Below are 72,089 nucleotides of genomic sequence, written 5' to 3' on the forward strand. Positions count from 1 at the left end.
CGGAGCTAAAATTCCAATTTTACTTGTTTTAGAATCATGGTAAACTAATGAAGAGATTGTCAACAGGCTGTATTCATACAGCAATGCTTCCTTTCTACGATCTTAGTGCCAATGTTATCAGTGTACACATCATGAGACTTTTCAGTCTACCTACCACCAGGGAACAACTCTGAGATGCACCAACCACTAGAGTTGTTTAACCACTTTACCACCGGAGGATTTTGCTGTCTTACATCCAGGCCACTTTTTTCGATTCGGCACTGTGCGAATTTAACTGACAATTGCACGGTCGTGCGATGCCGTACCCAAACGAAATTTACGTCCTTTTTTTCCCACAGACAGAGCTTTCTTTTGGTGGTATTTGATCACCTGTGCGATTTTTACTTTTTGCGCTATAAACAAAAAAAAGCGTTTATTTTGAAAAAATAATATTTTTAACATTTTTTTATATGAAATTCCCCCCCAAAAAAAGTAAAAATCAAATGTTTTTAAAATTTTTGGCCAATTTGTTTTCTGCTACCTATGTTTGGTAAAAAAAATCACAATAAGCGTATTTTGATTGGTTTGCGCAAAAGTTATTGCGTTTACTAACTAAGGGAAAGATTTTTGTCATTTTTGGTGTTTTTTTTTTTTTTTTTTACGAGTAATCTCGGCGATCTGCGATTTTTTTTTTTTGCGGAACTGCGACATTGCAGCGGACAGATCGGACCCTTGACTGACATTTTTGACACTTTTGGGGTTACCAGTGACATTACTGCAGTAATCCGTGCTATATATATGCACTGTTACTGTAAAAATGACACTGGCAGGGAAGGGGTTAATTTTATTGGAGAGGGAGGGGTTAATGTATGCCTGGTGCTTACTGAAGTGTGTGGGGGGAGGTGACTGAGTGATTCAGGGACAGATTGGATGTTCAGCTATGCTGAACACTCCGATCTGTGACTCCCTGTCACTTAGGAGATCCGCCCGCTCTGTTTACACAGGCGGGCGGATCTCCAAACTAGATTCCCCGACGATCGGGGAAGAGCAGCGGCGATCGCCGCCGCTCCTCCCCTGGCCCGACTCCCGCTGTGAATGAAAACAGCGGGAGCGCCGCCTACAGGGGAGGAGTCTTCTTTACGAAAAAATAATGAATGCATTTTTTGCAGCTAAAAAAATATGAATTTATATATTTTTTTGAAATGGGCCTGTAAAGCATTGCACCCACGATCTGTTGATTGCCTACAGACTGTGTAGCTGTCTAGCCGTACCTCTGATATGGCCAGGCAGTTACACTGTGACAGGAAGACTAAATGAACTACTACAGCACTCAACAGCTCTGTGGTAGTTCATTGGGAACTACAAGCTGACAGCCGCAAAAGGCTCACGGACCTTGTAGTGTTCCCGCCCAGCCACGTTTTTGTAGATTGTGACAGCTAGCGGGAGGGAGAAAATGCCCCACTAGCTGTCAGACCTGGGGCAGGTGCATCTGTTACATGTTACACCCTGAATATGGCTTTAACATGTTACAAAAGGTGAACCTATCTTTCTCTATCGCTCATTGACAGACGTAGTCTTCTTGATTCTCAAGAGCTGGGTTATGTTGTCTCCGCAGGAGTAGGACTAGGCAGAAAGACAAAACGTTCTGGCTCCACCTTAGGGGCAGTCCCTGAGGGCATATCCTCCCTCTCTCTGCTACAGGGAATCATTTTTTTTCTGTCTAGTCAGGAGTAAGGACCTAAGCTCCTTGCTGGGAACTTTTTGGTCCTGGCAAGATTTTTTCTTTAGAAGAAATATTTTTTAGGTAGTTTTTTCTCCAGTGTTTTTCCTGTGAGATCTTCAAGCAAAAAACGCCGGACTGGGCGACACTAGTGGTCACCCCAGCCGGCCTACGAGCGCGCGCAGACCATTGCATTGCGCTTGGTCGGCCGCGACACATTCAAGTAAGTATGCGGGGCCGGGCGACGGGCTGGATGTTGGGGCGGCCATGTTTCATGAGCCCAGCTACCTCGTGGAGAGCTGGGAACGCCGGAAGGCGTACACAGGGGGCGGAGCCACGTCCTTCTACCCGGGAAAAAGCAACAGCTCCTTCCAGTCTGTAAAGACAGACGCTGACTGCAGTTGGTTGGAAACTTCACTGCATCGGTTGGTGAGCCTTGGGGGTCCCTCTCTCTCTCTGTGGGATCGAGAAGCAGGTACTCTGAGGGGCGCTATTGCGCTAGGGGGAGACACATAAAAAAAAAAAAAAAAAAAAAAAATTAAAAAAAAAAAAAAGAGGTATTTTTTATTTAAAAAAAAAAAAAAAAAGTTTTTTTGTGTTTTCTGGCAAAGGTGTCCTGAATTATCATGGACCCTGCCACTCATGTATCTCCTCCGGATCCCCTCGAGGGGTCTGCGGGATCCTCCAGCACCCCACTGACGATTAAATCATTGTCCGCTATTATGGAAGCTTGTGTCCCGGGTGGAAGTGGCTTGTCAGGGACAGGGCGCAAGTAAGCGACCCCCGCCTAACCCCTTATTATCTGAAACCTCGGATTCAGACTCTGAGCCTATTTCTGCAGTTGCAGGTACTTCATCTGGTATTGGTGTCTCGTGTACTGTCTTTTTCAGACAGTGAGGAGGATGTTTCGGCATCAGCCATAGCCAGAGAGGAAGCGTTGGTAAACGCACTCATGGTATCTGTTCAAGAGACCTTAAGATTACAGGGTATTCCGTCAGAAATAGCTGAAACTGAAATCCCTTTTGGGACTAAAAACGCATCTAGTGGCGAAGGTTTTTTCCATTGCCCAAATGTTTTGGCAATCCAATCAAAGAAGAATGGAGTCTGCCAAAACGCATTTCTACTATTTCTAAACGCATTAACAGGCGTTATCCGTTTGAGGAAACCCTCATTAAGAAATGGACAGAACCACCTGTGGTGGATTCACCAATTGCTAGATTTAATAAAGCCACGGTTATTCCTCTAGAAGACGCTCCGTCTTTTAAAGATCCAGTGGATCGCAAGATAGAAGCTATGTCTCGCACCATGTTTACCTTGATTGGATCAGCTTTCAGACCAATAATTGCTATTGGTCTGGTTTCGCAGGCTGTAACTGTATGGACCAAGTGGTTACGCCGGGACCTAGAAGAGGTCCCTCAGGCGGTATCAGATTTGTTGGAACAGATGATACAGGGGTTACAGTTTGTGTGTGATGCGGCGTTAGACGCCACTTCATTATTGGCGCGAGCATCTGTCTCAGCGGTGGTTCTCAAGCGTACACTGTGGCTAAAAGGTTGGTTAGCCGACCAAGGTTCCAAAAAAGCATGGCTAATTTCCCCTTTTTAGGAGAGCGTCTATTTGGAGCCAACTTAGATGAGATCATTAAGGATCTCACGGGTGGAAAGAGCACCTTTTTACCGCAAAATTTTAAAGGTAAAGGAACTCGTCAAAGACGAGGGCCTTCTTTTTCTGCTCACAAGAGGTTTTTCTCGTCCCGCGGGTGAAAAAATTAAGTCCTCCAAAGCTCCTGCAGGAGGCGTCAGGGGTCGTTGGTCGGGCAAGCAAAAGCCCGCCCCCTCTAGACCTGAAGATAACCGTCCAAAGCCTGAAGGTGCGCCCCCCACCCATAACTGGGGTGGGGGGACGTCTTCGCCGGTTCCCAGATCCATGGCTTTCCAGAATCCCGGACAGATGGGTTTGCGAAGTCATAAGGTCAGGGTACAAGATCGAGCTTCGATCTCTCCCACCGGCGCGATTCTTCCCTTCCACTAGCCGACTATCCCCGGATCGTTTAGACGATCTGTGGAGAGCAGTCACAGATTTACTACAACAAGGAGTGGTAGTCCACGTTCCTTGGACAGAACGCTTTCAGGGGTTTTTATTCAAACCTATTTACAATACTCAGGAAAGAGGGCAAAGTGCGTCCAATTCTGGACTTAAGGGCACTCAATTCTTTTGTCTACATAAGAAGATTCAGAATGGAGTCCATTCGCACAGTAGCAGCCTTTCTGCATCCAGGGGATGTCCTAGCGTCCATAGACATCTAGGACGCATATCTTCACATTCCCATTTTCGCAGGACATCAGCGGTTTCTACGTTTTTCCGTAGAAGAGAACCACTATCAGTTTGTGGCGTTACCTCTCGGTCTCGCCACGGCTCCGCGGGTCTTCACGAAGGTGTTGGCCCCAATGTTGGCACTTCTGCGCCAAAGAGGCATATCGATTCTAGGTTACCTAGACGATCTTCTGCTTCATGCAGAGTCTCCTCAGACCTTACTACAAAACATAGAAATTACTATGATTTCTTTACAGGAATTCGGGTGGCTGGTGAACCAGCAAAAGTCATTTCTGGTTCCCACCCAGAGGCTCGAATATCTGGGTCTAATTCTAGACACAGTCAGGACAAGAGTTTTTTCTTCCGGTAGGGAAACTCCGAAAGATTCAATCAGCAGTCCACCAACAGCTGGTCTTCCCTTCGGACTTGCATGAGGGGTCTGGGGTTGATGGTGGCTTCCTTCGAAGCAGTCCCATTTGCCCAGTCCCATACCCGAATTCTTCAGCAAGAGATTCCTCTCAGATGGAATCGGAATCCGGAATCCCTGGACAATCAGATCCGATTGAGCAAACAGACCAGAGAGTCTCTGGTCTGGTGGCTTCGGTCTCCGATGCTCAGCCAGGGAAAGTCATTTCTGCCAATATATTGGACGACAGTGACCACGGATGCCAGTCTATCCGGATGGGGAGGAATTCTCGGTCAGTTATCTGTCCAGGGACTTTGGTCCCCGGAAGAATCCAGGTTACCGATAAATGTATTGAAACTGAGAGCGATCAGACTTTGTCTGATTCACTGGACCGAGCAGCTCCAGGGCAGCCCGGTTCGGATCCAGTCGGACAACGCCACGGCCGTGGCTTATGTCAATCACCAGGGGGGCACCAAGAGTGTCCGAGCGGCCAAAGAAGTGGCTTGCATTCTTCGCTGGGCGGAACGATTTGTTCCAGCAATCTCTGCGGTGTTCATTCCGGGGGTGGAGAATTGGCAGGCAGATTATCTCAGCCGTCAGACTCTGGATCAGGGGGAATGGTCCCTCCATCCAGACGTTTTCCACCAGTTGTGCCTACGATGGGGCACCCCGGATATGGATCTGTTGGCATCTCGATTCAACAGGAAAGTTCAGAGATTCGTGGCTCGCTCCCGCGATCCTCTAGCAGAAACCGCAGACACACTGATCGCCCCGTGGGGGCAATACGAGCTAATGTATGCCTTCCCTCCTCTTGGGTTACTGCCAAGACTTCTTCGCAAGATAGAGGAGGAAGGAATTCCAGTAATCCTGGCATCTCCGGACTGGCCTCGTCGAGCTTGTTACGCCGACTTGGTCAGACTGATGGCGGACGTCCCGTGGAGACTTCCTCTCAGGGAGGATCTACTGTCTCAGGGACCGATCTTCCATCCTGCTTTACGATTGCTGGTTTTAAACGGCCTGGATATTGAGACCCAGGTGCTGAAGGACAAGGGATTGTCAGCTTCAGTTATTCCTACTCTAGTTAAAACAAGGAAAGCGACTTCCAGAAAGATTATCATCGTACATGGAAGTCTTATATTGTGTGATGTGAATCCCTTGGGTTCCATCTACATCTTTATTCGGTAGTCCGAATATTGGCTTTCTGCAACAGGGAGTTGAGCAGAAGCTGGCCTTGAGTGTTATCAAGGGTCTGGTTTCAGCATTTGCTATCTTCTTTCAGAAGCTTTTGTCTACTCATTCCTTGGTGCGGAATTTCATCCAGGGGGTGCGACACCTGGCTCTGCCAGTGCACGCGCCGTTACCATCCTGGGATCTTAATTTGGTGCTGTCGGTTCTTCAGACACCTCCCTTTGAAAATATCAGGGAGATTCCCTTGCCTACTTTATCCCAGAAGGTGGTCTTCTTGGTGGCTATCACTTCTGCACGCAGGGCGTCAGAACTGGCTGCATTATACTATTGTTCCCCAGATCTGGTGGTTCATAGGGATAAGGTTGTTCTTCATCCGAATCCATCCTTCCTTCTAAGGTGGTTTCAAAGTTTCATTGAATAAGGACAGTGTATTGTCCTTCCTATGTCCTTAGCCCAATCATCCTCGAGAATTTGCATGGCATTCCTTGGATGTAGTTCGGGCGATCAGGATATACTTGAATACTACGGATTCAATTTGTAAGACGGATTCACTGTTTGTGATCACGGATGGCCCTAAGAAGGGGTTGCCTGTTCTGCTGCGACCATCCTTAGATGGATCAGACAGACGGTGGTATAGGCTTATTTTATCTAAGGGTCGGGATCCCCCGTTCCCTGTTAAGGCGCATTCTACTCGGGCGCTTAGAGTTTCCTGGACCTTCCGCCATCAGGCGTCAGTGGTTCAGGTTTTCAAGGCGACTGTTTAGTAGTCGGTTCATACCTTTACAATATTGTATAAGGTTTATGTGATGGCATCGTCAGATGCCTCTTCTGGCTGCAAGGTTCCTGCAGGCCACTGTTTGAGGAGACTGTTGGTCTACCTCGAGGATTTGTGGGGTAGGTCTCATCTGTTTACTCGATGAGTCCTTTGATACTTCTGGTTGGCTCCGGTTGGGCCTTCTAGATTGGATTTTGATTCTGTCAATCCCACCCCTCATTTTGTGGCACTGCTTCTGGATGTCCCAGCTCTTGAGAATCAAGAAGACTACGTCTGTCAATGAGCGATAGAGAAAAATGGATTTTTGTAAGATCTTACCGTAAAATCCTTTTCTCTTAAGCTCATTGACAGACGTAGTACCCGCCCCTCTATCATTGAGTTGGGTTGGGTTAAATTCTCTGTACTGCTTTAAAACAGAACTGATTCCCTGTAGCAGAGAGAGGGAGGATATGCCCTCAGGGACTGCCCCTAAGGTGGAGCCAGAACGTTTTGTCTTTCTGCCTAGTCCTACTCCTGCGGAGACAACATAACCCAGCTCTTGAGAATCAAGAAGACTACGTCTGTCAATGAGCTTAAGAGAAAAGGATTTTACGGTAAGATCTTACAAAAATCCATTTTTTAAACCTATTTTACTTTTCCCAAGAAGGTCATCAGCGACCGTTAACAAGTCAGTTTTGCTCATGTCTTTAAAAAAAAAAAAAAAAAATATGTAAAACAATTGTTTTGAATACAATGTTACCTAATATACATCTATCCAATTGCTTGCAAGTATAGATAACATTCACCTTTGGAAGTTCCTGAGGACTGCCATTGCCACCATCTTCAGAAACAGCCAAAACCAGGAATTATAAATGAGTTCTGATGGGTTTCAACATTTTAGCACCCTTACTGTTTTATGTTACCCAAATAGGTTCAATGGCCAATTTAGTAAAACCCTGATAAGCAAAAGGGGTGTGGAGGTTGGATATGTTGAAGAAGGTGCCGAGTTAGTTTGACCCTCATCCCTTAGCTAATGGAAAGCATATACAAGGAAAAGACCCCCCTGGACGGGTATTAACTCAGATATATATAAAAAAGAAAAATATTTTATTGTGTAGACAATATATACAAAATTGGCAATGGGCAGGATATTGCACAATTGAGAAATGATTAAAAAACATTAAAGACTCTTTTGCAATATCAGATAATAAGTGACTAGTCCAACATGGAGGAACCTGAGGTATGGTGCTGGAGACCCTACGCGTTTCAATGTGAATCTTCCTCAGGGGTCTTTTTGACCGTGGTTCCAATTTTTTATTAATTTTAAATATTCTAAGAATGGATAAGAACAAAAAAATAGTTTGCATTGTAATATAATTTAGTAAAATCCTGATAGTTATTAATTCCTCATTTTTTGTTCCACAGATGGTTATGCTTTCTCCCAAGATGAAAATGGCATTGTCTCACAATCTGAAGTGATTAGAGCATATGACACCACAAAACAGAAGCCAGAGGAATGGTGAAACATCTGTGCACTGGAGGAGGCTCGCGAAATATCAAAGTTACTATTTAGGTTCCAAAAGATCTGTGGTGAAAACTGTCTACAATTAAATAAAAAAAAAAAATAGAATCAACATAGAACAAGTTGTTGATATTCAAGCAACCATAAAAATTAGTTTAGGCTTAAAGACTAATACTTGCTATAAGCCTTGGCTTAGCCAGGAAGGTGTTTCAGTATTAATTAGTAAAGGATCTCTTGCTGCCTTAGTAACCAGCAAGTTTACTACATCCACACCATCAAAGAGCATCATTCTACAGGACTGATGTGCCAGCTGGGAAATCCAACTAGAGTTCGAGAACACAAAACCATAAGGCGTGCTAAGCTACAGGACTGCTGTTTACGTCGTTCTGGAGGGTTACGTGTCAAACTATTTTAATAAATGAGTTTGCCAAAGAAGTCGATGAGTTTTTTTGACTGCTAGAGTCTTTCAAGACCTAAAGAGCAGTAATACATGTATTGTTCAAAACTAAGAAGGAAAATATGGAACCAGAGTTTGAGGGCTCCGTTCATTTGCTGGAAGGGCACTTGTTTTTATTATCTGTGACATTTTACACCTTCAGCCTTATTCATGCTGTTCTGTTTATCTTGTGGAGTAAAAATTTGAATGCTGCCCTCCTGCTTGCTTGTGTATTTCAAGATGCAAGCGTTGATGCGTTTCTGTTAACACTTTTTTTTTTTTTCCTGATTTTATTTAGTTAAAATTGTTGACTTCCTTGATGTCTTAAATAGGAGAAATTGTGTGTCACTTTCTAAATCATTCAACTGCACTTGATCATCTTATTGTGTAAATTGAAGACTTGTTTTGTGTTCTGCACATAGTGGTTAGCAAACTAAGTCAAGATTTTTATATTCGTCAGTGAATCTTTGAGTTGATACACCTTACAATAAAAAAGAAAAACCTTACTGCTTACAGTGATTTTGTACGTTCTGTACAAATGAATCTGTATTAGTCAAGATCTAAAATATCCCTGCTTTCTTCTTTGCACTATTATCGTGAGGAAAAGTTTACATGAAGAAAAAAAACTCCTTTATGAACGAGTTTATATAATTTATAAATTGATATTTATAATTATATGCTTCCCATTCTTTCCATGTATGGCTTCATTTGATGGAGTAACTAGCAGTCGCTTTGCTTTTCTGGAATCGTGCTTGTCATTTGCGGTTCTTTGCTTCCTGACGTTTTCTCTGTTTCTTCTTTCTCCTTCCCTCCCATGTATGATGTGCCTTTAGCAGCTTCAGGCTCGCCCTTGATATTACCGATACGAACTGTATCATCCATAGGAGGATCAGGCATTATTCACAGGTACACTCTCTTGTTAGCATTGCTTGCTATGGTCCCATAGCTCTCTGATTTTCTCTTCTATGTACAGACATTTTTTTTTTGCTGGTCACTTTATAGCCTACATGACTTCATATGTGTCAGTGTATGCAGGCTGGTAAAATGCAACATCGTTTAATAGAAATTTAGATTGTTTACAATAGCCTGTGTGAATAGACCCTATTTGAGCAAAGTAGTTTCTCTTGGCCTTGAATTCTGCAGCATTGCAAAATGCCCTTGGAAATGCATTGAAAAGAAAAAATGACAACCTGCACGGTTTGTATGGGCGTATTTAAAGCGGATCGTCATTGCATTCAAAAACACTATTTCATTCATTTTTAATATTCAAAGCAAACTCCACCATCCATCCATGTCTCTATGCTTTATTTTGTTGAAAAATCACTTTGAAAACACCCCCCTAGCATTTCTTGCCTCTGACCATCTTGAGTAAGGGTAAATTATTTATCTAGCATTTACTTCTGGGAATCCATCTTCCCTTAACTCATGCATGCAGGAGAGTGTACTTACAGTATCTCACAAAAGTGAGTACATTCTTCACATTTTAGTTAATATTTAATTATATATTTTCATGTGACAACACTGAAGATATGAAACTTTGCTACAAAGTAAAGTAGTGAGTGTACAGCTTGTATAACAGTGTAAATTTGCTGTTCCCTCAAAAAAAAAAGCAACACACAGCAATTAATGTCTAAACCGCTGGCAAAATGTCCAAATAGGGCCCAACGTGTCAATATTTTATGTGGCCACCATTATTTTCCAGCACTGTCTTAACCCTCTTGGGCATGGAGTTCACCAGAGCTTCACAGGTTGCCACTGGATTCCTCTTCCACTCCTTCATGACGACATCATGGAGCTGGTGGATGTTAGAGACCTTGCGCTCCTCCACCTTCTGTTTAAGGATGCCCCACAGATGCTCAATAGGGTTTAGGTCTGGAGACCTGCTTGGCCAGTCCATCACCTTTACCCTCAGCTTCTTTAGCAAGGCAGAGGTCGTCTTGGACCCTCTAAGTGAAAGAACTCTGAGGATCTGAAAAAAGAATTGTTGCTCTACATAAAGATGGCCTAGGCTATAAGAAGATTGGCAAGACCCTGAAACTGAGCTGCAGCACAGTGGCCAAGACCGGACAGGTTGGTTCTACTCAGAACAGGCCTCGCCATGGTCGACCATAGAAGTTGAGTACTTCATCTCCAGAGGTTGTCTTTGGTAAATAGATGTATGAATGCTACCATCATTGCTGCAGAGGGGGGGGGTCAGCTTGTCAGTGCTCAGACCATAAGCTGCACACTGCATCACATTGGTCTGCATGGCTGTTGTCCAAGAAGGAATTCTCTTCTTAAGATGATGCAAAAGAAAGCCCACAAACAGTTTGCTGAAGATAAACAGACTAAGGACATGGATTACTGGAACCATGTCCTATGGTCTGATGAAACTAGGATAAACTTATTTGGTTCAAATGGTGTCGAGCATGTGTGGGGGCAACCAGGTGAGGAGTACAAAGACAAGTGTGTCTTACCTACAGTCAAGCATGGTGGTGGGAGTGTCATGGTATGGGGCTGCATGAGTGATGCTGGCACTGGGGAGCTACAGTTCATTGAGAAAACCATGAATGCCAATATGTACTGTGACATACTGAAGCAGAGCATGATCCCCTTCCTTCAGAGACTGGGCAGCAGGGTAGTATTCCAACATAACGACCTAAGGAAGCTGAGGGTAAAGGTGATGGACTGGCCAAGACCGCCTCCAGACCTAAACCCTATTGAGCATCTGTGGGGCATCCTCAAATGGAAAGTGGAGAAGTGAAAGGTCTCTGATATCCGCCAGCTCTGTCATGGAGGAGAGGAAGAAGACTCCAGTGGCAACCTGTGAAACTCTGGTGAACTCCATCCCCAAGAGGGTTAAGGCAGTGCTAGAAAATAATGGCAGCCACACAATATTGACACTTTGGGCCTAATTTGGACATTTTTTGCTAGGAGTGTACTCACTTTTTTGCCAGCGGTTATTTTGAGGGGACAGCAAATTTACACTGTTACCCAAGCTGTACATTCACTACTACATTGTAGCAAAGTGTCATGTCTTCAGTGTTGTCACATGAAAAGATGTAATATTTACAAAAATGTGAGGGGTGTACTCACTTTTGTGAGATACTGTAGGTGAGAAAACCCCTCCATGTCCTACCCCCTGAAGATCCCTGGGATGTATGATGGCATGTGCCTAGGCATGAAACCAGGAAATGTAAAAATTAAAAAGTTTTTACTTGATTTGGGAAATTGAAGTTCCACTCTAGTTCAGGATAATCGTATATTTAAAACTAAAATGAATTGCTTAAAAAAGTTTTCTAATACATTTATCATTGATATGCATAGTTTATATAGCTGCTCAGCTCAGACTTTCAAAATAAAAGTAAAACCCTAATAAACTTTTAGAGTAGTAGTCAGCGGGAACCGAGAAGTGCCATTACATACATACATGACTACCCTTTCACGATCACAATTTCATGCTGGAACAGGCTACCTATCAGTGTAGGAGGGGGTGGGCTGGCCTTAGAATAGCAAGTGTTGATATTTTCAATAGAGCAGTGTGGTATTAGGGGTGCCTGGGATGATTCGGCAGTCATATGATAGGTGCAGGCAACTCTACGAACCTGTATAGTATTGCTGTAGTCAGTTGAATAGGTTTTTACATGCAATTGGGAACTTCAAATGATGGTGGTGTCAAGACTGAGAGATACCGAAAACAAAGGAGGGGGTGGAAGTTTTAAACCTGTTGCATGTAAAAACCTATTCAACTGACTACAGCAATACTATACAGGTTCGTAGAGTTGCCTGCACCTATCAGATGACTGCCGAATCATCCCAGGCACCCCTAATACCACACTGCCCGACACCTTTAAGAGGTGGTCAACACCTTTAAGAGGTGGATTGTACAGATATTAAAAAACTGCATCTCAGCAAGTGCAGTAGAAGATGGCATAAGAGACTTGATTACCGAAATGTAGCACATATTATCAAAGTGCCCAGAGCATGACTGTCCTCCCTATTTCAGCCATCTACTGAAACAGCTACTGCTTCACTGACATTTTTTTTCAGGCCTTCAGAACTAATCTTTCAAACATAATGCTCACAACCCCCTCTACTTCTCTTCAGACCCATCCTCTCAATTCTTTTGATCTGTATGCATCTTGGCCAAAATAATCAAGTATTGTTACACATTTGTAAACTCCTGCACTGTTGTATTGGCGCTCTGTACAAAATATTAAGAAGTAAAAAACACCATAATCTTTTGTAAAAAAAAAAAAAAAGTTCTTTATTTTAGCCTATCAACATCCACTACTAAAAAAAAAAAAAAAAAGTTATTTTTACTGAAGATTTTGGTGATTTTAACTTTGATTTTGAAAGGTACCGTCTTTTATGCCGTTCTGAGCACTTGCTGAGAACTGATTTTCATTGTCATGACCTCCTATCACGCATTCTGTACAAGTCCACACCGATTTGTCCTGTGCACCAAGAGTCACACTTCCTAATTCCCATAATATTGCTAACCAAAATTGCCTCCTTAATGTTCCCACATTTGCTGGTAAAATATTTATGCATAGCCAGTTATTCGTGCAACTGTCGATTAGCTTAAGGGAATATTTCAAAACTTTGAAAAATATTTAGTGGAGTGAACATTAAATACTCCATTGAGTTGTATGCAGTTAGTCCAAGTGATCCCTTTCTCTCTAAAAACCCAGATTAAATACACTGGATTATATTTAAGATAAAGTGCCTGCATATTCTGGAAAATTGTTTGCGTTGGTTAGCATTCTGCAGAACTTACCTGTTGTTCTCCAACAGAATTTAAAATTATAATTTTCAGTTATCCTGATTTTGTTTTATATTTTTAAAAATGTTTTTATTTAAACTGAGAATTGTCAAAATCTCCGCTATTCTTTGCAAATGAATTACCATGTATTTATGGTAATACCGCTCCATTAACCTTCAATTAGCACTACATTTATTTCCTAACTTAGCTACTAAAGCATTCATCCAAACACAAACCTTTAGTTCTTTGCCTATTTAATTCCTGGGACTTTGATTAATATTTTCAAACATTTATAAATATGATGGGAATACTTGATATTATATTGACTAAATTTATTTGAAAATCGATAGGTGATTTTTTTATATATATATAAATATATATGCTTGCCTGAGAGGTTATGTCTATAGAAAGCTAATTTGATGATGCTTGTGCTTCTATAAAGGGAAAAAATACAAGATACATTTAAATTTTTAATTTGATAGTTTTAGTAAATAGCTTTAAATAGTTTTAAAAAAGCATTACACATTTATATAATTATTGAAATGTGTTTGTATTTCCTAAGATCGAATTACCTATTATAATTCTGCTGGTGCCAATTAAGTGTCTCATAAATAGATTGTTTAAATTGGAGTTTGATTACTAAATTTAATTTAAACCGTTTTCACCAGCTTTCGTAAATCATTTTATTTGTGGATATTTTGTTTTTTTAATTACACCTAGATCCGTCAAATTCTTTTTAGATTTTTTAGTATATTTTACATGGTTTGAAGGTTGGTAAATATGAACATACTAATGAATATTGATGTAATGTATCTGTGTCAGAAAAAGCCACGTTGCTTATTTGCAGACTTGATTCTCATTTAAATAAGTAAATACCACCTATGACTGGACTGATTTTACGTTGTTCAACCCCATTCCTCCATGTCCAGCTTGTGTGTCACTTTCCGAGTAGAACTTCACTTGTCCTCTAGGTTAATTTATCTTCTGTGGCTTACTGAAAACTCTTGTGGTTGTGTTGAGTGTGCTACTTCTCTGTCTGCATGAGTTAATATTTTTAAAGTATGATGCTTAATGATTATATTTGACTAATGTGAACCCTATTCCTGTTTTTTAGTTGGTTTGGAAGCTTGCACTATGCTTTACTACTGTATGCACTGAGAAATATGAGATTGTCATTTTTTTTTTTCTTTATTTTTACACCGGAAGAGGTTCATTCACTGTCTTTGTATCTTTTTGGCTTACTTTGTAAAGATTCTTTGCCCTTCGTATGTAAATATTAGGTACAGATTTTTTAATTGTTTGGTGCAGATTTTTTTTTTTTTTTCACTCTAGAAGCCATAATAGAACACATGTTTTAATAGACTGTTTCATGATGTGTTTTTTTTTTTGTGTATATTTTTTTCTTTTTATACTGCAGCATCAGTGGAAAGGGATATGATACAATATGTTGCAGCCATTGACTCATTGCTGCTGTAATTGTCAACTGTGGTGCTGCATGAATGAAGTTGTTTCTAGTATTTTGTGGTGTTCATGCCTCAGGTTTTTTTTTTTTTTTTTAATGTTTTGTTGCTAATGTATAGTTCTCATGTTTTCAGTCCTATTAAGCAACTAAACAAAGATTTGAAGATCTTGGCACTGGATTTTCCGTTCTATCCTTTGTAATTTATTTTTATTGCAGTGTTGTTTGTCTTTTATTTTGTGAATGTGCATGATTAACACTGTATCTTTCAATGTTCTGTCTCAGTTGTTTCAGGTTATTAAAAGTTATAATTTAAACTTTAATGATGGTCTTTTTAATGCATATAAAATTGTGCATTTCTCGTTTGTTTTTGCTTTTTGGATCAAAAATGTTTTGATGATTTTATACATATTATGCACTGTACAAATTTGTAAGTCAATGCAAAAGCAGGACATATTTTAGAGTACATTATTTTAAACCCTTCATGCCGACAGTATGTATAGTATATATGCAGCTCCACTGGACTGGGCTTTTTTCTGTGGGGCCATATATATGCGTATCTGTCTTTGTGTTGGGAGCACATTACACGCGCACTCCCAGCACAGAGCCCAGGGTCTCAGTGGGAGCCCCGGTTTTTCCGTGCTAATCATTGGGTCCCGGTTCCTGGGTCACTTAATCGCTGTACTAGCCTCTGATTGGCTAGCACTGTGATCAGTCACTGTAAAGCCCGCCCGTTTTTTTTTTTTTATTAGAACGCATTTTTTTATATTGGCGTCAGTGTTTTAGGTAGGATAAAAAAAAAAAGCAAAATGTGCACTATTTACAACATACAACAACTGACCTACACATACGTGGTATCACTACGATTGTTCAGGGCAGAAGAATTTATTTTGGGTTGTCCTTTTGGTGGTAGGTTATGGTAGTAACAAAAAATATACAGCTAAATTAAATAAAAAAACTTTTTTTATTTATATTTTTTTTTTTACTCTTTTACCACTGAGTACTTGAATAGTACTGCGGCAAAGTGGCACCATCCCGTCTGACGACGTAGACCTACGTCGCCAGACTCCTCCCCTGTAGGCGGCACTCGCGCGCCGCCGGAGGCGCGCTCCCGCTGTTTTCATTCACAGAGGGAGTCGGGCCAGGGGAGGAGCAGCGGCGATCGCCGCTGCTCTGCCCTGATCGTCGGGGATCTAGTGTGGAGATCCGCCCGCCTGTGTAAACACAAGCGGGCGGATCTCCTCAGTGACAGGGAGTGACAGATCGGAGTGTTCAGCATAGCTGGACATCCGATCTGTCCCTGTCTCACACAGTCACCTCCCCCCCACACGTCAGTAAGCACCAGGCATACATTAACCCCTCCCTCTCCAATAAAATTAACCCCTTCCCTGCCAGTGTCATTTTTACAGTAACAGTGCATATTTATAGGACTGATTACTGCAGTAATGTCACTGGTACCCCCAAAAGTGTCAAAAATGTCAGTCAAGGGTCCGATCTGTCCGCCGCAATGTCGCAGTCCCGCAAAAAAAATCGCAGATCGCCGCCATTACTCGTTAAAAAAAAAAAACACCAAAAATGACATAAATCTCAGTAAACGCAATAGTAAACGCAATAACTTTTGCGCAAACCAATCAAAATACGCTTATTGCGATTTTTTTTTTTACCAAACATGGGTAGCAGAAAACAAATTGGCCAAAAATTTTAAAAAAAATTGGTTTTTACATCTTTTTTGGGGGGAATTTCATATAAAAAAATGTTAAAAATATTATTTTTTCAAAATAAACGCTCTTTTTTTGTTTATAGCGCAAAAAGTAAAAATCGCACAGGTGATCAAATACCACCAAAAGAAAGCTCTGTTTGTGGGAAAAAAGGACGTCAATTTAGTTTGGGTACGGCGTCGCACGACCGCGCAATTGTCAGTTAAAGTCGCACAGCGCCGAATCGCAAAAAGTGGCCCAGACGTAAGACAGCAAAATGCTCTAGTGGTAAAGTGGTTAAGGACAGTTTTCTTTTGATAAAAAAAAATCAGTAGATATTTATTACCATTTACCACCAAATGAAAGCCCCATTTGTCCTGAAAAAAACAAGGTATATTCTACCTGGATGAACAAAGTAGTTGCGATGACATGTAAAGTTTTGCGAACACGTTGCAAAATTGTGCTTAGGCATTTAAATTTGTTTTACCCTTAGGCATGAAGGGGCTAAATTTGTTAATTCATCATTAATTTATCACACACAATATAGAATAGAAAGTGATCATGTCCTGCAGCAAAATGTTGTGGTTTATTCTAACCCTTACTGAAAATCTGGCTATCATTGGAATTAAAAGAACCACATGCTAAAAATAATCAGCATATTCAATCTGGAATAAACTGTTCTATATTATATAACTTCTAATCTAGGTGGCAGCAGAAAAAACATGCTGCGAACAAAGGTCACTCACTATAGACTACACAGCACAGTGACACCACTGGAAATAAACTTGCACAGCGGCAGTGTTTGAAAATCATTTTATAATGCAGGTAAATATGCTGCATAACTGTTCCAAGAAAAAAAAAAAAAGCGTTCATAATGCTTGGGAATGAATAATGTCTGTTTACATTACTTCACACAAAAACACCAAAAATCTCATGGGTGGCCCCACAACATAGCCAAAGACGTGCAGACTAGGCAGCTCACTTCCAGGTGCATTTTAGGAGATTGATGTCAAGCTGTACCCACTTTCACATTACAGAAAATAATCCTCTTTCATTAAACTCTGCATCCCCAAAATCACCCTTATCCAACTTTCATGTGATGTTTCCACTAATGAAATCGATCTGGAAAGCAGTTGGGTCCCCAGATTGCATGTGCTCAGGAACTGATCTTCATAATGTAAGATTTCTATGTATACCATAGGTTCAATTTTTGTTTATCCTGTGGGAATATTCATGAGACTAGTGCTTAATGTAAGCAGATGGGTATGTGGGTCTAGTACATTTCAGTACAAGTTGTGTACTTAAAGGGCCTTTCAGATTTTAACTTATTTTATATGTACAGTATCTCACAAAAATTAGTACACCCCTCACATTTTTGTAAATATTTTATTATATCTTTTCATGTGACAACACTGAAGAAATTACACTTTGCTACAATATAAAGTAGTGAGTGTACAGCTTGTATAACAGTGTAAATTTGCTATCCCCTCAAAATAAATTATTTCAATGAACTGCTGGCAACAAAAGTGAGTACACCCCTAAGTGAAAATGTCCAAATAGAGCCCAATTAGCCATTTTCTTTCCCCGATGTCATGAGACTTGTTAGTATTACAAGGTCTCAGGTGTGAATGGGGAGCAGGTGTGTTAAATTTGGTGTTATCGCTCTCACTCTCTGATGCTGATCACTGGAAGTTCATCATCGTAAAGAACACTCTGAGGATCTGAAAATAAGAATTGTTGCTCTATATAAAGATGGCCTAGGCCATTGATGGTGAATCTTGGCACTCCAGATGTTTTGGAACTACATTTTCCATGATGCTCATGCACTCTGCAGTATAGTTGAGCATCATGGGAAATGTTATTCCAAAACATCTGGGGTGTCAAGGTTCACCATCACTGGCCTAGGCTATAGGAAGATTGCCGGGGCCCTGAATCTGAGCTGCAGCACGGTGGCCATCACCATACAGCAGTCTAACAGACAGGTTCCACTCAGAACAGGCCTCACCATGGTCAACCAAAGAAGTTGAGTGCACATGCTTAGCGTCCTATCCAGAGATTGTCTTTGGGAAATAGACGTAAGAGTGCTGCCAGCATTGCTGCAGAGGTTGAAGGGATAGGGGGGGTCAGCCTGTCGGTGCTCAAACCATACGCCACACACTGCATCAAATTGGTCCGCATGGCTGTCATCCCAGGAGGAAATCTCTTCTAAAGATGATGCACAAGAAAGCCCACAAACAGTTTGCTGAAGACAAGCAGACTAAGGACATGGATCACTGGAACCATGTCCTTTGGTCTGATGAGACCAAAATTAACTTTTTTGGTTCAGATGGTGTCAAGCGTGTGTGGCAGCAAATGGGTGAGGAGAACAAAGACAAGTGTGTCTTGCCTACAGTCAAGCATGGTGGTGGGAGTGTCTTGGTCTGGGGCTGCATGAGTGCTGGGAGCTACAGTTGATTAAGGGAACCATGAATGCCAACATGTACTGTGACATACTGAAGCAGCGTATGATCCTCTCCCTTTGGAGGCTGGGCCGCAGGGGAGTATTCCCTGGTAGATGATCCATAAATGGGCAGTATGAAGCATACTGTAGGGAAGTTGCAGGTCACGCAGCCTTTTCTTAACTGCAAGAAATGAGGCCCTTTGCTTCTGGGTAGCAGCAGAAAAATCAGGGAAGATGGAGATAACATCACTATTGTAGAGGATGCGGCCCTTGTCCCTGGAGGCCCGAAGCACAGCTTCCCTGTCCTGAAAATGAAGGAGCTTGATAAGAATAGGACGAGGCGGCGCCCCTGGTGGTAGGGGGTGTAGCGGCACCCTATGCGCCCTTTCAATGGTGAATAATGGGGAGAAAATGTTAGCCCCAAAAGTGTCAGTAAGCCATTGTTCCATAAAAGATTCAGTAGCTTTGCCCTCAGACCCCTCAGGGAATCCTAAGAAAGGTAAATTGTTTTGCCACAGGTGATCCTCCATATCAGTGAGCTTCTCAGTGGTAACAACATGGCCTCTCTGTAAATCTGACACAGTAGCTTGCATAGGATGGTGGGCATCTTTTATATCACTAATGCGTTGCTCAGCATTCCCTACCCTATGGCGGAGATTATGAACATCTTGCTTCAAAAAAGACAGGTCCATCCGCACAGAATCAATCTGGGTAGTGAGGGATGCCTAACAATGTTGAATAGCGTCCATAATAGCAGACAGGGTGGGCTCAGGCCTTTCAGTAGGAGCATCTGGCTCCGAAGGAGTGGGGAAGCCCAGTGGGGGGGAGAGCAGGTTACTCACAGTGGCTGACGTGTCAGAAGACCCAGGTGGTTCACTGTCCCCCTCGGTGTGAAGGAGAGCCGCCGGTGTGGAGGTGCGTGTGGCCGGAGTCCCCAGGACATGCAGCAGGCCGGCGCCATCTTGGCATGGAGCAGGCGGGAAGGCCGGCGGCTTGAAACCTGGTGCCGTCTGCCCAGCATGGCCGATTTTCACCATGCCCTGGAGGATAAGGAGAGGAATGGTGGTCGTGGCAGGTAAGTGTCTTGTCGGGGTCCGCAAGGATCATAGAAGGATCTGGGCAGTGAGGACGGAGCTCCCTAGCCGCGCTGCTGTTACATCCGGTAGCCGGCCACGCCCCCCCTGCAGGAGAGTATTCCAACATAATGACCCCAAACACTCCTCCACAACGACCTCTGCCTTGCTCAAGAAGCTGAGGGTAAAGGTGTTGGACTGGCCAAGCAGGTCTCCAGACCTAAACCCTATTGAGCATCCGTGGGGCATCCTCAAAAGGAGGGTGGAGGAGCGCAAGGCCTCTAACATCCACAAGGAGTGGAATAGGACTCCAGTGGCAACCTGTGAAGCTCTTATGAACTCCATGCCCAAGAGGGTTAAGACAGTGCTGGAAAATAATGGTGGTCACACAAAATATTGACACTTTGGTCCCAATTTGGACATTTTCACTTTTGTTGCCAGTGGTTTAGACATTAACCACTTTACGCCCGCCCGCCGCAGTTATACTGCGGCAGGCAGCCGCTCCTGCACAAACCACCGTAGGTATACGTCGGTTGCGTGCAGGGAGCCGCCTGACACCCGCGATCGTTTCCCACTGAGAGAGTAGGACTGCAGCTGTTGTAAACACAGTTGACCGTTCTCCCTGGAATGATCATAGAGCCCCCTGTGATCCTTCTCTATGATTATTTCACAAGCCACGCCCCCCACAGTTAGAATCACTCCCTTAGGCTCACATTTAACCCTTTGATCACACACAATGTTAACCCCTTCCCTGCCAGTGTCATTATTACAGTAACAGGGCATATTTTTAGCACTGATTACTGTAGTAATGTTACTGGTCCCCCCAAAAATGTCAGTCAGAGGTCCGATCTGTCCGCCGCAATGTTGCTGTCCCGCAAAAAATGACAAATTTTTCCTGTAGTTAGTAGACGTGATAACTTTTGCACAAACCAATCAAAATATGCTTATTGCGATTCTTATTTATTTTTTTTATCAAAAATATGTAGCAGAAAACAAATTGGCCTAAAATGTTACATTTTGATTTTTTTTTTTCAGAATTGTCGCTCTTTTTTTTCTTTATAGCGCAAAAAATAAAAATCGCACAGGTGATCAAATACCACCAAAAGAAAACTCTATTTGTGGGGACATTAATTTTTTTTGGGAACAGTGTCGCACGACCACGCAATTGTCCGTTGAAATAACGCAGTGCTGAATCGCAAAATATGACCTGGTCATTAAGGGGGCAAATCCTTCCGGTCCAGAAGTGGTTAATAGCTGTGTTGAGTTATTTTAAGGGACAGCAAATTGACACTGTTATACAAGCTGTACACTCACTACTTTACATTGTAGCAAAGTGTCATTTCTTCAGTGTTGTCACATGAAAAGATAAAATATTTACAAAAATGTGAGGGGTGTACTCATTTTTGTGAGATATTGTATATTGAAAGCATTTTTTTATTTTTCATAGCCATCATTTTTTTTGGAAGCTACCATTTCCTTCTTGGTTCTGAAACCGTGAAACTTGGGTATCATTCCCTTAGAATAGCATGCGATCCTGAATTCAGATATTAGACAGAAGAAAACATATCTGAAACCCCATGGAATCTAACGGTAAGCTGTGGTTTACTTTTAGTGGCCCTTGTATGTCAGGCAAAAAGGTGGAATAAACTGCCTTACAGGAACCTTTTACAAATGAAATTATAAAAGCTGCCTTACCTTCTGAAAATGTGAGCTGCCTGGCTGCTATACTGACCAAATGGACTTGGTAGTTTTTAGTCAAACCCAGAGCAAATGCACAAACCAGAAGTTCTAAGTAACCTGGTCTACTGCATGCTTGTTCCAGGTTTGCAACTTGGTGTTGGTACCAGAAACCGCTAGACAACTAGTATTTTCTGGAGGTCTGCAATGGAAGTGTGCATATTTCTCAGTACTCGGTGCCAGAAAGGGAAAGGTAAGTAATGAATCACAGGCATCATGTATTACACAAATGTTCATATATAATTACACATATGGCTGCCCCAAAGTACATATATTTACAATTATACAGAGAAAAGAAAAAAAAAACCTCAACACTGATAACATTATTTACATAGAAGTGAACATGTGACCTCCTAAAAAGTGCTAATGGGGTTGCAGACTTTGAAAGAAACCTGTGGTGGTGCCCACATGTGTACTGTTGTAGCCTACCAAGCTACCTGAAAACCCAGAAACCAAAAATGTGCTAATATACAAGGGTTCTTCAAAATGTTTCCGTAAATTTGTATTTTTTTTTAAGTTTTGCAGCCATCTTCACCACAATGTGACAACTCTTATACTAAACTGCAAGCTCAGCTGGCTTGCCAGTCAGACTAGTCACATGACACTCTCCGACACAACCAATTACTACTTCTGCCGCCCTCACTGTTTCCAACGAAAGCATAAAAGTGTGGAAACCTTTAGAAGACCCCTTGTACAATTGTCAGACAGCCCATGGTTCTACCCTTGCCCTATTCCTCACTCCTCTTTCCAGTCATCCATTTTAAAGTCAATATAATGTCAAAAACTGCTGTCATACAATTGGGGCAACCCAAAGTTGTGGATGTTTCTCCTACTTTCATTCCTGGCAGAACTGCTTTTCAAGACCATAAGGGAGAGAGTGAATCTCTTAGCTTGCTGCAGCATAATCATGCTTTTTTGTTGTTGCTTTGTGTAGCATGTTTGTACATGCATTCATTCATGTTTTTTATACATGTGTTTTTTTTGGGGGGTTTTTTCTTGTTGCTGCAGGAGACAAAAATGCACCAAACGTCTGTGCCTGCATATTTCATGTGCTTACATTGAAGTCTATGGGGCCAAAAAACACAAAAGCATCTGCATCTTTAAAAAAATCGGACGAAACCAGGTTGAATTGATGCGAACAGGCACCAGAGAGACTAATGCCTGGTACACAACTTTAGTTCAGATCGCTGTACTAAACAAGCAATTTTAGTGCTGGGATATCTCCTGCTATGCTATTGTGTTATGGCAGGGCTTAGGCCAGCTTCTGTCGAAAGGACAGCTGTACCCAGCTTAAAGTGATAAAAAACAAATCCTGTTCTTTTAAAACACGATAAGCAGCATAGTGCTTCTGCAGTGTAATTTTGTCCCATTCTATGCTGTAAAATACCTGGTTGATCCTTCCTGTTCCTGTGTCCCTATGGGTTTGCTGACCACAGTAATCATGGCTGCTGATCCATGATACCATGGTCAATTAATTTGCCTACGTCTCTCCACCTCCCTCCCTGCCTGTCAGCTTAGTCTGTATGAGTTGCCATCTCCCTGCTCCTCTCCTCCTGCCAATATTACACTGTGGCTGTAAAGTCACTGAGCATAATTACTGGTATAGCAAGATATACAGTGCAGTGTCTGTGTTTTTCTTCCACCCTAGCAGTAAAATCCCTGCATCTACAGAAATCGACGATCTAACACTAACCGATCCAACCCGGTCTCCAGCAGTGGAAGCTCTTTAGAGGACACGGCTGACAATAGCTGTAAAATGAATGGGGAGTGACGTCATCCATAGACTTACTATGGGGCTTCAGTTGTCGGCTGTGTCCTCTGCACCCGCCTCCCCAGCGAAGCCGCGGCTGACAGCTCAGTATGGGATCGGGTTGGATCGGCTTAAAAAAAAAAAGGTATGTATACTGATTTCTTCTTTACAGGATAGGGTAGTGTTAGATTGTGGATGTCTGTAGATGCAGGGATTTTAGTGTTAGGATGGACTTGCATTTTAAATTATGAGGCTAAATACCTTCTTAACACCGTGTCTCTATTCAATCATGTGACCGCCCAGTGACTGTCAGAGGAGAATCTCAGCCCCTCCCTCTGTAGTCCTTAGATAAGAGAAGGAGAGCACCAGCAGGTCACATGACCACACAGTGGCTCTGTGAAATAAGATATTTTGCGCATAATTTAAAAAGAAACAGACACAGTACTGTATATCTTGATAAAACAAATGGGATACCAGTAATTGGGCTCAGTGACTTTACAACCACTTTACTGTGATTTCTCTTGTTGTGCAGATACATGACAAACTGCACTATTGTGAACAGGGTCACAAATCTAAAAAGAGTTTTGCCTTTATACTTTACATTTTGGACAGTGAGATGGGGAATGTTTTGCATTATGATGTCCACTGAGATTTCTGAGTTCCAGGGCTGCACTGTTACGTATGTAAGGTAAGTGCCACATATGTCTACTGTCCAGGCTACACTTTTAAGGTGACCCATTGTTTAAATTGATCACGTTCACATATATCATAAAATCTGTAAAAAGACTACATTTTACAGTGTTACAGAGCTGCAAACAGTAAATAAATTGAATCTGCTGTACAGACTTTACAGGAATAATGTTGATGTGGTAAAAAATGAAATCCTTAATTTCAATAAATATTTGCTTGTTTACCTGCAGCAAGTTTAGAATTTTGTCCAGGCATTCTGGCAATACACACATCTCTGCTGGATAGTCTGCTGCTTCCAGAGTCAGCTTATACTCACTAGACGGGTAATGATTTAGATTCCCTGCCCAGAGAAATGGCTGGAGATGGAGAGACAACACCAAAAGTTGTATTACTGAACCAGGAAGATGAATGACTTAATTGGTAACTACATATGTTTCCTGTTTGGCTGGGCAGGGTAAAAAGTGTGTGTAAAACCATAGGACTGGCTGAATAGAATTACTAATACTTTAGCAGGTAGAATTGTAAACAAATATGTATTTCAAGTGTACATTTAACAGTTTGAGGTTTTGCCAAAAGTACAGATATGTCATCCCCACAAGCCCTCCTGAGCTAAACTGCACCTCATTTGCAGCCCACTCCAGAGTTTACTACTTATGCAAAGAGGTCTGCGTCGTTACACCTATTACCAATAGACTTGAATGAGACCCTACACCAGTATGGCCTTATTTTACTTTTTGTGGCCAAGGCTGAAAATATTGTCTTCGGAGAGAAGGTAGACACTAGAGTGGGCCATAACTCAAACAAAAATAATTGTTTTTGTTTTGTCCTGGGGGTTTTATTTTAGCTCCGGAGGGCTGGAGAGGGGTGTTGGTTTTTATCAAGGTAAACCTGTACTGTACCAGGATAGGTGAACTTGTATTGACTCCATGCTTTCCTATCCTCCTGGGTTTGCCAGAAATATTAGATCTTCACAATGCCTCACCTGACCCAACACATTCTCTCACATTATTTTTTTCAAATTATGCATACATTGTATTACCCATATATGCATGTCTCAGACTCAATTAACTTCATTGGTAATAGCATTGATGGGCTGCTCTGTTAAAGTGGAATCTGTAGCTTGTATACTTGGGAGTTTGTGAAGATGAATCTGGAAAATGTTGGGATACAGGTGTGTGGAGCCATACATTCCTTGCCCTGAAGAAAGCCAAGCCCTGGTGTTCAGTTAATTCAGCACTTACTGAACATACTTCTATATGCGGCTATTATGCATGTACAAATTATTGACTTTTTAGTGTCATTTATCATTTGGTGAACTTATTAGTAGCAGTCCGATAATTTCTGGTCACCACATGCTTAAAATTATGAAAGGTATAATATATCACACATTGTCATTCTTTATTTGTGGGATGAAGTCAGTCTAGTCTCCTTCATCAAAAAGCATTGTCACACAATGTAGTTTAGTCCAAAACAGTCATTTCCTTTGTGCAGAAACGCTCCACAGCCCACCAGTCCCTTTTACTGCCGGAAATCAGGGCAGGTTTTGTTTGAGTTTCCATCTGCCTGGAGTGGGTAGGAGAAGTATTGTGTGGAGACCAGAAAAGTAGATGATGGATTCAGATGGATGGAGTGTGCAGACGAGTATGGAGGAGGTGGTGAAGTTACAAGGCAGCCAGGGTCTGTCCTGGAAGAGGAGAGTCTACGTACTGATCCTCCAGTAGATGTGGAGCTAGTGGCGGTGCTGGACTGTCGTGATGGAGTCCGTAAGCCAGTACCAGTGAGAATCATAGGAAGAGATTCTGGGGGGTAAGTCCGCAAGGTGAATCTCATTGGCTGCTGAGAGGTCTGTTTTGGTCTCAGGCATGTGCAGCAGTAGACGGCCACCAAAGAGCCCACAATGATGAAGGCAATAAATATGGACCCAACGATGAGGAATGGAACGTAAACTGGTTCTGCAAAGCAAAATGTAAAAAGGTTAGTAGGATTCCCATGTAAAATCATTACAGGTCTCCTAGATCAACTTAAAAATGGTTATCCCAAAATGCCAGCCCCAAAAATTAACGACTGCTTCAAAATATCCCTTAAAGTGGCTCTTCCGTCATTTTTTCATCTTTCCATCTATTAAATCCTCTGCCCTTGTTTGGATAGTAAAACTTTTTTTTTTTCTGCCAGTAAATGCCTTTTACAGCCCATTTCCTTTTTCGTTAAAAACCCTAGGCTAATGACCTCATGCACAGCGCTTTCTCTAAGGCCCCTTTCACACATGTCTGATCCTGTCCATTCTGTTTTCTGCTCAGTGGGGGATCAATCCGCCCGATCCCCCGCTGAGCAGGCGGATGACCGCTTCGTCTCCGCTCTGTGTGCGGAGACGGAGGTGTCAAATCCCCACTCTCCTCTATGGGGGAATCGGATGAGAACAGACCGCCTGTCCATTCTCATCCGATCCGCCAGACGGATGGAAAATAGGGTTCTCAGTGAGGAGAGCTGATTGGAGGGAAGGGACACACCCCCCCCCTTTACACCGCACACAGGAACAGGGCTGAGGCTGTCAATCAGCTTGATCTACCTCCCATGTCACCATTTTTCTCTTGGTGTCAGGAAAGCTTGTCAGAAGTGACATACTGATAGCAGGAGATGGAAATGACAGTCAGCAAAATTCACTGTAGAACGCACCAATCGCAAACTGCATAGATGTGAATCAAGCCTTAATGGACAGCAGTCTGTTTACATCCAACTGCCCTCAGAGGAGACAAGGACCGGTCATCCACCTGCTCCACTCTGCTCAGTGGGGGATCAATGGACAGATTCCCCGCTGAGCAAACCTGATAAAAACATATTCTGCCCCTATGAAAGGGACCTGTCAGCCTTGTCCAGTAGTTTCTGACTGACTGGAAGCATACAGATCAGGTGTCCATCAATGACGGCTCACATATTTCTGTCAGTACAGTTTTCCTTGGACTCTTCATACTTGAAAATTCTGGTGAGTTACCGCACACTTATTGGCATTCAGAATTTTATGTAATATTCATTTTGAAAGGGCTGCTAAAGTGGCATTCAATGAACCCCTCTCCCTCCTTGCAGCAACAGTGCACCACAACACTTGACATGTTCATGTTGTGTGCGGCAGGCTACCGCTGTACTTTGCATTGTCATGCCTTTCAATTACAATCAATGACATTGTAACATATTGCATATCGTATTGTGTGGCAATGTGCATTGCTGCACTATCTTTCTACAGCAGGTTGCCGCAATGCATGGGTGTGAATGCAGATTTACATATAGTGTACACAAAGTGAGTGCGTTTTTCTCTTACTTTATTGATGTTCATATTATCTTGGATTGCACTAAAACTAGAAATAGAATTCACTAACAGAGCAAGTCTTGCCTACTGCAGAGCAAATTAAATTAAGTTTCTGGGCTGTCGCCAACATTTGGATGACTGAGAAGAAACTGTCCAAGTCGACAGTCTTTGGGGTCGATTCACTAAGAGTTAACCGCTTGCCGACCAGCCGTTGTACTTATACTGCGGCAGGTTGGCTCTGTCCTGCAAAATGACGTACCTGTAAGTTGTTTCACGGGAGAGTTAGTGGGGGCGCCAATCAGCAAGTCCGGTGGCCATGATGTCCGCCAGGCACCTGCGATCACAAACGTGGAGACAGAACGGCGGTCTGCTGATGTAAACACAGCAGACCGCTGTTCTGTCTGTAATAAACACAGGGATCCTGTGTCCCTCCTATTTAGGAACACAGGTCTCTGTGTTCATCCAGCAAGCCCATCCCTCACAGAGTTAGAAAGCACCCCCTAGGCACACATTTAACCCAATGATCGCCCCTGGTGTTGATCCTTTCCCTGCTAGTGTGATTAGTACAGTAACAGTGTATATTTTTAGCTTTGATTACTGTAGTAATGTCACTGGTCCCCCCAAATTTGTCAAAAATGTCAGTTGGGTGTCCGATCTGTCCGCTGCAATATCTGCAATTTTAGTCCCACTAAAAATCGCTGATCGCCGCCGTTACTAGTAAAAACAAAAAAAAAATGGCATAAATCTTTCCCCTAGTTTGTAGACGTGATAACTTTTGTGCAAACCAATCAATATACACTTATTGGTATTTTTCTTTTTTACCAAAAATATGTAGCAGAATACAAATTGGCCTAAAATAATGAAACAATGTGATTTTTAGATTTTTTATTGGAAATGTTATATAGCAGAAAGTAAAAAATATTTTTTTGCTTAAAGCGCAAAAAATAAAAATTACAGAGGTGACCAAATACCACCAAAATAAAGCTCTATTTGTGGGGGAAAAAAAGGACAGAAGTTTTATTAGGGTACACCGTCGCACGACCGCACAATTGTCAGTTAAAGTAACGCAGTGCTGTATCTCAAAAAATGGCCTGGTCATTAAGGGGGTAAAACCTTCCGGTTCAGAAGTGGTTAACCAGCTCCATTATACTAAAGAGTTAGGGGACTTGAAATTACATCATGATCATCACAACTTAGCAGCTTGCAAGGCAACATATCTGGAACTCTGCTACTGCTGGGGAATGGGTGAGACCTGAGATTCCTGTTTTCTGTAACCTCTCATCTGTTTTCAGTTACGTAAATGTTATTTTTTATTTTTATTTTTTTTTATCTTATAATTTTATTAGTATTGTTATGGGCATAAAGTAACATCATAATTCCTGATTAGGACATGCACCTATATTGTATCCTGTATATTCAGTACATTTCACAAGGGCGTTCCACCCGGCGGATTTAGTTTTACTCAGCGGAGGGGGGGGGGGGTCGATCTGTTTATCCCCACTGAGCAGGCTCTGGAGCTATCAGATCTCCGCTCTCTTCTATGGGGAGATCAGAAGAAAACTGACCACCTGTCCGTTTTCATCCAATCCTATCCAATCTGATCCACCAGACAGATGGAAAATAGGGTTACCATCTGTCTGGATTTCACGGACAGGATCGGATAGCAGCGGGTGTCAGCGGACATCTGCTGCCCCATAAGGGTGAATGGAGCATTCGATACGGTCTGATCGGAAATGTAAAGGCAGAAGATGACCAGCGCTATGGAGCGGGTCCATTTGGGCGGGTCCATTGCGTCACAGCGTCACTTCCGGTTTGAGATTCCACCGCCGTGGAACGCGGAAGCTTCCTGGCGAGTACCACTGATCCGAGGCAGCTATCACGGTTTCACACAGTGAGTGGATGCTACGTTTCTTCTTTATTTATACGATCTGATACTTCATGAGGCTCCCCTCTTCTTTCTCTCCATATGGAAACACGCCAACTGGTGCTTTGACTGTGGAGGGGGACCCCTGGAGATCCATCCTTGCCTAAAGCTTCCGTGCAGGGCAGGTTGTATTTACAGTGCGAAACCTAGTGGTCACACGGGTGATTGCAGCTGGCATTTTCATTTCATTATTTTCTTTTTATTTTTAGGGATTTTTTCCCCGGTAACCTTTATCACTTTCACTTCACTGATTTGGTTTTCTGCGGGCATGGTGCACTTTCAGCAATAAACAGTGCCCGAAATATCACTAACATCTGATTTTATTTCTACACTGGATTGATTTTTTATTTGTACATCACAATAAAAACACTGTCTATGGTATTAAATTTATTTACTGCACTTCAGCACTTTTTGGGTTTTATTTTATCACAGACTAGGATATCTTGATCTTTTATGACCTGAACCCACTTGATATATAGCACATATATTTTTTCAATTCTTATGGGACACTCCCTTTTTATAATTTTTTAACAGTGAATGTATGCACTTTATCTCTTTTAATTGCACAAAGGTAGCGCCGTTTACAACCTCTCTTTGCACTTTACACAGATCTGATCGGAAAGCCTGTGTGAAAGCGGGCCGATGGTATAGATAAGAAAAGCTCTCTGCAATATAGCGTACACAGAAGGAATGTATTACATAGACAATTGGCAAGTTATCAAATTGCTGGAGACAAATGAGATGGGAGATCTAATTACAGACCGTTTACAGGAATAAGTGCAAAATAATAAAGCAAAGCCCAATTAGTAGTTAAAATGCAATTGGTTAGTAATTAAAATGCAATTGGTTGAGAAACTATAAAAACCTAACCCAACAGATTTCCGATTTCCATTCTTTTTAATTGTATGTGTGGGCATTATTTCACTGGTACTATGGCAAGAGACCTACATTTCATATCTAATTTCAGGGATCATTGCACATGAATTTAACACGAACAGTGCCAGGCAACTGGAGATCTCTTTACGATCCGATCATTAAATTTAAGAGCCAACGCGCCAAGCACTACAAATGGTGGTCCTGCCGAGAGGTTCTTTATTTCAGGTCATGAAATCAAGCGCCAAGCTCTACCCTTACTGAGCTTGCAGAATTTCCAGTATTGCCTATGTAGCTCTTCCCCTACACTAACACTTCACTGCAGGAGATCCTTACCACTTACGAATTCCAGCCTGTGCATGGGACCCCATGGCAGCTTTATGACTGCTCTTTCATCACACCTTTAATGCTGATACATTAAATGTGTTAAATATTTGTATTTATGAATGTTAAAGGTGAGCCTTACAAAGAATTTTATCTTTGATGGTCCTCAGGACTCCTAGGGTTAATACATGGGAATACTGCAGAGGAGTCACAGAACAGAGCATTTGATTCTTGCGGGTCATTGGGACTTTGCAGCATGTTTTATACATGTGTTCCCCCCCGCCTGTCTTGGAGTGTGTTGATGTTGGAACACGGTGCTGCCTCATTATTTATGGTGTGAAAGTGCTCGCTTCCTGCTCACAGGCTCAGGTAGCTTAGCAGCTAGCAGTGAGTACATGGGACATGTGAGTCAGGCAGCCGGCAAAATGTAGACCACTGAGAGCACACATAACCTAGCAGAACTTTTATTACATGGCAGGGGCCTGCTCCTCGCTACTGCTTACACAGCATATGTGGGGTACATCTCACATTTATGCATCTGACATCTACTCAACAGGACTGCAAAGAAGCATATTTTTCTTACTTATAACCAAATATAAAACCAAAACCTCTGGGAGTATGTAATTTGCCATGAGTAATCTGAAAATCAGCCCCCTCCTAATTCACAAGTGTGGGAATCTGGGCTATCCTGGTAGAATACTGATCCAGATGTAATAGAAAGGTGGACACAACCAAACATTTAAATATCTGCCAATTATAACTGGCACCTGGTTGTAAAAATATTTTTTTCTTGTTTCTCTCTTTTATGCTCATCCCTAGACCTCGGCCTGTCTATTTATAACTTTCCCCTACTCTATAATCATAGCTCCCAACTGTCCCTGATTTTAAGGGACTGTCCCTGATTTGGAAGAAAGTCCCTCTGTCCCTCTTTCCTCCTCATTTGTCCCTCATTTTGGTCTGATCTGTATAGTTGTATATAAAATGCACTTTTTATCTTTCAGTGTTTTCCAGTGCTAAACCTTTCATCCAATTTCTAAATTGCTGCATATGTAAATTCCAAAAGCCAATAAAGGAATAGTGGTGGTAAAAAAGAGCACTTGTGGATTTACCTAATCAGCTGTACATGGTCGCCAATCAGCTTCTAACTTCAGCTTGTTCAATCAAGCCTTGACAACAAACCTTGGCTACCATGCAAAGCTGCACCATATTTTGCACACTCCAGTTGTAGTAAATCAACCTTTTTGTGTTAAAGGGTGCCTATCCTCATTCAACTAAAGCCCCGTACATACGCAACGATTATCGGCCGACCGATCGTCCGTCTTTTGTCCAGAGTGGTGTTTTGTTGGTTGGAATGCGCCTAGACTGCACACAAATTTTCTCGCCCAACAAAATTCTACTTCAGAAATGATGTCATGTGTTGGTTTGCTTTCTTTGTGTTCTTTCTTCTCTGAGCATGCCCAGACTTGCTCATTAGATTTTCCCTGTCGAAATCTGTACTGACTGACAAAAAATCGGCCGTTGTGTTGACGGCCAACAAAAATGTTAGTCTGCACACCAGATTTTTTTTCGGCCGAAAAGTCAGAGTTGGTTGTCGGAAGCATCATTCTAACAAGCCAAAAAACGGCCGATCAGTCGTCGGACGAAAATTCCCTGCCAATTTTCGACGCGTGTGTACAGGGCTTTAAGCTGGATACACACTATACAACTTTTGTTGACTGATTTCCTTTAGATTTACCTTCAACTATGTAGTGCAATGGCCTGCCTGATTGCATACCAATTGAAATTTTTTAGGTTTGACCTCATATTATATGGTTTTGGTAAATCTAAAGGAAAAAATCTGCAGAAAATTGTATAGTGTGTATCCAGCTTTATTCTATTTATGGAGGAGCAACGTTGTCACCTTAGGTAGTGCTCTCCTGATTTGGATTGCAGATAACCCCACTCCCTCACTTCTTACTTCCAGAGTTTGAGAAGGGTAGATTGTAGTTTACAGAATATAACTGGGAAGGCTGATATCACTGTCTTGAGATTTCAGTTCCGTGCACAGGATGTTACAAAGATACTGGATTTTTGGCATTATTACCAGGTACAGCGGTTGGACAAAATTAAGGAAACAAATATGATAAAAGAATAAAATAGTTCCCTAATATGGTGTTGGACCCCCTTCAAGAAGACCTGAACTCTCCTGAGAATCGACAAATATAAGTCTTGGATGGTGGATAATGAAGTGTAATACCACTCTTCATGCAAAAATCCGGGTCACAGTCCTGAGCAATGTCACATAGTTATACGTGGTCCTGCACTTCTGGGTAGGGGGCGCGAATCCCAACAGGAGGCAATCAGAGGGACTCGATGTCCGCCAGCACCCCCTGATTGTTTGGTACAAGGGCAGAGCGGCAGTCTGCTTATGCAAACAAGGCAATTTGCTGTTCTCACAGGAGGGAAGGCATGGATCCTGTGTGTCTGCAAAGCAAGAACATGGGTCTATGCCTTTCTTTAGTAAAAGTACCTCCCACACTCTAATAAAACACTGGTTAGGCACACATTAAACCCTTTGATCGCCCCCGATGTTAAACCCCTCCCAGCCAGTGTCATTAGTACAGTGACAGTGCATATTTTTAGCACTTATCACTGTATTAGCGTCATTGGTTTTCAAACAGTGTCATTGCCCAAATGTTCGCCGCAATATAGCAGTCAAGCTATAAGTCGCTGATCACAGCCATTACTAGTAAAAAAAAATGTCAATAAATCTATCCCATAGTTTGTAGATGCTATAACTTTTGTGCAAACCAATAAATATACACTTATTGGGATTTTGTTTACCAAACATATGTAGCAGATTACATATTGGCCTAAATTGATGAAGAAATTTGATTTTTTACATTTTTTTTTTTGGATGTGATAAATAACAGAAAGTAAAAAAAGTGGTTGTTTTTTTCAAAATTGTCAGTCTTTGTTTTTTATAGTGCAAAAAATACAAAACTGCAGAGGTGATCAAATACCACCAAAAGAAAGCTCTATTTGTAGGAAAAAAGGGATATACATTTTATTTGGGTACAGCGTTGCACGACTGCACAATTTTCAGTTAAGGAAACACAGTGCCGTATTGCAAAAAATTACCTGGTCAGGAAGGGTGGTAAATCTTTTAGAACTGAAGTGGTTAACGTGTGATTTAAAATGTAAAGCTTTTTTTTTTTATTTTTATGTATTTTTACCACTAGAGGATTTTGCTGTCTTACGTCTGAGCCACTTTTTGCGATTCGGCACTGTGCGACTTTAACTGACAATTGCGCGGTTGTGCGACGCCGTACCCAAACGAAATTTACGTCCTTTTTTTCCCACAAACAGAGCTTTCTTTTAGTGGTATTTGATCACCTGTGCGATTTTTACTTTTTGCACTATAAACAAAAAAAGAGCGTAAATTTTGAAAAAATAATATTTTTCACATTTTTTTATATGAAATTCCCCCCCAAAAAAATGTTAAAATCAAAATTTTTTTAAATTTTTGGCCAATTTGTTTTCTGCTACCTATGTTTGGTAAAAAAAATCACAATAAGCGTATTTTGATTGGTTTGCGCAAAAGTTATTGCGTTTACTAACTAAGGGAAAGATTTCTGTCATTTTTGGTGTTTTTTTTTAACGAGTAATGGCGGCGATCTGCGATTTTTTTTGCGGGACTGCGACATTGTGGCGGACAGATCGGACCCCTGACTGACATTTTTGACACTTTTGGGGGTACCAGTGACATTACTACAGTAATCAGTGCTATATATATGCACTGTTACTGTAAAAATGACACTGGCAGGGAAGGGGTTAATTTTATTGGAGAGGGAGGGGTTAATGTATGTTGATAATGTATGTATGTTGTATGTTCAGCTATGCTGAACCCTGCAATCTGACCCTGCCTGTCACTTAGGAGATCCGCCCGCTTGTGTTTACACAAGCAGGCGGATCTCCACACTCGATTCCCCGATGATCGGGGAAGAGCAGCGGCCTCCCCTGGCCCGACTCCCGCTGTGACTGAACACAGCGGGAGTGAGCCTCTGGCAGCGCGCCGCTGAGAAAGGGGAGTGTCTGGCGACGTAGGTCTACGTCGCCAGACGATAGCCAACCACTTTGCCGCAGTAGTGCTCGAGTGAGCAGACGGCAAGTGGTTAAGGGTTAGACACTGAAGGGAGGATACTGAATATTTTACAATTGTCAGTGAAGCAGGACTATAGAGGAACTCTTCCAATGGAGATACCTGTTTCAGTAACCAATACATAGCGGAGATTATCTCACTATGGAGTGATGTCCCCTTACTTCCTGTATGAGGTAAAAAAAAAAAAAATTTTAGCTTTAGATAATTTTCAATACAAAAAACCTAAAGAGAATACAAACATTTAGTCCTGTTCTCCAATTTCAAAACTAGAAGGTCATACTCCTAAAAACAATACTTCTCCGACAATGACTCTACTTCTTTAGAATAATTTCCCAATATGTATAGCAGTTTTAAAAAATAATTTTTATTTTTTATTTTTTTTTGTGCTACATCTTGTAACGTGTGTGGAAAGGCCATAAAAGTATAGTAGATAATAAAATATTTTAAGACATTAAAATTATATTATTCCATTAATCTTAAATTAAGTATTAGAAATGTCAGAGTTCAGTTTAGCTTTAATTTGTTGGCCCATTTAAATCTACTAATGCATCTAACACTAATCTCTCCCCAGATTGACAATGTTTTGTGTCTAAAGGTGTCTCCATTCCTCCTCTATATTGGAGTGGAGTCACCCTACACGAAGTGTGGTACCGACTGGGTCAACAAAAACTAATGCAGCCATAACATTTAAGGACTGGTAAATATAATAAAAATATAATATAATCATTTTTTTTGTATTTGAGTTTAATAATGCTTTAAGTACCATTATGCAGCCAACTAGTGTATAGTTTAAAGAGTAACTCCACTTTTGTTGGAAATGTTTTTTTTTTTTTTCATCTGGGGTATCTATGTACATTACAAGGATTTTAGCAAACTTTGTTGCTAAAATCTTCTGTTATTCTGAAGAAGTCAGTGTGTTTGTGTCCATGTGGTAAGTGAATCTATTGAGAGTGGTTACATGATTATCAATCAGTTGTTGCACCTGCAGGACACTAATAAGGAAAGTTGCAGGGTCTGCATCCCTTTAGACGTGATTTCTTATTGGGAGTATCTCACCGAAAAAAATGACATTTTTGTTGCAGGGGATGCCTGAAATCTGAAATCTTAGGCAGACTTCTGGGAAAATCAGTGACCCAATCACACAAGCAGGAAATTATGTTTCTGAGGGTGTGGTCAGTACTCATTCTATGTATAGAACACCTCCAGGTTGCCATATTGCATTGCATTTTACAGAAAATTACAGAGTTGCAGATTGAAAAGGAAAGGTCATTTTTATTAACATTCAATTACAATATGACTTGTGTTGCAGTTGTACAGGTTAATCCCACAAAATAAACTGCGCTTAAATAAGCAATACGAAGCTGCAACTTAAAAGTGAGATATACACTAAAAGAACATAAATGAAAAACTAAGTTGCGCTAACAGTGAGATGGTAAAATAATTGACATATATATTATCAATGCATTAGTGACAAGAAAAAAAATGAAAAAGTAAATGAATTAAACACAACAGAGCCAGGAAACCAAAGTTCCTAATTGAAAGTGAACATCAGTGATAGTCCAACAAATGGTGACTAGGTGATTTTCCTACCATATAAGTGACCAATGGACTGAAAATGTAGAAAAGTGAAGTTTCTACCACCAAAAGCCGTATCCTCCACCGCTCATATATCCTGCTTACCAGAAATATAGACCACAAGGGTCAACAGCACTAGGGATATAACCAAACATAAGCCATTGTATCCTATGGGGAAGATGGAACTTCACCTCTGTAGTTCTCCAGGTACTGGGCAACTTGTCAAAGGATAATGATCCCCAAAAGATATAACAAGAAAGGCTCCATAGCGTAAAAATGTATGATATTTTATTGTGAATAAAAATGATTGCACTTACAAGATCGTAGTATTCAAAGGCATAGAACAAGCCGGCCAGCTACACAAACAACGCCCATCCTTCCAGGATCTCCCAAAAGCGCGGTGACGTCAGCACGTCGCAGACCCGACACGTTTTCATCACAGATGACATCCTCCTGGGGCAAGTTTTACAGGTGCATCTCAAAAAATTAGAATATCATCAAAAAGTTAATTTATTTCAGTAATTCAATTCAAAAAGTGAAACTCGTATATTATATGAGGATTCATTACACACAGAGTGAAATATTTCAAGCATTTCTTTCTATTTATTTTGATAATTATGGGTTACAGTCAATGAAAACCCAAAATTCAATATCTCAGAAAATTTGAATATTGTGAAACAGTTCAATATTGTAGACCCACAGTCACTGACACCCTCCACAAAGAGGGTAAGTCACAAAAGGTCATTGCTAAAGAAGCTGGCTGTTCACAGTCAGAGTGCTGATTCCGAGCATATTAATGAAAGGTTGAGTGGAAGGAAAAAGTGTGGTAGAAAAAGGTACACAAGCAACAGGAATAACCGCAGCCTTGGGAGGATTGTGAAGCCAACGCCATTCAAGAATTTGGGGGAGATTCACAAGGAGTGGACTACGGCTGGTGTCAGTGCTTTAAGACCACACACACAGACGTATCCAGGACCTGGGCTACAACTGTCGCATTCCTTGTGTCAAGCCACTCCTGAACCAGAGACAATGTCGGAAGAGTCTTACCTGGGCTAAGGAGAAAAAGGACTTGACTGTTGCTCAGTGGTCCAAAGTCATCTTTTCAGATGAAAGTAAATTTTGCATTTCATTTGGAAATCAAGGTCCCAGAGTCTGGTGGAAGAATGGAGAGGCACAGAATCTAAGTTACATGAGGTCCAGTGAGAAGTTTCTACAGTCCGTAAAGATATAGGGAGCCATGTCATCTGCTGGGGTTTGTCCACTGTGTTTTATCGATTCCAAAGTCTGCACAGCCCTCTACCAGGAAATTCTAGAGCACTTCATGCTTCCCTCTGCTGACCAGCTTTATGGAGATGCTGATTTTACTTTCCAGCAGAACTTGCCACCTGCCCACACTGCCAAAAGTACCAATACCTGGTTTAATGATCATGGTATCACTCCGCTTGATCAGCCAGCAAACTCGCCTGCCCTAAACCCCATAGAAGAGAATCTGTGGGGTATTGTCAAGAGGAAGATGGGACACCAGACCCGACAATGCAGACGAGCTGAAGGCCGCTATCAAAGAAACCTGAGCTTCTATACCACCTCAGGAGTGCCCCAGACCGATCGCCTCCATGCCACACCGCTTTGATGCAGTAATTCATGCAAAAGAAACCCCGACCATGTATTGAGTGTAGGGCTGCAACGACGCGTCGACGTAATCGATTACGCCGACTACGAAATTTCGTCGACATGCGTGAAAAGCGTTGACGCGTCAACACGTGACGTCATACGCCCCCTGGCCGGACTCGCCTACCGGAATACCAAGATACGGCCGGCCTGCATCGCCGCTTTAAGCATTGCCGGCCGGGCCGCTGCATTGATTGGGGCCGCTGCAGGCTGATCCCTCCCACTGTCCCACACAGACGAGATGTCACGCACCACTCCAGCAGCAGCATGTGATCGCAGGTGAGCCTGAGGAGTCTGCACTTGGAGAGGGGCTTACTAAGTGGTCTGTACTAGGTGGGAGGGCTTACTGAGGGGTCTGCACTGGGAGGGGGGCTTACTAAGTGGTCTGTACTAGGTGGGAAGGCTTACTGAGGGGTCTGCACTGGGAGGGGGCTTACTAAGTGGTCTGTACTAGGTGGGGGGGCTTACTGAGGGGTCTGCACTGGGAGGGGGGCTTACTAAGTGGTCTGTACTAGGTGGGAAGGCTTACTGAGGGGTTTGCACTGGGAGGGGGGCTTACTAAGTGGTCTGTACTAGGTGGGAGGGCTTACTGAGGGGGCTTACTAAGTGGTCTGTACTAGGTAGGAGGGCTTACTGTGGGGTCTGTACTGGGAGGGGGCTTACTAAGTGGTCTGTACTAGGTGGGAGGGCTTACTGAGGGGTCTGCACTGGGAGGGGGGCTTACTAAGTGGTCTGTACTAGGTGGGAGGGCTTACTGTGGGGTCTGTACTGGGAGGGGGCTTACTGAGGGGTCTGTGCTGGAAGTGGGCTTACTGAGGGGTCTGTACTGGGAGGGGGGGCTTACTAAGTGGTCTGTACTAGGTGGGAGGGCTTACTGTGGGGTCTGTACTGGGAGGGGGCTTACTGAGGGGTCTGTGCTGGAAGGGAGCTTACTGAGGGGTCTGTACTGGGAGGGGGCTTACTGAGGGGTCTGAAATGGAAGGGGGGTTTACTGAGGGGTCTGTACTGGGAGGGGGCTTACTGAGGGGTCTGTACTGAGAGGGGGCTTACTGAGGGGTATGTACTGAGATGGGGGCTTACTGAGGGGTCTGTATTAATTACAGGATTAATTAGCTAATCGAAAAAAATAAAATAAAAAATCGTTAATCGTTAGTTGCAGCCCTAATTGAGTGCATAGTATACTGTACATGGGCATTCTTTTCAGTAAGCCAACATTTCTGTATTAAAAACCTTTTTTTTTCTTTTTTTTTTTTATTGGTCTTATGTAATATTCTAATTTTATGAGATATTGAATTTTGGGTTACCATAATCTTCAATTAAAAGAAAGAAATGCTTGAAATATATCTCTGTGTGTATCCCATATATTATGAGTTTCACTTTTTGAATTTAATTGCTGAAATAAATTAACTTTTTGGCGATTTTCCAATATTTTGAGATGCACCTGTATATGCTATATACATTTTTTTTATTTTTTTTTTTTCCCCACAAAAATAGAATTACCCTTTCATGTCGGATGACAGAAACTCAAACCATAGCAAGAGATGGACCGTTAATATTTTGACCAAGTACTTTACCTTCTCTCTCTGACCATAAACCTTTACACCCTAACCACTCTTCCCAAGACATTCCAAAACACTGAACAATAGTGACATTAAAAATAATAGACAACCAATGACACAAGCTAGAGAGTCCATGTCTTTTCCTGGTGTCATGCTGCTGCCAACTCCACACACTCCACTCAATGAAAAGACTTCTGTTGATATATTTCTTAAAGCTGCCAACAAACTATTTGCACATTTTGGAAATTTGCATTACTCATTGCAAAATGAGGAAAAACTAAGTTCTGCCCCATGTATTCATTGGGAAAGAATGTTAAAATATGCAATTATAAACTTGCTCTGCCGATTTACATTAAAGTGGAGCTCTGAACAAAACTTTGGGTTACAGTGGGGAAAAATTGGGTACCTAAAGCTTTCGAAGAGTCAGAACCAAGTAAAATCTTGAGGAGCCCCAAGGGATAAAGAAAGTATCATTCATTTTCTTTGTGTCTTTTAATGTTTTTTTTTAATTATTTTTTTTAGATGACTGCAGCTTAGCTTTGTGCTTATTCAATAACACAATGCAATAATTTGTGGCAAAAAATCAGAAATTACGTCTATCTACTTAAGCTTTTGGGAACTCCTATTTGATTGGTCAGATTTTTTTTTTTTTTACAGCACAATACTGCTTTGTATGCCAATATGCAAGTACTAAAGCACAAACACAACACAACATACAGTACATATCCAATAAAAAAAAAATATATATATATATACAGTGCCTTGCAAAAGTATTCGGCCCCCTTGAACTTTTCGACCTTTTGCCACATTTCAGGCTTTAAACATAAAGATATAAAACTGTAATTTTTTGTGAAGAATCAACAAGTGGGACACAATCATGAAATGGAATGAAATTTATTGGATATTTCAAACTTTTTTAACAAATAAAAAACTGAAAAATTGGGTGTGCAAAATTATTCAGCCCCCTTAAGTTAATACTTTGTAGCGCCACCTTTTGCTGCGATTACAGCTGTAAGTCGCTTGGGGTATGTCTCTATCAGTTTTGCACATCGAGAGACTAACATTTTTGCCCATTCCTCCTTGCAAAACAGCTCGAGCTCAGTGAGGTTGGATGGAGAGCGTTTGTGAACAGCAGTTTTCAGTTCTTTCCACAGATTCTCGATTGGATTCAGGTCTGGAGTTTAACTTGGCCATTCTAACACCTGGATATGTTTATTTGTGAACCATTCCATTGTAGATTTTGCTTTATGTTTTGGATCATTGTCTTGTTGGAAGACAAATCTCCGTCCCAGTCTCAGGTCTTCTGCAGACTCCATCAGGTTTTCTTCCAGAATGGTCCTGTATTTGGCTCCATCCATCTTCCCATCAATTTTAACCATCTTCCCTGTCCCTGCTGCAGAAAAGCAGGCCCAAACATGATGCTGCCACCACCATGTTTGACAGTGGGGATGGTGTGTTCAGGGTGATGAGCTGTGTTGCTTTTACGCCAAACATAACGTTTTGCATTATTGCCTAAAAGTTTGATTTTGTTTTCATCTGGCCAGAGCACCTTCTTCCACATGTTTGGTGTGTCTCCCAGGTGGCTTGTGGCAAACTTTAAACAACACTTTTTATGGATATCTTTAAGAAATAGCTTTCATCTTGCCACTCTTCGATAAAGGCCAGATGTGTGTCTCCCACCTCAGCTGTAGATCTCTGCAGTTCATCCAGAGTGATCATGGGCCTCTTGGCTGCATCTCTGATCAGTCTTCTCCTTGTATGAGCTGAAAGTTTAGAGGGACGGCCAGGTCTTTGTAGATTTGCAGTGGTCTGATACTCCTTCCATTTCAATATTATCGCTTGCACAGTGCTCCTTGGGATGTTTAAAGCTTGGGAAATCTTTTTGTATCCAAATCCGGCTTTAAACTTCTCCACAACAGTATCTCGGACCTGCCTGGTGTGTTCCTTGTTCTTCTTGATGCTCTCTGCGCTTTAAACGGACCTCTGAGACTATCACAGTGCAGGTGCATTTATACAGAGACTTGATTACACACAGGTGGATTTTATTTATCATCATTAGTCATTTAGGTCAACATTGGATCATTCAGAGATCCTCACTGAACTTCTGGAGAGAGTTTGCTGCACTGAAAGTAAAGGGGCTGAATAATTTGGCACGCCCAATTTTTCAGTTTTTTATTTGTTAAAAAAGTTTGAAATATCCAATAATTTCCTTCCACTTCATGATTGTGTCCCACTTGTTGTTGATTCTTCACAAAAAAATTACAGTTTTATATCTTTATGTTTGAAGCCTGAAATGTGGCAAAAGGTCGAAAAGTTCAAGGGGGCCGAATACTTTCGCAAGGCACTGTATATATAGTGGCTGGCTCTATTTTACAGTTTCCAGCATTTGTACATTCTATATTTAACTCCAGTTAAAAAACGTTTTTTGGGTTGGATGGGCAGGTGTTTTCCTGCTTGACCCCTCCCCCGAATGTACAATGTTGGTCTGATGTAAGGCCATTGGTTGCTTGGTTTCTTTTTGGACTATAACCGAACATGTTTTGCAATACAAGTCTCCTTATAGTTGACCACTTTGGCACAGTTCCTAATACCCATTGGTAGACTTCCATGGATTTCTGTCTTAACTCCTTACCCTTAAAACATGCCATCATTGATAACTTCTTGTTTACTGTTTAGGTTGACATACGTTGGACTCTTTTGTATTACATTATAACGTTTTACTGTAAGACAAAAGGTGACCTCTACCCTTGCTACATCCCAAAAATAGAATCTACAAAGAAATGCAAGAATTAGTCTTACAACTGGTAGACTTTACTGGCACATTATATGAGACTGAGACAGTGTTTATAAAATTATCAAAAAGTTTTATTAGTACATATCTCTAAGACTCCGTTCACACTGGGGCGACCTGGTCGCCGGACAGGTCGCCGTAGGTCGCCTGCCATAGAGTAGCTGTGGAACCGTTCTAATAGGAGCGACACAAGTTGCTCCGACATAGAAAAAGGGTCCGGAGCTTCTTTGGGGCGACCTGGAGCGACCTGCATTGACTTCAATGATATGAAGTCCGTGCTGGCCGCTCCGAGGTCGCCCCGGCAAGTAGCGTCGCCCCAGTGTGAACGGGGTCTTAAAGGTGCTTACATAGCATCAAAGAAACAAAAGCAATCCATGTGACATTGCAGTTTAAAGTGTGACCCCTATATACCACCTCTCAGATAATGGTGTGATACATGTTACATAAACCACTGAAGGTGTCTGTACGGCCTCTTCACGACCAATGATGGAGGGTGTCACTACATCAGGATAGGTATATAGATGCTTATCTACCCACCTAGTCTTTCTGCGTATACGATTGTAGGGGATATTTGGGGACAGCAATGCCATTATACAGAAAGACATATCTGTTTATATATTGATATGGGTAGTGTATGTCTATTAAAAGTCATCAGCTACACTTTGTGTAGCTGTTGACTTTTAATAATCCATTCTTTACATGAAAGTGGAGTTCCAGCCGTTTTGCGTTTTAAGATACAAAACCTTCTGACTTTACAATCCCTTTAGGTGGCATTTCAATTAAAAATAGAAAGCATCATAAGCTAGAAATAGACCTGACATTATGGTAGGACATGCAAACCTACAAAGTGAGTACACACCTCACATTTTTGTAAAAATGTTATTCTATCTTTTCATGTGACAACACTGAAGAAATTACACTTTGCTACAATGTAAAGTAGTGAGTGTACAGTTTGTATAACACTGTAAATTTGCTGTCCCCTCAAATTAACTCAACACACAGCCATTAATGTCTAAACCTCTGGCAACAAAAGTGAGTACACCCCTAAGTGGAAATGTTTAAATTGGGCTCAAAATGTCAATATTTTGTGTGGCCACCATTATTTTCCAGCACTGCATTAACCCTTTTGGGCATGGAGTTCACCAGAGCTTCACAGGTTGCCACTGGAGTCCTCTTCCACTCCTCCATGACAACATCACGGAGTTGGTGGATGTTAGAGACCTTGCGCTCCTCCACCTTCCGTTTGAGGAAGCCCCACAGATGCTCAATAGGGTTTAAAGCGGAGTTCCGGGCACAAAATCAATGTTTTTTTTTTTGTGCCCGTCCACTAGTTCTGGATAACCTGAAAAGGAATTGGATAGTTAGGTTTTTTTTTTTTTTAAACTCACCTTGTAATTGTAGATCGTAAATACTCACCTCAGGGTACTTCCTCCCTCGGAGCCGCGGCTCACCCCGTCACTTCCTGCCTCGCGATGATTCCTGGGAGCTGAACGTCATAGCTCCCAGGAATCAATGCGACGGCAGCGGCCCCGCACGTCATTTCCGGGCGACGCCGCATTCCCCTGCTAAACAGCTTCTGGGCATGCCCAGAAGCTGTTTAGGAATGCGGCGCCGCACCGGAAGTGACGAGAGGGGCCGGTGCGGCGCATTCTGGGAGAAGAAGACGCGGAAGAAGACGCAGAAGAGGACCGCGCCGGCTTCAGCTGCCCACAAGAGACATGGAAACGCTGTGGAAGAAATTTTATAAGTAAGTATTTCTTCTAAAAGGTAAGTGCGAACCGGGACAGATCAGAGGCTAGCCATTGTGGAATGTGCTAGCCCTGACTGTCCCGGGGGTATGCTTATTGAAAAATGACATCTGTGCCCGGAACTCCGCTTTAAGTCTGAAGGCATGCTTGGCCAGTCCATCACCTTTACCCTCAGCTTCTTTAGCAAGGCAGTGGTCATCTTGGAGGTGTGTTTGGGGTCGTTATCATGTTGGAATACTGCCCTGTGGCCCAGTCTCTGAAGGGAGGGGATCATGCTCTGCTTCAGTATGTCACAGTAGATGTTGGCATTCATGGTTCCCTCAATGAACTGTGCTCTCCAGTGATGGCAGCACTCATGCAGCCCCAGAGCATGACACTCCCACCACCATGCGTGACTGTAGGCAAGACACACTTGTCTTTGTACACCTCTCCTGGTTGCCGCCCAACATGTTTGACACCATCTGAACCAAATTTTATCTTGGTCTCATCAGACCACAGGACATGGTTCCAGTAATCCATGTCCTTAGTCTGCTTGTCTTCAGCAAACTGTTTGCGGGCTTGATTGTGCACCATCTTTAGAAAAGGCTTCTTTCTGGGACGACAGCCATGCAGACCAATTTGATGCAGTGGGTGGCGTATGGTCTGAGAACTGAAAGGCTGATCCCCCACCCCTTCAACCTCTGCAGCAATGCTGGCAGCACTCATACCTCTATTTCCCAAAGACAACCTCTGCATATGATGCTGAGCATGTGCACTCAACTTCTTTGGTAGACCATGGCAAGGCCTGTTCTGAGTGGAACCTGTCCTGTTAAAGCGCTGTATGGTCTTGGCCACCGTGCTGCAGCTCAGTTTCAGGGTCTTGGCAATCTTCTTATAGCCTAGGCCATCTCTATGTAGAGCAACAATTCTTTTTTTTTTTCAGATCTTCAGAGAGTTCTTTGCTATGAGGTGCCATGTTGAACTTCCAGTGACCAGTATGAGAGAGTGAGAGCGATAACACCAAATGTAACACACCTGTTCCCCATTCACACCCTAGACCTTGTAATGCTAATGAGTCACATGACACCGGGGAGGAAAAATGGCTAATTAGGCCCAATTTGGACATTTTTACTTAGGGGTGTACTCACTTCTGTTGCCAGCAATTTAGACATTAATGGCTGTGTTTTGAGTTATTTTGAGGGGACAGCAAATTTACACTGTTATACAAGCTGTACACTCACTACTTTACATTGTAGTAAAGTGACAACACATGAAAAGATATAATAAAATATTTAAAAATGTGAGGGGTGTACTCACTTTTGTGAGATACTGTATGTGTTTTCAGCTGCGTATTTAGATGAAATTAGTATATGGACATGAAAAAAAAGCATCAGTAGGCTATTCTCTCTCTCTCCTTCTCTACATACAGTGGGTAAAATAAGTATTGAACACATCACTATTTTTGGTGGTGAAAATTTCATATCTATAGCACCTTTAGAAATATATTTACCTAGAAAATTGGTGACATGTTCAATACTTATTTTACCTGCTGTATATACTTACATCTGCAGTTATTTCATTTCATGTTTATTCTATACATCTCTAATCATGAAGAGTGTAGAACAGAACTCTGTTGAAACCAAACTGACATGATGAACAAGTAGTAAATGAAGAGCACATGACATGCATTTGCAAGGAAAATATCACTTGGACTGATAGCCTCCATACAAATTGTATTTTATATTAGGCTTGTGGGCAGTTGCAGCCTACTTTCTCCATAGCAGGTAGTGTTCTCCACAGCGGTACTGTAGCTGGAGAGGAAGTCAAGAGGAACATAGTTTCTCTATTGGTTTTCTGGGTCACTGGGAAAGGATCCAATTGAATGCTGCCCACCCATGTGATTCTGCAGCCATCTTGGGTCATGCAGAGCCTTTTTAAGGCCCTGGCATTCAGGTTTGGTGCACATTTGTGAGTTGGTAGAGTAGCGACAGGTAGCCTGCCTGTTAGGGACAGCACTAGTGGCAGGAAAAGGTTCCTAATTAGACATGTGCAGTTCATTTAGTTCCGAATCGAAATTCGGTTGAATTTTTCATTTTGGAAATTCAGATGTATCTGAATTTTTAAATTACAATAGTACCAAATTTAAACAAATCCAAAAAATAACAGAAAAAAAATTCGGACAAAATTCGACCTTGAATAGTTTTCGAATAAATTACAAATAGTTTTCAAATTCGAAATGTTTTCGATTTGTTTTCTAGTTTCCAAGGAGAATAAAATAGAATAGAAAGTAAAGGAAAAAATAGAATAGAATAAAAAAAATTGAATAAATATAAAGAATATAACCATCTTCTGAAATTCAAATTTTTAAATAGAACAGAAAAAGAAGAATGGAATAGAAAAGAATAGAACTGAAAAAACAATGGAATAGAATAAATATAACAACGTCCCAGAATTCAAATAGAATCAATTAGAATTTGAGTAGAACAGATTGAAATAGAAAATAACAGAATAGTATAGAAAAAAAAACAGCAGAATAGAATAGAATGAATATAATCATCTTCCGAAAGTCGAATTTTGAATAGAATGAATTTGAATGTGAATTGAATAGAATAGAAAATAACAGAATAGAAAAAAAAGAAAAGAATAGAATAGAATAAAAAAAACTGAATAAAATATAAAAAAGTCCATGAGCCCCAATGAGATCTAACTGCGGCCATATTATTGACCAAGCCGCGATGTCATCATGGCAGTGGCACAGCTCTCTCAATGGACATCACGCCATCCATTAAGATTGCAATGGACATGGACCGATGACATCAACGGCGCTGCTTAAGTAAATACCTCCTAAACGGTACACGTTAAGAAGTTATTTACTGTACCTACAGGTAAGCCTTTTATAGGCTTACCTGTAGATATAAATCAACAAAAACAACTTTACTGCAATTTTAAAATAATTCTAAAGGTAAAAATTCAAAAAATATAAAAAAAACATTTCATACTTACCTGCTCTGTGCAGTGGTTTTACACAGAGCAGCCCTGATCCTTCTCTTCGTCCCCTGCTGGTGCTCCTGGCTCATCCCACCTGCCGAGTGCCCCTATAGCAAGATGTTTGCTATGGGGGCACTCGTGTGCTTCCTGCAGAGCCTCCTCGGCCACACCCCACCCCTGCCCCTCACTTCCTCCTCAATCGCTGTGATTGACAGCAACAGGAGCCAATGGCTCTCACTGCTGCTTCTCAGTCCAATGAGGAGGGAGAGAGACAGTGCTCTTGTGCACATCACTGGATTGAGATCGGGCTCAGGTAAGTATAAGTTTATTTTTACCTTAATACATAGAATACATTAGGGTAAGAAAACCTTTAGACCCACTTTAACCTGTGCCCAGACTATGGACATCCTGAGGATAAATTACTTCACAACGTATGCAGCTACAGAGATCAGTGAGGTCTTATTTTAAGACATCCTAGGCACAAGGCACTTTACGTGGAATTTTTTTTTTTTTCAAATTTTACATCTTTTGTAAACTGTTTTAAATTTTTATGCTTTATATAAAACTAAGAGGTCCCAGGGTCAGCTTTTATCGCTGAGTAGAGAATGTGCACATCAGTGTGCTGCAATGCTTAAGAAATACAGGAGGTCCTGGTATAATATTACAAACCTCACTCTAGGAGAGCCCCCAATGCATTGCATAAATTATTTTACTGAATCGTATTGCTAGCCATGACTGTGCCAAGGGCAAACAAAGAAAGGATTTTTTTTTTTTTACCCCAAAATGATTTTAGGATTTGGATCAAGATATAAAAATTTACTACTGCTTGCATAAATGCTGTCCAGGGAGCTATATAGGGAAATTCACACTATAGAATGATGAATTTGCCAAATAAATCTTGCAGCTTCTGATTATAGGTCCATAGAGCAGTAGTTGGAGCTTTAGAGTATTTGCCCAGAATGACATAAGAGCTGGTATTGTGTCATTGCTTTATAGTCCTGTTCCCTAGAAAGGAATCTTTACAGCTGACAAAGAATATAAATTCCTGATCCAACAAATTCTCACAAATAGCTTCAAAACCCACACATAGGTACATTTGGCAGATGCTTTGATTCTGAATCAGCCATTGGCTTCTATATATGACCAGTGCCACAATGGTATGATCTTTCCACTTCTGGCTATAATCCCCATGCCATCTTAAAGTCCCATCTTGAAACCTAAAGCTACCTACAAGCATAAACCTGCAGATGACTGCATGCATGACCCAACCGCCAAACAATCTAGTACAAAATAATTCTGCGAACTCACACAAGGAAACTCATGTTTGTACCTATTAAAGTGCTATCAAACCCATTCGTTTTTCTTTTTTTTAGGCTTTTTTCCCCATCTGTTTTCACCTGGTGATCTGGCTAGTAACACATCTCCTCCTGTATGTGTGATGCCCTCACTCTGGATGAAGGAGCAGAGAGGCACATGCGGACCGTTCAGATCCGCCTGTCAGTTTTCCAGGCGGATCTGAACGGATGCCCCATGCATCTCTATGGGGCATCGGATGTCAGCGGAGACATGTCCTCTGACATCCGATTCGATCCTGTCCGTCAAGTCTGGACAGATGGAAACCCTATTTTCCATCCGCCCAGCGGATCGGATCGGATGAACGGACAGGCGGTCCATTCTCATCCGATTCCCCCATAGAGAACAGCGGGGACCTGACACCTCCGTCTCCGCACACAGTGCGGAGACAGAGCTGCCATCCGCCTGCTCAGCGGGGGATCGGCGGATCGAGATAAATGGAGTCCACTGACGGAGCAGCAAGTGTGAAAGGGGCCTTAGTGTCAACTCAAGGTTACTGTGAATGTGTTAAAAAGATATAGGAAGGTGTCCCTGCACAAGGGCACAAGGTTAAGTGTAGTAACAATCTGCTGAAACATCTTTATTCCTTCCCCACACTGTCATATACAATATATGTATATAGGTATCCTTTGTTTATCCATTTGTAGTAAGATGCCTTAACTTTGGCTCCTGCTGCTATCTCTGTGTCATAGGAGGTTTTAATACCCTAATGCAGAGAATTCATTAAGGTAAAAAAAAAAAATAATACATAAATACCATATTAAATGACATACTTTTTAATATATATATATTTTTTTTAACCACTTGCCGCCCGCCCACCGTCAAATGATGACAGAGCGGTGCGGCTCTCGTTCTGGGACAACGTCATGTGATGGCGCCCCAGAACAGCCTCTCTCTTGCCCCCATGGGGGGGGGGGGGTGTACGGGTGCAGTGCGGCCATTGTGGCCGTGCCATGTTGCTAGGACACGGCGCGACCCCGATCTTGGTAAAGAGCCAATGACACGGCTCTTTACCCATGTGATCGGCTGTGTCCAATCACAGCCAATCATATGTAAATGAGGAAGTGCCGTTTATCGGCTCTCCTCGCCTCACACTGTCTGAGTATGTGGAAAGCAGAGCCGATCAGCAGCTCCTCTCCTCAAAGGGGAGCCTAGGACAGGTAATCAGGGCACTGATCATCAGTACCCTGATTACTGTAAAGAAACAAAACAGTCCCCATAAGTCCCCCTAACCATTGCCCCTCAGTGCCCACCATCAGTGCCCATAGTGCTGCCAGTCAGTTCCCATTAGTGCCTGCTCATCTGTGCTGCCCATCAATGCCGCATATCAGTGCCACCAATCAGTGCTCATCAGTGCCACCTATCAGTGCCCATCATATTAGTACCTACTCATCAGTGCCACCTCATCAGTGCAGCATATTAGTAAAAATTACTTATTTTCAAAATTTACTCACAGAAAATAAGAAAACTTTTTTTTTTCAAAATTTCTGCCTTTTTTCTTTTTTTTTTTTGTAAGAAATAAAAAACCCAGCAGTGATTAAATACCACCAAAAGAAAGCTTTATTTGTGTGAAAAAAAAATGGTAAAAATTTTATATGGGTACAGTGTAGCATGACCGTGCAATTGTCATTCAAAGTGTGACAGCGCTAAAAGCTGAAAATTGGCCTGGGCAGGAAGGGGGTGAAAGTGCACGGTATTGAAATGGTTTAACAAAGTTTTAGGTAATTAAAAAGGCAGTGAATCTTCCACAAATTTTATTCCGGTTTCAGAAAAAAAACAAATAGTAATGAGACCACACTTTTCCATCTATTTAATGACATATTGATGGCTCAATAAGTTGAGTCACGGGAGAATGTTCCATCCTTATGCTTCTTTATCTTTCTGCCACATTGGACACCAGTGGCGGCCCGTGCATAGCGGGCGCCAGGGCGCCGCCCCCCTACCCCTGAAAAAAAGAAAAAAAAAAAGAAAAAAAGAAAAAAAAAATGACAAAGTTTTACAAAAAAAAAAATTGGGTTCGCCGGCCTTTGTAATGGAAGTGGTGGCTAGGGGGGGGGTGGGGTTACGTCCCAGAAGAGGCGCCGATCGGCAGCCTTCTGGGGGCGTAACCCGATCGCAAGTCCTTGCGATTGGACACCCCCACTTTCGGATATCCTGGCTGTGAAGTCTCCAGCCTGGACCAATCATCATCCAGGAAATCCGATCCCTGACGTCACAATGGGGGCGGTGCCGGTGCGTGAGTCAGTCACTCACCGTCACCGCCGCTCGGAGGACGAGGGAGAAGCCGCTCTCCTTCCCGCCGAGAGGACGGACTGGATCGAGGAGGGAAGAACCCGCCGCCGCCGCCAGGTAAGTGCATTAAATTGAAGGGAGCATGCACGCTGCACGCTGCATTGATTGGGGAACAATGCTGTGGGCACTCTGCATTTATTGGGGTACATTGCTGTGGTACTCTGCATTTATTGGGGTACAATGCTGTGGGCACTCTGCATTGATTGGGGGACAATGCTGTGGGCACTCTGCATTTATTGGGGGACAATGCTGTGGGCACTCTGCATTTATTGGGGTACAATGCTGTGGGCACTCTGCATTTATTGGGGTACAATGCTGTGGCGCTCTGCAATCATTGGGGTACAATGCTGTGGCACTCTGCAATCATTGGGGTACAATTCTGTGGCACTCTGCAATCATTGGGGTACAATGCTGTGGGCACTCTGCATTTATTGGGGGACAATGCTGTGGGCACTCTGCATTTATTGGGGTACAATGCTGTGGGCACTCTGCATTTATTGGGGTACAATGCTGTGGCGCTCTGCATTTATTGGGATACAATGCTGTGGCACTCTGCAATCATTGGGGTACAATGCTGTGGGCACTCTGCATTTATTGGGGTACAATGCTGTGGCGCTCTGCAATCATTGGGGTACAATGCTGTGGCACTCTGCAATCATTGGGGTACAATTCTGTGGCACTCTGCAATCATTGGGGTACAATTCTGTGGCACTCTGCAGTCATTGGGGTACAATTCTGTGGCGCTCTGCATTTATTGGGGTACAATGCTGAGGCACTCTGTATTTATTGGGGTACAATGCTGTGGCGCTCTGCATTTATTGGGGTACAATGCTGTGGGCACTCTGCATTTATTGGGGTACAATGCTGTGGGCACTCTGCATTTATTGGGGTACAATGCTGTGGGCACTCTGCAATCATTGGGGTACAATGCTGTGGCACTCTGCAATCATTGGGGTACAATTCTGTGGCACTCTGCAATCATTGGGGTACAATGCTGTGGCACTCTGCAATCATTGGGGTACAATTCTGTGGCACTCTGTAATCATTGGGGTACAATTCTGTGGCACTCTGCAATCATTGGGGTACAATGCTGTGGGCACTCTGCAATCATTGGGGTACAATGCTGTGGGCACTCTGCATTTATTGGGGTACAATGCTGTGGGCACTCTGCAATCATTGGGGTACAATTCTGTGGCACTCTGCAATCATTGGGGTACAATGCTGTGGCACTCTGCAATCATTGGGGGACAATGCTGTGGGCACTCTGCAATCATTGGGGACAATGCTGTGGGCACTCTGCATTTATTGGGGTACAATGCTGTGGCGCTCTGCAATCATTGGGGTACAATTCTGTGGCACTCTGCAATCATTGGGGTACAATTCTGTGGCACTCTGCAATCATTGGGGTACAATTCTGTGGCACTCTGCAATCATTGGGGTACAATTCTGTGGCACTCTGCATTTATTGGGGTACAATGCTGTGGGCACTCTGCAATCATTGGGGACAATGCTGTGGCGCTCTGCAGTGATTGGGGACAATGCTGTGGCGCTCTGAATTGAAAGGGGCATGCACGCTGAACTCTGCATTGTGGGGGCACAGCACAGTGTTCATTGCATTGAAGGGGGCACAGCACAGTGTTCATTGCATTGAAGGGGGCACAGCACAGTGTTCATTGCATTGAAGGGGGCACAGCACAGTGTTCATTGCATTGAAGGGGGCACAGCTTCAAAGTCACGCAATTTTTTTACTGCGTTTTTTGGCGCGAAGCAATACCTATTACATTTTTCTTTTTGCGCCCCCCCCAAAAATTTTGAGCACCAGCCGCCACTGTTGGACACCATAGATCAGGGACCCCTGCCATAGATCATAACATCTTACTAAAAAAAAGGGAAAGCTGTTCGCTGATCCAGACAATACAGCTCTCTGCTGGTTCAAGTCCTTCTGTCAGGGATATCACAATGAGTCACTGCAGGGATACACTCATCCTCTTCAGGTTGGGCTCACACTGATGTGAATTGGATGTGGGTTTCTACGCATCCAATTCGCATGATAGGAGAGTGTGATCGGCTCTTAATAGAGCCCTTGGGCGGCCACAGTCCGAATTGCAGAAGGGTTCCTTGCATCATCTGGCTCTTTTCAGGTCTGAATTCAGGCAAAAATTTGGACCTGACTCACAACTGAAACGGAGAACAGGGATGTACTGGACCCCCTGATGTGAGCCGCGGTCACCGCCAGTGTGAACCCAGCCTTACTTCTAATATATTATGGAGTGCCACGGGGTTCCATCCTGTCGCCAATGTTATTTGCCATATACACGATTCTGCTGGAAAATCCAACACTATAGTTTTAGCTTCCTTTGCTGTGTAGATGACAAACACCTATCATTCAAACCAATTACAACAAAAGTTCCAGCGCTGACACTGCGACACCTATATTGTAAGAAGTCCCAGAACAAATCGGTGCTGCTTCCAAATGAGTGCTGTGAGCCAGCCAAAAGGGTTAATAAGTAAAGAAAGCAGTAAAACTTTAATAACATCAAATCTGGAGAGCGCTGCTTTCTTTTCTTGTCACTGGTTACCCTAGGACTAAAACTAGCCATACATGGGTCGAAATTTGTCCGGTTCTGAAGGAATTTCAATCCATGTATAAGTTATACACAAGTCGATCGATAGATCCTGTTGGAATACTTTCTCTCGATCAGCGTCGCTGGCTATAGCTGGCAATGCTGATCAGTGTATCCTAACAGTGGGAAAATTTCCCTGCTGTCAGAAAACAATAGTAGAGTGGGAGGGATTACCCCATGCACGCTGAGTGTGTGGATGGGAGAATCAAGTCATTTTCTTTGTGTGCTGTCAAACAGCAGGATGTACCTGATGGGGAACTAGTTCCCCTACTAAGAATTTACCAGCCATCTGGCTCTCAGTGTAACCGCCACAGTGGTCAAGGTGGAAGGAGTGTCCAGTGTCCATAAATTGGTTGCAAGTACAGTTCCAGTGTGTGACAGAATTGTAAAGGGTGTCTATGACACAGTGAATTCTCCCCAAAGTGGTTGTATAATGAGATTGCCTTTTAAGCCTAGTACACACTGGGCGACATTGGCCGGTTCAATAAAAACTGGCCGACATTCGGGATGAGCATTGTCGTACGAGCATGGTGGAAAACCAGCAGCCAACCGGCTCCCGATCAGCGCTCTCAGACAATGGCTGAGTGCACTGACCGGAGTGTTCTGGTGGGGGGGTCCCCCTGTCAGAACACAGTAGGACAGCAGGAGTAAATCATTGTACTAACATTGAATTGTTAGTACAGCATCTCCGACCAGAGCTGTCAGTTTTTGTTTTTTTTGTTCAACCTGCTGGGTAGAACTAGTGTGTACTAGGCTTTAGGCTACATTCTCAAGCATCTGTATCTGGTTTATCTAAATGCAGGTGCTAAACTGACCATACCTAAATGCAGGTGCTAAACTGACCATACCTAAATACAGGTGCTAAACTGACCATACCTAAATGCAGGTGCTAAACTGACCATACCTAAATGCAGGTGCTAAACTGACCATACCTAAATGCAGGTGCTAAACTGACCATACCTAAATGCAGGTGCTAAACTGACCATACCTAAATGCAGGTCCTAAACTGACCATACCTAAATGCAGGTGCTAAACTGACCATATCTAAAAACAGGTGCTAAACTGACCATACCTAAATGCAGGTGCTAAACTGACCATACCTAAATGCAGGTGCTAAACTGACCATACCTAAATGCAGGTGCTAAACTGACCATACCTAAAAGCAGGTGCTAAACTGACCATACCTAAATGCAGGTGCTAAACTGACCATACCTAAGTGCAGGTGCTAAACTTACCATACCTAAGTGCAGGTGCTAAACTTACCATACCTAAATGCAGGTGCTAAACTGACCATACCTAAATGCAGGTGCTAAACTGACCATACCTAAATGCAGGTGCTAAACTGACCATATCTAAAAACAGGTGCTAAACTGACCATACCTAAATGCAGGTGCTAAACTGACCATACCTAAATGCAGGTGCTAAACTGACCATACCTAAATGCAGGTGCTAAACTGACCATACCTAAATGCAGGTGCTAAACTGACCATACCTAAATGCAGGTGCTAAACTGACCATACCTAAATGCAGGTGCTAAACTGACCATACCTAAATGCAGGGGCTAAACTGACCATACCTAAATGCAGGTGCTAAACTGACCATACCTAAATACAGGGGCTAAACTGACCATACCTAAATACAGGGGCTAAACTGACCATACCTAAATGCAAGTAGAACCACAGTGTGGAGTATACTATTTAAACTTGTTGCACGTATCTACTGTATATGTGCTAAGAAATGGCCCTATAACTATATACAACGCATGGAAGTCATTGCCAATGTAAGTGTGGCCATAATATTATGACCACCCCACCATAACATTATGGCAACCCTCCTAATATTGACTAGGACCTCCTTTTGCCACCAAAACAGCCCTGACCTATTAAGGCATGGAGTCCACTAGACAAAGCATTACGCTGCCTCCATCAGCTTGCCTTCCCATAGTGCATCCTTGTGCCATCTCTACCCCAGGTAAGTGATGCACACAAACCCGGCCATCCGCATAATGTAAAAGAAAACATGATTCATCAGACCAGGCCACCTTCTTCCATTGCTCTGTGGTCCAGATCTGTTCCTCATGTGCCCATTGTAGATTCTTCTGGCTGTTGAGACAAGTCAGCATGGGCACCCTGACCCGTCTGTGGCTAAGCAGGCTCATACACCACTAACTGCAAGGCATTGTGTGTTCTGACACCTTTCTAACAGAACCAGCATTAACATTTTCAGCAATTTGAGCTACAATAGCTCTTCAATTGGATCAGACTACACAGGCCAGCCTATTCTCCCCATGTGTAATAATGAGCCTTGGCTACCCATGACCCTGTCACCAGTTCACAGCTTTTCCATTCTTGGACCACTTTTGGTAGGTCCTGACCACTGCAGACCAGGAACATCCAACAAGAGCTGCAGTTTTGAAGATCCTCTGACCCGGCTCCCAAGCCACTACAATTTAGCCCTTGTCAAAGTCACTAAAATCCTTAAACTTGCCCAATTTTCCTGCTTTCAACTTCAGGGACAACATGTTCACTTGCTATCTAATATATCCCATCCACTTTCAGGTACCATCGTCACGAGATAATCAATGTTATTCACTTTACCTGTCAGTGGTCATAATGTTATGACTTATTGGTGTAATATACTAATGCAATGAAGAAGTAGACCAGAACCTGTGTACAGTACTGTACTTCTACAGAGGACCGGTGCGAACAGTCAATTATGTGCAGAGGAATTTTACAAATAAAAACTTGCCTTGCACACGATTGGATGAATACAGCTTTACTAAGTGAAGAGTCTGCTTCTTTAGTAAATAAAGCCCCCCGTTCGGCCCATGTATAAAGCAATGTAAGGTTGATGTCAGATGGGCGATTTTTTATTTATTTATTTATTTTTTGCAGCAATTAACCACCAATTTTATTTAGCAGTTTCTTGCTAAGAAATGCATGATTTGGGATCACTAACTCCTACATTTTATAGCGTGTTGCTGATCTCACGCTTAGTGATCAAGATTTAGCAGTGTTTTGTGTCAGTGGAAAAATTGTCAGTGACAGCCGATCTTAATGCATCTCTATGGAATCGCTGAAGGAGAGTGATTTGCAGCAGAGCACAATTCAATGCTGTAGCATGATCGCCAATGACTCCAGTGATTACTACAAAATGGCCTGACATCAATCTAAATCCCCCATCTGACAGCAAGCTTAAAATACACAGAAACCCTAAAATACATTGGGTGCACTTGATCCTGGGATGGTGTATATTATCTTAGTCATGTGCCATACATGTATAGATAGCGATCCAAAAGATTCATCCATCCATGTGTGCATGGAAAAATCCCCCCTGCCAGGCTATTATATTCTGACAACCTGTACAGTGTCTTATTTTGATTTGATGCAGGTGCTGTTTGGTTGACAATTTTACAGCAAGCTCCCTCCACAAAAATTGATTGAACAATCAACTTTTATCAAATGGAGCGGTGCCGGTAGGCCCATACACTTCTCGAGCTTTGGCTGAGCCAACAGGAATCGACTGAATTTTGAGCTGTCTATGGCCAGCTTAATTTGTTTATTAATTTTTGATTTTATGTACAGTATTTTACTGTATATTTCTGTAGCACTTTTCTCCCTGAAGACTCAGAGTGCTTTATCTGCTGTTGGGGCAGATGGTGAAGAAGCCCTCTTGGCCAGACTCAGTAGAACATCACACTACGGCCAATGTAGACAGAAGCCAACCAACCTACCGGCAAAATAGGAAGATTTGAGCATGTAAAAGTAGGACATGCAAAAAGCAGTAAGAAAGGGATTGCTTGCATTTGTGTAAAAAGCCAGGAATCAGGAAGTGAGTAACAAGTCAGTAAGTCAGTAACAAGTAAGCACTGATGGGTATATCAGGGGCAACTGACAGTAGGTTTAATGAAGAAGTCTTGGGTATAGCTGGCAGGAAGGGCAATGATGGGAAAAATCAGAGGTACAGTTGGCAGTATGTTCAGTGATACTAAACGGCTGGTACAACTGGCAGCAGGCACATTGATGGGTAAATATAGGAAACAGTTGAAATTTGGGTAGTTGGGGTACAGTTGGCAGTAGGATCAGGGATAGGGAAGTTGGGTACAGTTGGTATTAGGGTCAGTGTTGGGGAATTTGGCGTACAGTTGGCTGTAGGTTCAGTGATGGGGAAGTTTGGGTACAGTTGGCAGTTCAGTCATTGATGGGGAAGTTGGGGGTACAGTTGGCAGTAGGCTCAGTGATGGGGAAGTTGGGGTACAGTTGGCAATGGGATCGTGATGGAAAAATCGGGTACAGTTGGCAGTAGGGTCAGTGATGGGGAAGTGGGGGTACAGCTGGCAGTAGGATCGGTGTTGGGGTACATTTGGCAGTAGGTTCAGTGATGGGAAAGTCGAGGTACAGTTGGCTATAGGATCAGTAATGGGGAAGTTGGGTACAGTTGGCAGTAGGATCAGTGATGGGGAAGTAGGGGTACAGCTGGCAGTAGGATCAGTGTTGGGTACAGTTGGCAGTAGGGTCAGTAATGGGGAAGTGGTGGTACAGCTGGCCGTATATTCAGTGATCGGAAAGTTGGGGTACAGTTGGCAGTAGGGTCAGTTAAGGGGAATTTGGGAGTACAGCTGGCAGTAGGATCAGTGTTGGGGAAATTGGGGTACAGTTGGCAGTAGGTTCAGTGATGGGAACATTGGGGTACAGTTGGCTGTAGGATCAGTGATGAGGAAGTGGGGGTGGGGGCAGTGATGGGGAAGTGGGGGTACAGCTGGCAATAACTTAAGATCAGTGTTGGGGATTGAAATATTTTTTACCATTATTGTCTATGGGCATTCCATTTTGTTCCATTATTCTCTATGGGCATTCCATTTCCATGTTAAAGTCTATGGGCATTCCTTTCTGTCATTCCTTTTAGCATGTCCCAGTCGGGTTACAGTTGGCTGTAGGATCAGTGATGGGAAAGTCGGGGTACAGTTGGCTGTATGATCAGTGATGGGGAAGTGGGGAGGGGCAGTGATGGGGAAATGGGGGTACAGCTGGCAGTAAGATCAGTATTGGGGAAGTTGTGTGGTACAGTTGGCTGTAGGATCAGTAATGGGGAAGTGGTGGGGGGGGGGGGCAGTTGGGAGTAGGATCAGTGATGGGGAAGTGGGGAGGGGCAGTGATGGGGAAATGGGGGTACAGCTGGCAGTAAGATCAGTGATGGGGAAGTTGGGGTACAGTTGGCTGTAGGATAAGTAATAGGGAAGTGGGGGGGGGGCAGTTGGTTGTAGGATCGGTAATGGGGAATGGGGGGGGCAGTTGGAAGTAGGATCAGTGTTGGGGAAGTTGGGGTACAGTTGGCTGTAGGATCAGTAATGGGGAAGTGGGGGGCAGTTGGGAATAGGATCAGTGATGGGGAATTTGGGGTACAGTTGGCTGTAGGATCAGTAATGGGGAAGTTGGGAGAAGGATCAGTGATGGGGAAGTGGGGGGCAGTTGGGAATAGGATCAGTGATGGGGAATTTGGGGTACAGTTGGCTGTAGGATCAGTAATGGGGAATTGGGGGGGGGGGGCAGTTGGAAGTAGGATCAGTGTTGGGGAAGTTGGGGTACAGTTGGCTGTAGGATCAGTAATGGGGAAGTGGGGGGCAGTTGGGAATAGGATCAGTGATGGGGAATTTGGGGTACAGTTGGCTGTAGGATCAGTAATGGGGAAGTTGGGAGAAGGATCAGTGATGGGGAAGTGGGGGGCAGTTGGGAATAGGATCAGTGATGGGGAATTTGGGGTACAGTTGGCTGTAGGATCAGTAATGGGGAAGTTGGGAGAAGGATCAGTGATGGGGAAGTGGGGGGCAGTTGGGAATAGGATCAGTGATGGGGAATTTGGGGTACAGTTGGCTGTAGGATCAGTAATGGGGAATTGGGGGGGCAGTTGGAAGTAGGATCAGTGTTTGGGAAGTTGGGGTACAGTTGGCTGTAGGATCAGTGATGGGGAAGTGGGGGGCAGTTGGGAATAGGATCAGTGATGGGGAATTTGGGGTACAGTTGGCTGTAGGATCAGTAATGGGGAAGTTGGGAGAAGGATCAGTGATGGGGAAGTGGGGGGCAGTTGGGAATAGGATCAGTGATGGGGAATTTGGGGTACAGTTGGCTGTAGGATCAGTAATGGGGAATTGGGGGGGCAGTTGGAAGTAGGATCAGTGTTTGGGAAGTTGGGGTACAGTTGGCTGTAGGATCAGTGATGGGGAAGTGGGGGGCAGTTGGGAATAGGATCAGTGATGGGGAATTTGGGGTACAGTTGGCTGTAGGATCAGTAATGGGGAAGTTGGGAGAAGGATCAGTGATGGGGAAGTCAGGGTACAGGTGCCCCCCATTAGGCTTACTCACGTGCAGTGACCCCAGTGTCCTCCAGCTCCCGATCATTGGTACAGCCGCCTTGCTCCAGCCTGGCATCAGACGCCGCACAGCAGTAGCGCAGTACACATGAGCCGCAGCAGATGGTGGCATCCACCGTATCGAAGTCCTCCGGACATTGGAATCCCGCCTGGTAATTGCCGGCAGCGTCCACCCAGCCGTGACAGTACTCCCCCTGAGCCCTGGCACTGCCCCAGGTCAGCACGGCGAGCACTAAGTAAACTGCTAGTAAGCCCATAGTAGTGCCCAGTGCAGAGCCCAGTGTCGGCTTCCTCTAGAGCAGAGAGCGGCTTCTCACCCGTCCAGGGATAGCGCACACCCGGCCGCCATCCTCTTCTATGGGAAGCATGCTGTGTGCCCCGACACCGCTCACCGGGGAGCCCTGGCACAGCTCTGACCGGGGAGCCTTGGCACAAGTTTAGCCTGGAGGAGAGCGGTCAGTGTCCGATCCTCTGCTATCCCAGCCTGGAATCCCGGGGCTGTTGCTGCTGCTGCTGGTTTCTCTCAGCCTCTGGTGGTCTCCCCCCTGTCTGGCAGCCAGCTAGAGCCCCCCGGCTGTCACTCCCAGCCCCCGGGGTCACAAGGCAGCTAATGAGAGCAGCTCCCTGCCACTCACTGGCCTCCATTGTCACCAGCACACAGGCACTTCTCATCTTCCCCCTGGGAGCTGCCAGCACAATGCAATCCAGAGCACAAGCCCCCCTCATTACTCACTATTTATTTTTAAATGCAGGCTAATTTCAAGTGGATTTTTTTGGGGGCTGAAAAGAAAAAGGCATCTCATTCATCCCATGCAGGGGGCCACTCTCCTTTTACAGCCTTTGTATCTGATTTTCTGTTATAAAGTATAATAACATTTATCTGCTGCTGGCTGATGTCATTAGATGTGCACCCCCCTGCTATGAATGTTTTACTAATCCCATCACATGCATTTATTAGGGCTTTTCATAAATTACAACATGCACAGGTTGGTGCCGGGGAGGCTAAATAATTAATTGCGGTAATGTATTAAAGTTTGAGTGACCACCTGGTACCAGATTATCACTGGGGGTCCTGCCAGCTTGGATTTTATGCTTTTCATTCCAATAGATTTTTTTTTTTCTCCCTTGTTAGGAAGGAGTCAGTTTTCTGACCTGCTGGGCTGTAATTAAAGACATTTCCATGGGATTGCTTAAGGTCAGTGTAATGAAGGTCCATTGATATCACATTCATTAGAAAGGTGCACCCTTATCTACAGTATATAAGAGGACTTCACCTATTTGTTATGTTTGTACAAAGAACATAGAAATGAATAATTCCAACTATTGCCTACTCACTGGGGGGAAATCAGTAAAGCATTTATGACACTTTCCTGGCTGCATGGTCCCTTTAAGTTGTCCTATGAATCCTTGATGAAAGCCTTGTGACAGTTTTGGTAAAGTCCGGTACACACGGGCCGATGCTGGCCATCACCATCCAGTCCATCAAAAACCAGCCTACATTCAGCCCATGTGTATGCCAGCCGATCTGACAGAAGTCGACTGGCTGGCTTCTGTTGGACGAGCATGCTGGAAAAGCATCCAACCGACTCCCAATCAGCGCTCTCAGCCAATGGCAATCGGAGTGATCTGGTGAGGGTGACTGTCCCCCTGTCAGAGCCCAAAAGCTCAGCAGGGAAGATTGCTGTACTAACGTCGGATCGTTAGTACAGCTGCTCAGACCAGACACTGAATAGTGTGTACTCGGCTTAACAGTTCCGACACGTAAAACAGATTCAGGTAGTTCTTTTATTTGTGTAACTTTTACTGGTCATTAAAAAATAAAACCCCCAGTTCATAGATAAGTCAGAAATATTTGGGGGTTTTGTGTGTTTAAATTTATAATGTCTCAGGTTGGCCATGCAGCGGGATCAGGTACATGTACGTAATTTTGTAGTTCCGTGTAGAAGGTTGTGCTGTCAGTTGACCCAGCAAAAGCCAATCAGTGGGTCCTGGCCAACGATTTATGGCCGGAACCCAATGATAGGCTGAGCAAATGACAGTTGGTAAACCACACAGGTACTCTACAGGCAGCAGCAATGTGCTCTTTTTAGTCTACTTGCAAAGCAGGGAGTAAAAACCAGCGCATTGCTTAGTAAAAGCAGCACATACTACACACAGTAAATATTGTTAGGCACGCAGTTAACCCCTTGATTGCCCCAAAATGTTAACCCCTTCCCAGCCAGTATCATTAGTACAGAGACAGTGTATATTATTAGCGCTGATCACTGCATTAGTGTCACTGGTGATATCAGTGCCAGTTAGTCAGTTCTACCCAGCATCAGTTAGTGTCAGGCGCACTATCACAGTCCTGATCACTGCCATTACTAGTATAAAAAAAATAAACAAACATTCCAGTATATAAATTATAGTTTGCAGACGCTATAGCTTTCACACAAATTAATATACGCCTTTTGGGATTTTTATCTAAATTTTTTTTTACCAAAAGCATGTAGCAAAATACATTTTGGCCTAAATTTATGAAGAAATTAGATTTTTTTTTTAATTCTTTATTGGATATGTTTTATGACAAAATAAATAGTGTTGGGTTTTTTTTTTTTTTAGTTTTCGGTCTTTTTTTTTTTACAGTGCAACAAATAAAAAATCCAGTGGTGATCAAATACCACTAAAAGAAAGATATTTGTGTTAAAAAAAGTGATGCAAATTTAATTTGGGCACAACGCTGCATGACTGTGCAATTACCAGTTAAAGTAGCGCAGTGCTAAATAGTAAAAATGGCCTGGTCATGAAGGGGGTAAAATCTACTGGAGGTGAAGTGTTGATCGAGGTGGGTGATGATGACAGGGCCACCTACAGCTCATATCTGAACCAATTCAGCAGGAATCAGGCAACAATTGAGCCATATATAGCTAGCCTTAGACCTGATCTTATTTTTAAAAACAGTAGAAAACAACTGATATTCATATCAATTATTTGTGTTGCTTCTATCGTATTGTTTTCACACATACACATGATCACTATTTATACATACTGTATACATTACTATCGAACATCCTTTCAATGCATATGAGGATATGTTTGGAAATGTATAAATTACATGATAGAGAGCCTTTATTTTATTTTAGTCTAGTATCTTTTGTTTTCACATAATGTTGTGGCCCTAATGCCAATGGGTGGTCTTCAAAATGCCCTGCCAGTTGCACCCACTATATGTTTGAAATAAAACTATATTTTGGACTCTAATACTTTGAGGTGTTGCTTTAATCTTCAGATTCACGTTTGGCTGTTATATGCAGACAGCTGTTGCCCGCGGCTGTCAGAATACCTGAGCAGTGACATCTGATTGGAATTATCCACCTTGATCCTTCAGTTTTCAGATCAAGCTATGTCTGGTGGAGGGGACTGACAGGGCAACCCACAGCTTTCATTTTGGTTGGTTCATCATAAACCCAGAAATTCACATGTATGACCAGCTTAAAGAGCAATTCCACTTTTGTTGAGATAAAAACAATCCCCTCTGGGTGATCAATGTACATTTCAGCGATATTAACGAACTTTGTAGCAGATTCCTACCTGCTCTGATTTGAAGGAATTGCTGTTTGCTCCACTCTGTCTTTGGATAGTGATTCTGAATGGGAGTGACTAATTCATTTTAATCAGCTGGTGCACTTCTTTATGTTCTGATGAGAAAATCTGCAGTATCTATATCCCTTAAGAAGTGATTAACCCCTAGAGAGCATCTCACCAAAAATTTAATTTTTGTTGCAGAGGATGCCTAAAACCTGACTTGTGTCTTAGTGCAGAGTTTTTCACCCAAGCAGGAAAGGAGATTTCTGGGGGCACTTTATACATCAACTATGTACCAAGCTCATAATTTTTCCTCCCCCATGTGCCCCTTCCCCTGATTTCCTTGCCAAGATTGATAGCACAGCTATCAACCCGTCCCCGCATGCCAAGGTTCTGGGTGTAATCCTGGACTCTGAACTCTCCTTTTGGCCCCACATCCAATCACTATTCAAATCTTGCCACCTCAACCTACGCAGCATCTCCAAAGTACACCCCTTCCTAACCAATGACACCACAAAGCTCCCAATCTACTCCCTGATCATCTCTTGCCTCGATTACTCCAATCATCTCCTGCCTTGACTACTGCAGTCATCTCCCGCCTTGACTACTGCAGTCATCTCCTGCCTCGACTACTGCAACTCCCTTCTCATTGGATTACCTTTACATAGGCTATCCCCCTTCAGTCCATCATGAATGCTGCTGCCAGACTCATCCACTTTACCAACCGCTTAGTGTCTACTATTCCTCTTTGCCAATCCCTCCACTGGCTTCTACTCACCCAATACTAATACTAAATACTAACAACAACTTCCAAAGCCACCCACAACTCTGCCCCCAGCTACATCACTAACTTGGTTTCCAAATACAAACCTAATCATTCCCTTCGTTCCTCCCATGACCTTCTGCTCTCTAGTTCCCTCTTGTCACCTCCTCCCATGCTCACCTCCAGGTCATTTCCCAAGCCTCTCCCATCCTATAGATCTCCCCACCAATCTGTCCGACTATCCCCTACTCTGTTCGCTTTATACAACCCCTGAATTCTGCCCACACCTAACAACTGTTTATTTAAAACATTTATTTTCTCCATCAGTTTATCCCCCACAGCTATTACCTTTTGCATCACTTGACCCTCCCTTTTAGACTGTAAGCTCTAAGAAGCAGGGCCCTCTAATTCCTCCTGTATTAAAGTGATACTAAAGACTCGTTTTTTTGGGGTTTTTTTCTGTTAAAAATAATAAATATGTTATACTTACCTGCTCTGTGCAGTTGATTTTGCATTGGCTCGCTGACTTTGATTGACAGCAGCAGGAGCCACTGGCGCCACGCTGCTGTCTCAGCCAATGAGGAGGGGAGTCCTGGATAGCCGAGTCTCTCGTGCAACATCGCTGGATCTAGATGGACATTGGGTAAATATTAGGGGGGCTGAGAGGGGGCTGTGGCACATAGAAGGCTTTTTATCTTAATGCATAGAATGCATTAAGATAAAAAACCTTCTGCCTTTACAACCACTTTAAAGTGTACTGTCTGTCCTCATGTTGTAAAGCGCTGCGCAAATCATTGGCATTATCTGAAATCCTGTATAATAATAATAATAACTATGTACAGAATGCCTCCAAGTTTTCCATAACGCATTAAAATTTAGCGAAAATTAAAGTGCTGTTGTTTATAAAGGAATGATACATTTTAATAATATTAAATTGCAATATGCAGTAGCTTGTGTAGCAATTCTATATGCTATATTCAATTTTTTTATTTGCTATATAAAAAAGTGGAGTATATATTGTTTGTATATGTAGCCGTGCTAGAATTACTGTGTCTTTATGTTGGATCGCAGTTTGGGGCATGTTAGGACGTTCCTTTAAGAGTTTCATAAGAAGGATCGGTTTCTCCCTAGGAGTGCTGATCTGGATTATGGGGGATGTAGTTTGGAAGGAGGGCGGAGACCATGGGATAGATGACTGACTGAACTACACTCACAGGGAGCTTTGGGGATCCGCGGAGGCTCATGGGAGAGGGTATATACTGGAGGCGTGGTCGGATACGCGCTCTCTTGCTTCGGGGACTCGTGGAGTGTGGATCAGAGGAGAGCTGCAGCGAGAGACTGACCCCAATGGAGGCCTGAGAGTGCGGCCTAGAGTGTGGAGAGCCCATCCTGACTGGAGTGGATGGCGGAGGTCACAGGAAGGTTACTGGTCCAGTGTGAGAGTTGAAGGGACAGCGAGCCACGCTGAGAGAGCGGCCTAGTACAGTGTATGCTGAGAGTCTTCCTGCGACGCAGCATCAAAAGGATTAGACCTGCTGGAGGACCAGAGGGTCATTCGTGGACACTGACTTTGCATTAAAGTGCCTGGTGACCTTTGGGAATCACAAGTATATATTTGCACACAGAATACACTGACAGCAGTTAGCATCTCATTAACATCTATAACCTTGGATTACAAATATCACCTGAAGAGTGATAGAAGAGCTCCAACTGCCGGCGAAGCTAGCATAGAGACTATACTTTCTTTCATCCTTAAAGGGGGCCCCGGGTTCTAAAATATTTCTGCCAGTTGATTTAGTCTGATTATTTAGCTGAATAAGAAGAAGCAGATTACAGTAGAGGATACTATATCTGAGTCACACTATAGCAGCTATAGCAATAATACACTCTAGTAACTCTCACTTGATATGAATACTATATATATATATACAGTCAGGTCCATAAATGTTGGGACATCAACACAATTCTAATCTTTTTGGCTCTATACACCACCACAATGGATTTGAAATGAAACAAACAAGATGTGCTTTAACTGCAAAGCTTTAATTTGAGGGTATTTACATCCAAATCAGGTGAAAGGTGTAGAAATTACAACAGTTTGTATATGTGCCTCCCACTTTTTAAGGGACCAAAAGTAATTGGACAATTGGCTGCTCAGCTGCTCCATGGCCAGGTGTGTGTTATTCCCTCATTATCCCATTTACAAGGAGCACATAAAAGTTCCAAAGTTCATTTCAAGTGTGCTATTTGCATTTGGAATCTGTTGCTGTCAACTCTCAATATGAGATCCAAAGAGCTGTCACTATCAGTGAAGCAAGCCATCATTAGGCTGAAAAAACAAAACAAACCCATAAGAGAGATAGCAAAAACATTAGGTGGGGCCAAATCAACTCGTTGGAACATCCTTAAAAAGAGAGAATGCACCGGTGAGCTCAGCAACACCAAAAGACCCGGAAAACCACGGAAAACAACTGTGGTGGATGACCGAAGAATTCTTTCCCTGGTGAAGAAAACACCCTTCACAACAGTTGGCCAGATTAAGAACACTCTCCAGGAGGTAGGTGTATGTGTGTCAAAGTCAACAATCAAGAGAAGACTTCACCAGAGTGAATACAGAGGGTTCACCACAAGAGGTAAACCATTGGTGAGCCTCAAAAACAGGAAGGCCAGATTAGAGTTTGCCAAACAACATCTAAAAAAGCCTTCACAGTTCTGGAACAACATCCTATGGACAGATGAGACCAAGATCAACTTGTACCAGAGTGATGGGAAGAGAAGAGTATGGAGAAGGAAAGGAACTGTTCATCATCATAAACATACCACCTCATCAGTGAAGCATGGTGGTGGTAGTGTCATGGCGTGGGCATGTATGGCTGCCAATGGAACTGGTTTTCTTGTATTTATTGATGATGTGACTGCTGACAAAAGCAGCAGGATGAATTCTGAAGTGTTTAGGGCAATATTATCTGCTCATGTTCAGCCAAATACTTCAGAACTCATTGGACGGCGCTTCACAGTGCAGATGGACAATGACCCGAAGCATACTGCGAAAGCAATCAAAGAGTTTTTTAAGGGAAAGAAGTGGAATGGTATCCAATAGCCAAGTCAATCACCTGACCTGAATGCGATTGAGCATGCATTTCACTTGCTGAAGACAAAACTGAAGGGAAAATGCCCCAAGAACAAGCAGGAATTGAAGACAGTTGCAGTAGAGGCCTGGCAGAGGGACCAAAAGTAATGAGACAGATTAAAGCGGAGTTCCGGCCACAAAATCGACATGGTCGATTTTGGTGCCATCCGCTTGCTTTAGGTCACCTGAAAAAGAAATGGGTAGTTATGATTTTTTTTTTTTTTTACTTACCTTGTAATTGCAGAAAAATATACTCACCTTTCTTCCACTTCCTCCCTCGGCGGCCGCGGCCCGCGCCGTCACTTCCATTGCAATGATTCCTGGGAGCTAAACGTCATCGCTCCCAGGAATCAATGCGCCTGCACTGGCCCCGACGTCAGTTCCGGTGCAGGCGCGTCATACCTTGCTAAACAGCTTCTGGGCATGCCCAGAAGCTGTGCAGGGATGAGGACGCAGAAGAGGATTGCGCAGGCTTCAAGCTGCCCACACCTGAGATGGCAGGGCTGGAGAAGAAATTTTCAAAGTAAGTATTTCTTCTAAAAGGTAAGTGCGAACCGGAACAGATCAGAGGCTATCCATTGTGGAATGTACTAGCCCTGGCTGTCCCGGGGGTATTTTCATTGAAATTTTTTTTGTGGCCGGAACTCCGCTTTAACAATCATAAATAAAACTTTCCCTTTTTAATACTTGGTTGCAAATCCTTTGCAGTCAATTACAGCCTGAAGTCTGGAACGCATAGACATCACCAGACACTGGGTTTCATCCCTGGTGATGCTCTGCCAGGCCTCTACTGCAACTGTCTTCAGTTCCCGCTTGTTCTTGGGGCATTTTCCCTTCAGTTTTGTCTTCAGCAAGTGAAATGCTTGCTCAATCGGATTCAGGTCAGGTGATTGACTTGGCCATTGCATAACATTCCACTTCTTTCCCTTAAAAAACTCTTTGGTTGCTTTCGCAGTATGCTTCGGGTCATTGTCCATCTGCACTGTGAAGCACCGTCCAATGAGTTCTGAAGCATTTGGCTGAATATGAGCAGATAATATTGCCGAAACACTTCAGAATTCATCCTGCAGTCACATCATCAATAAATACAAGAGAACCAGTTCCATTGGCAGCCATACATGCCCACGCCATGACACTACTAGGGATGATCGAACGGTTCGGGTCGATCATCGGTTCGACCCGAACATTGACTGTTTGAGGTTCGGCCGAATTCCGAACTTTTTGCTGAAAAAGTTCGGAATTCGACAACCAGAACTGACCAAAATGCAATGGGACAGGAAATGGGCTTTAAAAGCCTGTGATTGGACCAGAATCATCAGTAAAAGCCAATTGAGGGGGCAGGAGAATGCTAGGAATGTGATTGGAGTGACTAGGGGGTCCAGGGGCCAATCATTAGTGAATACGCCCCCCCAGTATATGAGATAGCCCCGCCAAATTCCTAGCATTGTAATACAGGGACATGGAAGAGAGTGGAAGCAGTTCTGTTACTTCTGCTTCAAAGTGTCATTTAGCAATTATTAGTGTGAGGAAAGGGATATCTAGTGTAGTTAGGGTACTATTTCCCACTATAATTAGCTTTAATAATCTAGTTTCTGTAGGGAAAGTGTTAAGTGTAAGGGGACCGTAGTGTAGTGTAGGGTTAACTGACTCTGACTGCTATGGCAGGGTGACAAAACCCTTCCATGTCAGGGTGACCGCTATAGAGAAAAGTTTGTTTCTCTTAGGTCACTTATAGAACAGCGATATGGCTTCGCCCCTGTCACCCTACTTTTTGCTGCAGGCATTTATAGGGCTTTTTTGAGGACATGTTTGGAGTCAGGCATGACATCTGAACTTCTGTGTATGGGTATATATACACACACACGTCTGTATATATACACATACACATATATAGGTGTGAAAGTAGCAGAACACTATGCTTGCGCTAATGAAATAATTAACACCCATATGGCTTCTCTGCTATAACACCTATATGTGTGTATGTGTATAAATACATATAAATACATATAAGCGTGTGTGTATATATACCCCTATACAGAAGTTCAGATGTTTTGCCTGCCTCCAAAGACCCCAAAAAAATACCCCCAAAAAAAAACGCCTGCTGCAAAAACACACCTGGGCGTTTTTGTAGCTGGCGTTTTTTTGGGCATTTTTTTGGGCGTCTTTGGAGGCAGGCATAACATCAGAACTTCTGTGTATGGGTATATATACACACACACATGTATGTATATATACACATACACATATTTCAAGCATAGTGTTCTGCAACTTTCACACCTATATATGTGTATATATACAAACGTGTGTGTGTGTATATACCCCTGCACAGAAGTTCTGATGTTATGCCTGCCTCCAAAGACCACCAAAAAATGCCCAAAAAAACGCTTGCTACAAAACCGGCAAGGTGTGAAAATAGCGGAGCCATATCCCTGTTCTATATTATTCTAAGACAAACAATCTTTTTTTTTTCTGGTTCTGGACATGCTACAGAGCTGAAACTTCACAGGTACACTTTTTAGACCCCCCCAGACACTAAATCCAAAGAAATCTCTTTTTTTTTCAATAATTTTTTTCAATAATTGGATCTCTATCAAAAATGACAATTTTTAAGAACTTTTTTTTGTGTGATTAATAGTCCCTGTGGCATGACCCAGAACCCTAGGCACTTTTTAGGGGCATTTATTGGGTTTTAGGGCTTCAAAATTGTGTTTTTTGATTCCAGAAGTTCGGGTCCCATTGATTTCAAAGGGGTTCTGAAATCCGAACCGAACTTTCAGGAAATTTGGGTGTTCTGGTCGAACCGAACTTTTCAAAAGTTCGATCATCCCTAGACACTACCACCACCATGCTTCACTGATGAGGTGGTATGCTTTGGATCATGAGCAGTTCCTTTCCTTCTCCATACTCTTCTCTTCCCATCACTCTGGTACAAGTTGAGCTTGGTCTCATCTGTCCATAGGATGTTGTTCCAGAACTGTGAAGGCTTTTTTAGATGTTGTTTGGCAAACTCTAATCTGGCCTTCCTGTTTTTGAGGCTCACCAATGGTTTATATTTTGTGGTGAACCCTCTGTATTCTCTCTGGTGAAGTCTTCTCTTTATTGTTGACTCCTGGAGAGTGTTCTTGATCTGGCCAACTGTTGTGAAGGGTGCTTTCTTCACCAGGGAAAGAATTCTTCGGTCATCCCCCACAATTGTTTTCCGTGGTCTTCCGGGGCTTTTGGTGTTGCTGAGCTCAACCGTGCGTTCTTTCTTTTTAAGGATCTTCCAAACAGTTGATTTGGCGACACCCAATTTTTTTGCTATCTCTCTGATGGGTTTGTTTTGTTTTTTCAGCCTAATGATGGCTTGCTTCACTGATAGTGACAGCTCTTTGGATCTCATATTGAGAGTTGACAGCAACAGATTCCAAATGCAAATAGCACACTTTAAATGAACTCTGGACCTTTTATTTGCTCCTTGTAAATGGGATAATGAGGGAATAACACACACCTGGCCATGGAACAGCTGAGCAGTCAATTGTCCCATTACTTTTGGTCCCTTAAAAACACATCTTGTTTGTTTCATTTCAAATCCATTGTGGTTGTGTATAGAGCCAAAAAGATTAGAATTGTGTCGATGTCCCAATATTTATGGACCTGACTGTAGGTCATATGTTGTCTGGGTCAGTTCATTTTTTGTTGTGTTTAGAATCTGATTAAAAGTGGTTAATATCGCTAGAAAATTTTCTATGTGTTTGGCATTAGCTATGGGTCTGCTCATAATCAAGGCAAACACTGCACAGTACACACTGCTTATATGTAGTAGAATGTGTGTACAAAGGAAAAGACTACAAAATGGAGTGTAGAGTCAAATTCTATATATTTTTTGTCTTTATTTAACCACTTCTGGACTGGAAGGATTTGCCCCCTTAATGACCAGGCCCTATTTTGCAATTCGGCATTGCATTATTTTAACAGACAATTTCGCAGTCGTGCGACACTATACCAAAACAAAATTTACGTCCTTTTTTCCCCGCAAATAGAGCTTTCTTTTGCTGGTATTTGATCACCTGTGCGATTTTTATTTTTTGCGCTATAAACAAAAAAAAAGTGACAATTTTGAAAAAAAAAAAAAAAAAATTTTTCATTCTGCTATATGACATTCTCAAAAAAAAAAAAAAAAAATGTAAAAATCAAAATGTTTTAATATTTTAGGCCAATTTGTTTTCTGCTACATATTTTTGGTAAAAAAAAATTGCAATAAGCGTATTTTGATTGGTTTGCGCAAAAGTTATTGCGTCTACTAACTACGGGAAAGATTTATGTCATTTTTAATGGGGGTTTTTTTCTAGTAATGGCGGCGATCTGCGATTTTTTGTGGGACTGCGACATTGCGGCGGACAGATCGGACCCCTAACTGACATTTTTGACACTTTTGGGGGTACCAGTGACATTATTACAGTAATCAGTGCTAAAAATATGCACTGTTACTGTAATAATGACACTGGCAGGGAAGGGGTTAACAGTGTGATCAAGGGGTTAAATGTTACCATAGGGGAGTGATTCTAACTGTATGGGGGTTGGACTTGTGAAATGTTCATAGAGACATGTGATCCTATATAGCAGGATCACATGAGCTCTGTGATCATTTCAGGGAGAAGGACGGTCGCCTATGTTTACAATGGTTAACCGTCCTTCTCTCTCAGTGGGGAGCGATCACCGGTGTCAGGTGGCAGTCGGAGCCGCCTGACACCCACAGCAGGTTTCCCGCTGACGATGGGGGCGGGGGCGCACCACCTGCGAGGCGCGCACGCCCCCTAGCTGCTTTCAGGCGAGCGACGTAGATCTACGTCGCTATGCCTGTAGGAGCCAGACTGCCGCAGTAAATATACTGTAGGCAGTCGGCAAGCGGTTAATATAACCAGGGCCAAAATATGACATTTTAAAATATACTTTTTTTTTTAATCAAGGTAAAGTGGAAGTAAACGTAACTTGTATACCTTCCTTTATTGAAATCATTATAAATATAATGCACATGGGGCTGATTTTAAAATCTGGCTAACCTGTGCCATTCAGCTGAAATCGAGTGATCTTAAAGCGGAGTTCCGGGCACAAAAACAATATTTTTTTTTTGTGCCCCTCCGCTAGGTATGCCTCACCTGAAAAGGAATTGGATAGTTATTTTTTTTTTTTTTTGTTTACTTACCTTGCAATTGAAGATCGAAGATACTCACCTGA

At 42.8% G+C, this 72,089-nt stretch overlaps 2 protein-coding genes across 5 annotated transcripts in view; one reads left to right on the forward strand and one right to left on the reverse strand.

Annotated features, from left to right (window-relative positions):
- Nucleotides 1-8,824, forward strand: part of ATP8A1 (ATPase phospholipid transporting 8A1) — a 473,872-nt gene extending 465,048 nt beyond the window's left edge. For all 4 annotated transcript variants that reach the window (XM_082272128.1, XM_082272127.1, XM_082272129.1 and 1 more), the window contains one exon: nucleotides 7,786-8,824. In XM_082272128.1, the coding sequence (XP_082128254.1) occupies nucleotides 7,786-7,883 (98 nt within the window). In that variant the 3' untranslated portion in view covers nucleotides 7,884-8,824. The remainder of the gene's footprint in view (nucleotides 1-7,785) is intronic.
- A 16,386-nt stretch (nucleotides 8,825-25,210) lies between these two features.
- On the reverse strand, nucleotides 25,211-59,752 carry SHISA3 (shisa family member 3). The gene is made up of 2 exons (XM_082272221.1): nucleotides 59,408-59,752; nucleotides 25,211-25,860 (listed from the first exon to the last, which is right to left on the reverse strand). The coding sequence occupies exons 1-2, from the start codon at nucleotides 59,670-59,672 to the stop codon at nucleotides 25,427-25,429; spliced, it is 699 nt and encodes a 232-aa protein (XP_082128347.1). The 5' UTR covers nucleotides 59,673-59,752; the 3' UTR covers nucleotides 25,211-25,426.
- Between the last annotated feature and the right edge of the window lie 12,337 nt (nucleotides 59,753-72,089).

This window comes from Pelophylax lessonae (genome assembly GCF_965119305.1).
Source record: "Pelophylax lessonae genome assembly, chromosome: 1".
In the NCBI taxonomy this organism is placed as follows: Eukaryota; Metazoa; Chordata; class Amphibia; order Anura; family Ranidae; genus Pelophylax; species Pelophylax lessonae.

Bases quoted from the DNA above. Each gene is read 5' to 3' on its own strand.
- SHISA3 (XM_082272221.1), bottom strand. From the start codon at position 59,672: ATGGGCTTACTAGCAGTTTACTTAGTGCTCGCCGTGCTGACCTGGGGC. The intron at 25,861-59,407 runs GTGAGTAAGCCT...TTTGCTTTGCAG, and splicing joins GGACACTGGGGTCACTGCAC to AACCAGTTTACGTTCCATTC.